The sequence below is a fragment of the Mandrillus leucophaeus genome, unplaced genomic scaffold, assembly GCF_000951045.1.
Source record: "Mandrillus leucophaeus isolate KB7577 unplaced genomic scaffold, Mleu.le_1.0 Scaffold931, whole genome shotgun sequence".
NCBI classification, from domain to species: Eukaryota; Metazoa; Chordata; class Mammalia; order Primates; family Cercopithecidae; genus Mandrillus; species Mandrillus leucophaeus.
The window spans coordinates 747,200-819,288 of NW_012110153.1; the positions used below are offsets into that span (position 1 = coordinate 747,200).

A 72,089-nucleotide genomic window follows, 5' to 3' on the forward strand; every position below is an offset into this window, starting at 1 on the left:
TCTTCATTTTTTTTGGAGAAAGGTACCCTGTCCAAAAAAAAAAAAAAAAAAAAAAATGCTTTGATAGGTAAATGCATCATTTTGCCTAAAAACCAGTGTAACATTTTATTCTAAGTCAGAAGTAATTCCTGAGCTGTGGTTTTGTGTTCTGTATGTGTAATCTCATTTATTGACAGTTCTAACCTAGTAACGAAAGTGCAACAGGAGAATTATAACCAGAAACATCTAACTGTTAATTATACATACATGTACTATTTAACTGTAATTGTGAAAATGCATTTTAAAAGTTGGAAAAAAAAGAAAGGTTGCCTCTATGGTTTAACGGCAACTTAATGCCGAAAAATAGACAGTGTCTTGCGGGTCATAGATCACGGGACTCAACATAAAGTCATACAGCTAAGACATGTTACAGCAACATAATAAGCATATATAGCCTTTCTAAGGTTAGCATAAGGGAAAAAGACAAAGTGGAGTCTGGAGGAACCAGTGTGCAGGCCTCCTTATGCTATCTCCCTCCCATGAGTGGTCATACAGAGCGCATTCTTTTAGCAATAAAAATTTGGCAACACGTGTGCCATGTTTCTGCTCGAGAAGCCCATTAGGGACTCGGCACCCAAAGTTTCTATTGTAGGTTGGTCCTGTAGGCACTTTCTGCTTTGCATGTACCAAAATTCCAGATTCCCGGAAGGAAAGCAGGTATTCAACATGAACCGCTTTTATTTGCACAAACAATCTAGTAAAAGGCCAACCTTGGCAGCAGGTCTTCCTAAGGATACTAGTCTCAGTCTGTGCACATAAGCTGAATGTGTAAAATAGTTAAATACTGGACCCTTCTGTAACTGATCACATGCAAACTGCTTAAGGGCAGAAGTGGACCAGTTTAATGAGAGAGAGTTTAAATACATGATACCTGTTGTGTTTTGGGGGCAAGCTAAAAAATATTGGGAGTCCTTTAGGTTACATTAAAGACAATAACCTAAGCTTACAGGATTTTAAGCAAAATCTTTGACATATTGGCTTTTTTTGTTTGCTTCCTTTTGCTCTCATACTGTGCATATAGTTACCTGAAAGAATTGTGTTAATTTAAAAATTTAGGTGTCATTCCTTCCCCACAGTTTACTTGGAAATTGGCGTTCAAATATTTGGAAGGAGCCATTCTTTTTTTTTTTTTTTCTGGCTCTCTCGCCCAGGCTGGAGTACAGTGGCGCGATCTCGGCTCACTGCAAGCTCCGCCTCCTGGGTTCACGCCATTCTCCTGCCTCAGCCTCCCGAGTACCTGGGATTACAGGCATGTGCCACCACGCCCAGCTAATTTTTTTTGTATTTTTAGTAGAGATGGGATTTCACCGTGTTAGCCAGGATGGTCTGTATCTCCTGACCTTGTGATCCGCCTGCTTCGACTTCCCGAAGTGCTGGGATTATAGGGGTGAGCCACCGCGCCCGGCCCAGAACCATTCTTTTTTTTTTTTTTTTTGAGACGGAGTCTTGTTCTGTCGCCCAGGCTGGAGTGCAGTGGCCGGATCTCGGCTCACTGCAAGCTCTGCCTCCCGGGTTCACGCCATTCTCCTGCCTCAGCCTCCCGAGTAGCTGGGACTTCAGGCGCCCGCCACCTCGCCCGGCTAGTTTTTTGTATTTTTTAGTACAGATGGGGTTTCACCGTGTTAGCCAGGATGGTCTCGATCTCCTGACCTCATGATCCGCCCGTCTCGGCCTCCCAAAGTGCTGGGATTACAGGCTTGAGCCACCACGCCCGGCCCAGAACCATTCTTTAAGAAAGAAGTACAAGGGAATATTAGATTTTTATTGTGTGGTTTCACATCAGTGTAATTAGAATATAGGAAGTTTGTTTAAAATAATAGGCCTCTTCACTTGACGAGAATTAAAAACACAGATTGGCCTTGGTATCTGGGCATAATTTGATATAAATAATAGTATTTTCCTCCATATTGAAAATTGAGGTAAGTTTTATAACCTCTTTGATGAATTTTCCTAGTAGAGTTAAAAATGTTGAAGTATAGCTACTAAAATGTTCATGTTGGTTATCCTTTTTTTTTTCCTTAATGAAAATGTACTACTTTGGTGGAAAACAGTTAATAATTTTGTTAGTTGGTAGGTGAACAATGAGTGATAGATACTGTTCTGACACCAATTGTCTGACACCAACTGGGTATCCTGCAATTCATTTCAATTCTGACACTAACTACCCGGAGTTAACACTAACTACCAGTCACACAAAGTGTTCACCCACCAGGAAGCTCCTTGAGCTTTGAGTGTCCAGAGTTTTATTGGCCACATTATTAACTTCCTTCTCCAGCTCCTCTTTACTCTCTGAACATCTGGGGGTGTGGCTAAAAGTTGCAACCCTCTAATCATATGCTTGGTCTGTCTGGCATGGCCAGCCCGTCCTTTGAAACTATGTGAGGGCCTACCTTGAGTCGCCCCCAAGTATAAACTCAGGTATAGTCCATAGGGGCTCCTTATGAATAACAAAGACACTTCCATTAATCAGGAAATCCCAAGCCTCTCTGAAGCTCTGTACCAGGAACAGGAGACAAAGACTAGATTTATTCTTCATTAGATGACAGATGCATTTTTATATTTTGCCTCTGGTTTTAGTAAAGTTTTTTTTGTGAAGAACACAAATGCCAGATCAAATAAGGGGGCTGTAATAAGCAAGACTGCAAGGGATCGTGAGCAGTAAGGGAGACAGGGATTTTACTGGAAACCCACTAAAGGACCCGGCATGTAGCTATGCCTCTCAGTAAGGGGAACTAGAAAGCTATTAGGAAATCGAGGCATCTGGAGAAACTATGTGTGTGTACGTGTGTGCCTTCATGTTTGCTCTGCATTTTTGCTTTGTCATCATCTTGCCTCAGGTTGTTTTGCTCTCTTGTTTGACTTTCTATGCCCTTCTCTACCCTAGGGCTTCTACTTACTCAGTTTCTGCTTTCACATGAATCCTTAGGTCTTAAGTTCTAGTTTATATGTGGCTATGCATATTGAAAACTTGGGTTATTTTTTTGGAGACAGGGTTGTACAAGCTGTTGCACAGGCTGTATTGCGGTGGTGTGATCATAGCTCACTGCAACCTTGAACTCCTGGGTTCAAGTGATCCTCCTGCCTCAGCCTCCCACCACCCCCTGCTAATTTTTGTTGTTGTTGTTAGAGAATGGGGTCTGGCTATGTTGCCCAGGTTGGTCTTGATCTAAGGGCCTCAAGTGATCCTCCCACCTCAGCCTCCTAAAGCACTGTAAATACAGGCATGAGCTTGAGTTCTTATTAACTGTTAGCCTGACTGGCTGTTTCCTAGCTAGGCTAGTCAGCTGGGCTGAGTAGTCAAGGGAGGATAGGCTTATTACTATGGAAAGCACTTCCAAAACATTAAAATGTTTCTCTTTAAAGAGTGCTTATCAGTGCTCAAACCTGAACTGGAAAAAGAAAAAAAAAGGAAAAGAGTGCTTAAAATATTAAGGATATTAAGCATGTCAATCCTTTTCTTATTCCTAATACCAAAAGAAGAATTCCGAAAATAAAAGATTGATAAGTATCATGACATAGAATTTAATTGAGTTTAACATATTTGTGTTATTTGTAATATTGTAAAGTAAATAAATTTGACTTTTGATTTTGTAAGCTCAGCTGAGAGAAGGGACAAGACAGCAAGACCCAAGTTCAGGCAAGCTTTTATTAAACCTGCTGGCTGCTTTATCACAGACAGAGGAGGCAGCAGCAGCTAGCTTACGGAATGAAGGGTTTATACTGGGGAGGGAGTTTGAGGGAGTTCTTTGGTATGGCCGCATCCTGGGGTTGTTTGCTGGTTAATTCTGCCACATTATGGTACCGGAGGTTGTAGGTAAAGTTTGTTTATGCTTCCCACGACCTCCCCCTGTGTGGTCCGGATGGTTTGTAATTGGGGTTTGCTTTATAGTAGCAAGGCCTGATAGGTAAAGTCTGCTGGCTTCACTGCAGCACCTAGATAAGGGCTTAGAAATGTAAAAAGGCTTGGGACAGCTTGGAGAGGAGTTGCAGAGTGGGGAGGGGCGGGCAGCACCAAGAAGCTTCTTGGGGCAGTTTGCCCTTAACAGATTTATTTTCAGAAAGGAATTCTGAACTCTGAGACCAAATCAGTATATTTGTGTATATTTTTTCATGTTCTTCCAAAGTCTTTTAATTCTTAATTAACCTATTTAAGTGAAAAGGGTTTACTCTTTTCTCTGTCCTAATTAGTTAATTACATATTCCATTTGTTAATGAAACCATCCTTTGCTCACTGAATTGTAAACACATCATAATCTTTCTGTCTTCAAACATAGAAGCCATAAAATAAGATTCATAAATGCAGCTGCATAAAAAATATTTTTAAATATTTAAATATCAATTTTTTAAAAAAATAAAATATTTTGTGTCAAAACACTCTAAATGAAGTCAAAAGAGAAACGAGAAACTGGAAAAAATATTTGCAACGCATATTAAGTGCTAATTTCCATTAATATATAAAAAGCTTCTAAAAAAATAAGGAAAATCAAAAGACCCTAGTTAAAAATGAGCAATGGTCATGAACAGATCGTTCCCAGGAAAACCAATGACACTTTAATATATGAAAGCATGCTTAAGTCATTTATAGGAGAAATGTGAAAAGCTACAGAAAGTTAATATTTGAGAACTTTGTTGGCAGGACTATGGGAAAACTGGCACTTACAGAATGCTGGAATGCAAAATAATATAATACTTATGAAGGATACTTTGGAGATGTTTATCAAAGTAATAGTTGCCCTGGGGAATCTCCCCGGGCTTTGGTGGGTGGTGGCTGTGGGGCTGCAGTTAGCGCGTCCAGGTCCTGTGGTTTGTTGGGCATGAGGCAGCGTTTGTACACCTTCCAGGGTGGCTTTTCTCGCTCAGTTTCTGGAAAGGAGGAGGAAATGCTGCAGCTTCCACAGTACTTTTGCTTAAGACAAAGCCAGGGATCTGGAATTTCAAAAGAGCTGGGGATAGAAGATTTGAGCCGGCCCCACCAGCCCTCCATTTGACCTCCAAAGCAGGCTGTTTCCTGCCGCTGGCTGAGTAAAGGCGGCCTTCCTGGGGGGAAGGGAGAAAAAAAATTACCGTCGCCTTTATTTTATCTAGTGAATCCTCTTCTAAGAATTATCCTACATTTCTGAAAAAGTGAAACAGGTTGCATATGTAACATTGAAGAATATTTTATAATAGCAAAACGTTGGAAACTATCCAGGGGCTCATCAATAAGGGGACTGGATAAACTGGTAGATTCTCATAATGGAATACTAGAATGCTATAGAAATGAATGAGGTGGCAAGTAGTAGAAAATTTGAAGGCTATATTAAGTGAACAAAGGCATATAAAGATAATACATATAATGAGCTTTCTTCTGTGGAAGAAAATGGGTGAAACATACATTGTTACTTACATTTTTTAAACATATAGCACTGAGATATAAAAGCAGTTGTAGGTGCTAGGAGAATGGGGCAGGTGTATCCAGAGTGAGAACAAAAATTTTCTATATATAGTGTTTGGAAGATCCAGGTGATTTGTTTTTCCTTTTGTGTGTGGTGAAATACATGTAGCATAAAATTTACCATTTTAATCATTTATAAGTTACAGTCCGGTAGGGCATTTCTTTTTGTTTCTTTTTCTTTTCTTTTTTTTTTTTTTTTTTTTGAGACAGCCTCACTGTGTTGCCCATGTTGGAGTGCAGTGGCAAGATCATGGCTCACTGCAACCTTGACCTTCCGGACTCAAGCAGTCCTTCCATTCCTTCCACCAAAAATGTATTCATTGTACGTGTCACCATGCCTTTCTATTTTTTTTTTTTTTTTTTTTTTTGAGACAGGGTTTCTTTTTGTCACCCAGGTTGGAGTGCAGTGGCACCATCTTGGCTGGCTGCAACCTCCACCTCCTGGCCTCAAGTGATCCTCCCACCTCAGCCTACTGAGTAGCTGGGACTATAGGCGCAGGCCACAATACTCCACTAATTTTTAAATTTTTTGTAGAGATGAGATTATAAGTTGTTTTAAAAAAAGTAATATGTGCAAATGGTAAATACTACAAAATTCAATTTGTACTAAAGTTGTTGTAGTTAAAAGTCTTCTTTTCTGCTTTTAGATTCCCAGTTCTCAATCTTCCTTCCTCCTTACCAGATACAAGCAACCTTCCAGAGATGGTTTCTGCATATGAAAGACAATGGTCTTATTATGAAGTTGGCATATTTATAGCTTGATAAAAACTGAAAAATCTGTCGATCTATTTTTAATAGTGATATATAAGCAAATAATGTAAATAAAAATTTGGCAACAAGAATCCAGGAGCAAATTTATGATCAATACACAATTGGGCAAGTGGTGTTCATACCCACCATTGCAAAAATGGTTCAATTTTAGGAAATCTTTGAATATAGCTTTTAGTAGGTCAGAGGAAATCAATATCACATGAGTACTTTTTAGTACTTTCATGATTTAGTTATTTTTAAGTTATTGATCAATTTGGATTTTACTTTGAGGTTGGTAGCCATATAATGATTTCACATTTTATTTTAAATGGCTAGCTGTTGTCCCAATATTGATTGAAAAATCTACATTTTGTTCACTCTTTCTTTGTTTTTTTTTTTTTTTAAGAGACAGGGTTTTGCCATGTTGCCCAGGCTAGATTTGAACTCCTGGGCTCAAGTGATCCTCTCGACCCAGCCTCCTGAGTATCTGAGACTGTAGGCAAGTACCCCTGTGCCTGCTCACTCATTTAAAGTTCTATATATCAAATACTAAATTCTCATCTATTTCACTTCTGGACTCACTGGTTGGTGTCATTGACTGTCTTTTCCTGTGATAGTGTAGAATTATTTTGATTGTGGAAGTACATTTATAATGTTGTTATTTATTGTGCCTCTTGCTGCCTATCTTTATTTAGACTCATTTATGTGATGCCATTCCATATACTCTAAATTTCTTGGTTCTATTTTAATAATGTTTGAGTCAATGACTTTTCCTGACTCTTGACTTCCCTACTTCAACAGTTCACTAGTCTCCATCTCGAATGTTTTTATTAGTCTATTTTGTGTTAATTCTACCCAGGTTTTTTGTTTTTCTTTGCTACTATTATATATATTTCTGCCAGATGTCACATGGTATAAATGCCTATATGGACTTTTGTAACAGAAAATTTACTTACTAGAATTAATGTAGGGGGCTTTTTAATAAGAGTGCATGTAATAGTAACAGTAGCAGAGCTATATCAGAAACAGTTCTGATAATATTTCATGATCTGTAGTTTGTTGCATGCCCATTGCTTTATACTGCTTGTATTCTTGGTTGAGTCATAAGTAATTTTTATGGGGTGTGTCATGACTATCATATTCATAGAGAGTTGTCTGCCTTGCCATGGTCTTTGCATGGCTTAACATACACAAGTCATTCAATTTTATGTTTTTAATAGCATCGATTTTAGTGTTTAACATGTGACTCTGGACTATGTATCAGAATACTTGACTGTTAGTGTGAAATGAAATTTCATGGATATCATAATTTATGTAACATAATTTAACATTTCTTTATTAATAAGACTTTCGATTGTCTCTTTCACAAAAAATGGTGTGGTGAAAACTTAATTCTTGTGTCTTTTTGTGAGTAGTTCTATGATTTCTATATAATGGCATCCTTGAAAAAGTTGGTAAAAATAAGAACAGTTCTTATTTATTAAAGTTCTTCTCAAATTGCTCTTCCAAAACATTTTAGTTTATACTGCAGTGTTAACAGTTTTACACTTGCTTAAGTAATTTTCTTCAAATACACACGAGTCCAGGCTATTAAACCTGTATTTTACCACTGTAGCACAAAACAGGTTTTCCAAAATTGTCCTTGCACACCAGGGATTTTACAAGGATATTATAAACTTGGTTCAGTTTGACTTACTGAATTTGTAGTAAGTATGTTTTAGCACATAGAAAATTCAAAATATGGGCCGGGCGCGGTGGCTGAAGCCTGTAATCCCAGCACTTTAGGGGCCCCAGACGGGCGGATCACGAGGTCAGGAGATCGAGACCATCCTGGCTAACAGGGTGAAACCCCGTCTCTACTAAAAAATACAAAAAACTAGCCGGGCGAGGTGGCGGGCGCCTGTAGTCCCAGCTACTCAGGAGGCTGAGGCAGGAGAATGGCGTAAACCCGGGGGGCGGAGCTTGCAGTGAGCTGAAATCCGGCCGCTGCACTCCAGCCTGGGCACTGCACTCCAGCCTGGGCGGCAGAGCAAGACTCCGTCTCAAAAAAAAAAAAAAAAAAAAAGGAAAATTCAAAATATATGTTAATTGTTTATAGGGTAAATTTTTATGAAGGTGGATGTCATCCTGTTTTTTTTTTTTTTTTAATAAGTGTTTTGTTTCACAATGTTTTTTATTTACAGAAAAGTTACAATCATAGTACAGAGGATTCCCATATGCTCCACACCGTTTCCCCTATTGTTAATACCTTGTATTAGTATAGTACATTCGTCTCTTTCTTTTTGCCGTTGGTAACCTCTAATGTACTTTCAGTCTCTGAATTTGCCTATTCCAAATATTTTGTGTAAGTGGAATCATACAATATTTGTCCTTTTGCATCTGGCATATTTCACTTAGCACAATGCCTTCAAGGTTCACCCATGTTATAGCATATGTCAGAACTTTATTCTTTTTTATAGCTGAATAATACTTCATTGTATGTATATGCCACATTTTGTTTATCATTCATTTTGTTTATGTACCATGTTTTGTTTATATATATACCACATCTATTAGTATGTATTTATTTAGAGTCACAATTTGCTTATATACTACATTTTGTTTTTCTGCTATCTAATGGATTATGCTGCTCTGGAACATTCATGTGATGCTTTTGTTAATTGCTTACACATTTTATTAAGCTAATGAACTTGGTCATGGTAACATAAAATCAAGAATCGTTTAATTTTGCAATAAAAATCTTGACGTGGACTCTGAAGTATTAAGATACAACTTCAGTTTACTGGGATTATGAGGTAGCCATAGTGATATTACCACAGGCTATCCAAAAATTAACACAAATATTTTCTATTCTAGATGTGATATCTTTGGCATCACTGTTCATTCTTTTCCTCCTTAATTAAAGTGAAACAATTACATTAAAATAGTTTTATGATTTAAAAATTATTCTTTTTTAAAGCTATTATTTTTAATGTAGGTCAGTGTGTTATGTAAAATTGATGTCCACTACCTGAACGTATGATGCTTTCTCTTTTATTTCTTGGTATTTCTTTCATATTCTCTGAGGGCCTTCAGTCAATATTTTAAAGGAAGTAATAAGTTCAAACATATATGTCTATGACTTAGGGTTACAAAGAGAATCATTTTCATTTCCTCCAATATACTTTGTATTAAAAAAATTATAAAAGGCCATAGGTATTCATTTTCAAATATTTGAAAGAAAAAAAGCATGGCACAATGAAAGCATATGCAGAACCACTTGGATTATTGCTATGTTTCTTTCTAGTGTGTACGGATATTGATGACATTTTTAGGTGGCTCTTACCAAGAACATTTTCCTCTCTTTAGATGGGAATGCATAGAAATCTTTCATTTGGACCATGATCGTTTTGAAACATTTCCTTTTTTTTTTATTAAATTTTTTTCCTTTTAAACATTAGGATTTAGTTTTTTATTAAACCTGAACATAATACATTTAACATACTTATGGATACATTTTTGTGGGCATATTTCTCTGACAATTTCTCTTATTACAAACCGAACTTGTTAGAGACCTGATTGTGTGTGTGTGCGCGTGTGTGTGCATGCGTGTGTGTTTTGCATTTCTATTCTTTGTTTTCTAGTTTCATCCCTATGCTAGGACATGGCTCTGTTCATTTCTCTTTCACTGGATGGTTTAATGACTGTAAGGTTATTCTACGCTTTTAATCTGCTTTTCCAGTACTTTTCCATCGAAAACAACTGTGTTACTTCTCATTTAAGTATGTATGTATGTATGTATGTATGTATGTATGTATGTAGGTATTTTTGAGACAGGGTTTCACGCTGTCACCCACGCTGGAGTGCATTGTCGTGATCTTGGCTCACTGCAGCCTCTTGTCTCTTGGGTTCAAGCAATTCTCCTGCCCCGGCTTTCCGAGTAGCTGGGACTACAGGTGGACACCACCACTCCTGGCTAATTTTCGTATTTTTAGTAGAGACGGGGTTTCACCATGTTGACCAGGCTGGTCTCCAACTCCTGACCTCAAGTGATCTGCCTGCCTCAGCCTCCCAAAGTGCTAGGGGATTACAGGCATAAGCCACTATGCCCGGCCTCATTTAAATATCTCTTAATCATCTCTTACTGTTTGTTCCATTCTAGGCAGTGCATTCTTTTTTTATAGTAGTCTTTTGATAACAATAGTTAAGAGTCCAGACACGGTGGCTCGTGCCTGTAATTCCAGCACTTTGGGAGGCTGAGGCAGGCGGATCACCTGAGGTTGAGAGTTTGAGACTAGCCTGGGCCAACATGGTGAAACCCCCGTCTCTACTAAAAAAAAAAAAAAAACTCACTGAGTATAGTGGTGCATGCATGTAATCCCAGCTACTCTGGAAGCTGAGGCATGAGAATTGCTTGAACCCAAGAGGCGGAGGTTGCAGTGAGCCGAGATCACACCACTGCACTCCAGAGTGGGTGACAGAGAGTCCGTCTCAAAAAAAAAAAAAAAAAAAAAACAACAACAAAAAGACAAAACCAAAAACCTCCAAGAGTTAACATTAACTGAGCACACATTAAATGTTAGGTGTCTCACACTGTTCTATGTATGCATAGCTCAGTTTTTAACTTAGGAAGCAAAATTCTAGTAATATTCCTTATTTTTTTCTGATGGGGTAATTGAAGGCAGCTACTCTCAGTAACATCGAGCCCGATAGCGCATAGTGAAGACTCATTATCTTTATCAATGATGCGTCAGTTGGAGGTAAAAATTAGGTCCTTTTCAATATCCAGTGGTGACTGTGCTCCTAGTAAGATCAGTCGAGAATACAGTCTGAAAAGTTTATAGCTTAGGTAGGTAGGATTAAGTGCAGTGCCTCTCTAGTACACACCTGGATGTGACCATTGTGTCCACATGTTTTTCAAACCTGGCAGGAACAATAACCCCATTCAGAAATGACTTCTAAAAAGGCTATTTTTGCTGTGCTTGGAGGCTTGCGCTTGTAGCCCTAGCTACTCAGGAGGCTGAGGAGGGAGGATTGTTTGAGCCCAGGAATTCTGAGCTGTAGTGAGCTATGCTGATTGGATTCCTGAGCTAAATTCGGCATCAATATGGTGACCTCCTGGGCACAGGGGATCACCAGGTTGCCTGAGAGGGGGTGAACCAGCCCAGGTTGGAAATGGCGCTGGTCAAAACTCCCATGGTGATCAGTAGTGAGATCATGCCTGTGAGTAGCCACTATACTTCACCCTGGGCAACATAGCAAGAATCAATCTCTCTCTCTCTCTTTTTTTTAAAGAGCCAACCTTGGGAAGAAATGCCTTTTTTTTTTTTTTTTTTTTTTTTCTTTTTAAAGGACGTTTCTTCCTAAGGTTGGCTTGTTTTAAGGATAGCCAAACCTACAGGTTGTTCTAATTGATATACTCATCTCACCAACACTAACGTTACTATTGTTTTTATTACATTTCAAAGAGGTCATCAAATCCATAAAAGTTCAGAACTTGGCAAGAATGGCCAGCCAGTAAATTCTGGACTTTCTCTTTGAACCCCCAAGTCTTATAATGCAAGAATGTAACCTCTTAATTGCTCTATTTGTACTACATTGTTATCTTTGGACTTTCCTGGATACCCTTGACCTCTCTGGTATTTCCTGTTATGGTGAGTCTGTCCTAACAACCTTGTTATAGACATGTTTTTGCACATTAACAACACTCCATGGAAGAAGCCCTTTGACATGAGACTTGTTCCTAAGTATTCCACTGGCTTTCCAAGTATAGGATTACCCTTTGATTACTTTATCTGGCTACCAGGACAGAGAAATTCTTGGGAGCCAACTAGCCATCGGGTCAACTATTTTTCCAGGTTTAGTCCCCTGTACTTTCAGGTCTTCAGCCTCAATTTGACTTCCTGGCTTGTTCCGTGAGGATTTTGGAGTTACCCAGGTGAGGAATCAATCCATCCAGTCTGAAATGTTGCTGGGAGGAGGGCTGTCCTTCTGTAACAGGGGAATGTTTTATTTATTTGAACTACAGGGTAAGTTATAGACTATAATGCATTGTACAATTGTTTGATTTTAAAGAAAACTCATTACATCTTTACTGTTCCAAAACTGAACATCTTATGTCTGCATTCCTATTTATTGTTATCTACTCTGGGCCTTGCAGATATTCTGTTTCCTGGCTCCTCTAACAAGTTAATTATTGGTATTAATCCTCTAACAAATTAGTTATTAATGTACATTGTACAGATAAGTGTGAATTGGAGAGAAAATAATTTTAACAAGATCAGAATGCCTTCCAGTTCAATTTGAATTCGAGGGCTTAATTCATGGCATTTTATAGTTCAAAGAAAACTTTGAATTGTTTAAGATACACAAACTCACATATATTACAGGAAGAGAAGTATGGATAAATTTCCCAATAGTTGCCTAGCAGAAGTATATACTTAGTATATGACTTACTAAGAGAGTGATCACAAGTGACTTAGGGAGCCCTTTGTAGGTTTCCCCTATTTACCTTTAGCCTTTTACCACATCACCAATGATGTCTTATTTTCATACTGCCTGTAGAATTAAGTTAGTCTGTCCAAGAAGTCACTTTGTTTTACCCTGGTCCCAGTGCATTCCCAAATATCAGGGATTATATTCCCTTACTTTTACCCGGGCATTGGATGCCTCATGTTCCCTTATATCAAACCTTAAAGGTAGCTTTTAGGCAGAATCTGGTGGTGCCCTTTTGTCCTGAGGGCAGGACAATAGAAGAAAAACTAATTTGGCATTAGACTTTTCCATGGTGGACAACCTGCTGCTTATTTGGAAGACCTTCTTCATCTTCAGAATATTGATCCAAGTCCTTTGGGGCCGCTGCTACTATCAGAGTTGTTTTGAGTTTGGCAGTACCTCTCCAAAGCCTCAAGGTAAGGGATGTGTGGTTTGAGAAGTGGAATACAAGTCCATAATCTATAGAATTCTAGAGCTTAATAGATGATTACTTCACTACCTTGATTATACCCATCAATTTTTAGGTGTGAACGTTGAGATCTGGAGTTGGGTGTAGGGTGGCTTGTGTGGGCTTCCCCAGGCTAGATTGAAAACTCAAACAAACTGCATGTGCCCCTATTACTTTTGTTTTTGGAGTTTAAGAAGTTTTAGAGTCTTGGCTTCTCATTTATTATACAACAAAAGGGAAATAAAAAGTAGGAGTGTGGGATAGTGTATAGCTGGTAAACATCTCCTGTAATACAAGTGTTGATGTTACTGGGAATTTTATTTGAAAGTTTTTGGGGAGGGGAGATAGCTAAGTGTAGGGCCCTGGGGGTTTGGGACAGGAGGGAAAGAGTGGAAGGGATGGAGTATCTATCTGGAATCTGTTTCAAAGAAGGAAAAACTGCATAGTGCTTTGAAGAAATTGAGCATCAGACCAAGAAGAAATGTGATCTCAGCAACCATCTTCATATCATCCCCAAGCCTGTCCCCCTATCTTGCTGACAAGTCGTAGTCCTACTTTTACCCCCTTTTGCTGGTTTCATGTATTTTGAGGGTGAGCAATTGTCCATGCTCTGGATGAGTTCAAACACTGTGTGAGGGACCACTTGGTTTAAGACGTGGGAACTCTGTGGAAGGGATGGTTTCTTGTGATACGGGGCTGTGGTGTCTGTGTGATGGGAAGCATCAGAGAAGGTGTTTGGGGCAACAGGGAGGGAAGGGTGCATATCATCTAAGAATCAGGGGACATGGTTTTGTAACCTGTCACGTGCCCTGAAAGTCAGGAATGGCTGCAGTTCTATTACCAAGCCCTGACAAGCAGCCATTTTGGTTATTAGCAGTGACTTTGAAAAATTTCTCCTTTGCAACTTTACTATTTCACTTTCATCCTGCTCAGTATGTTGAAAATGAAGTTTATGAACTATCTTTATATAAAAGTCCCAACTTGTAATGCCTCCATTATTATATGCAGGCTTCCTCCCTGCCCCTTCCTTGGCTTCTAGTGCCGTGTTGCGGTTGATGGGCCAGCCTGCGTCCTGTCAGTGTTTTCTGATTACTTATTATTGTGTTCAATTTTTTGATTGATGGGAGAGGGGCAGAGGGACTAAAATGGGGATTGGGCTGTGGATTTCAAATGTTCCAAATAATCTTAGTGTTTGGTAAGTATAAGACATTTAAGCAACAAACACAACTACAGACATTAGAAGTCATCTGCTTCAGCAAGACTTTAAGCACTTCCTATATTCCATGTTTTACACTTGAGGGTATAGTTAAGAAAAGTTAACTTACTGAGAAGTTTCTTTGATCCTAAAACTATATTCACCTGATACAGGAAACCAGGTTTCTTCAAAGATGATGAGAATGCCTTGACAAGATGATAGGGACCAGCACTGCACATTTGTTCCCCAGGGAATGCTGCAACATGCAGACAAGGCCCTTGGTCACCTAATGTATGTATTTGTGAAATTCTGTGGGCCCCTTAGGATGGGAGCTAAAAGGGTTAGCTTTGGGTTAGCTGTACTTTTCACTAGCTTCTGCTTGACTGGATCAGAAGACTGCCGAGACAGATACTGCTATGCTGCATTCTTCATGTTCATCTCAGGGACTCACTGCATGCTATTTTTTAACTGCATGTGCTACTATTTCACTTTCATCCTGCTCAGTATGTTGAAAATGAAGTTTATGAACTATCTTTATATAAAAGTCCCAACTTGTAATGCCTCCATTATTATATGCAGGCTTGAATTGTTTAAGATATACAAACTCACATATATTACAGGAAGAGAAGTATGGATAAATTTCCCAATAGTTGCCTAGCAGAAGTATATACTTAGTATATGACTTACTAAGAGAGTGATCACAAGTGACTTAGGGAGCCCTTTGTAGGTTTCCCCTATTTACCTTTAGCCTTTTACCACATCACCAATGACGTTAGGAGATCTTGGATGGGACTCCAAAATAAATGATTTAAGAAATTCCATACCTTACATTAGGACTAGAGCTTGTAGTAAAGGATGTTGTGATATGGTTTTGACCCAGAAGGATAGTTTTGGGTATCAACCTCAAGAATGTCTGCAAAAGGTTTTCAATGAAGACAACAAAGAATACCTGTGCTTTCATCGGGAGAAGGAATGAGCCTGATAATAGTAGTGCCTTTTGCCTGTGGTACATGTAGCCAAAAGAGCTCTGTAATACCAACAAACATTGAGAAAGGTAATCTTTGGTCACTGCCAGCTGGATTGGCCAGTGCACCTTGTATTCAGTACTCTATATTGAAGTATCTGTCCTTTGACTGTATGCGGTGCTTATTGTACTTAGTTTTTAGGGCCCTGAAAGCTTTCTTTGCACTTGCTGGTTCAAATCCCAACATCAACTACATGTTAAATGCAGTCAGGAAAAGAATGATTTGGCTTATTTTAAACTTTAAGAGTAACATACTGACAGAGCTTATGAATATATATACAATAAAATTTATATAATAATATAAATATATAACTACCTTACACGTCTTAAAATTTAGATCCAGCACACAAAATAGCATTTTAAAGCGAAATACTTTGGATTTTATGCATAAGGGAACTACAAACTGCACACTTTCCACAAGGGAGGGAATAAATACTTTTTTCTGTGTCCTTGGAGTATGGGTGGGATTAGTGGATATGTTTCTCTGGTTCGCCATTTCAGTGATGCGAAGGAGCCTCATGTTGCAGCACAGAAGATTTTTCATCGTTGGAAGTTAAGGTTAGTTCACCTTCATTGATTCCTTCCTACACTGGACTAAAGCATTTAATCTAGCAACACTTAGATCTCTACATAGCTTGTCATACTCTCTATCCATAGAAAGGGACTTTCTAGAACCTGTCAGTGTATTGTGAAATATCTCCTATATCAACTGATAATAAGAAATCAGAATTGCTTAATTACGGCATTAATAAAGTATCACCTAGATTGAATTAAGCAGAAAATTTTAGATGGGAGTTTACCATCACAAGCAATAAACGCACAACAGTCCCTGAATCCTAAAAAGGTGGAGTTCTTGATGGTATTAGTGCGTATCTTCAAATTATTTGCTCTCTGGAAAGATGCTGATAAAATTTTGTCCACTACCATAGTATCCCTGCCGGATGGGAACCATATCTTTACAATAGAGTACCCACCCATTGGCAATGTGACAGCTCTAAGGACAGTCATCTTACAAGTGGACATGAAGCTCTTAGTTTTTCTTTTTTCTTTTTCTTTTTCTTTTTCTTTTTTTTGGTCAACTGGAGTTCTTCTGCTATGGTTCCAAACCATTTACCTGGTAGACTGGGTTGTATATTCCCAGTTAACCACTACTAGGTTAAGTGACCTAATGATATTAGTAGCCACTTAACTATTTTCAAGCATTCTGCCTAGGACATCGTTTCATAAAATTAAGGTTTAACAGACGGAATCCCAACGTTAGTAGTATAACTAAGTTCTCTTAGCAGCTTTTTATGAATGCCTTAGTAGTTCTTTGGCTTCTTGAAGAGGAGCTAATGCCATAACCCTTTTTAAATCGTCCATCTGCGGCCGGGCACAGTGGCTCATGCCTGTAATCCCAGCACTTTGGGATGCCGAGGTGGGCGGATCACAAGGTCAGCAGTTCAAGACCAGCCTGGCCAGCATAGTGAAACCCCGTCTCTACTAAAAACACAAAAAATTACCCGGGCGTGGTGGCGGGCACCTGTACTCCCAGCTACTTGGGAGGCTGAGGCAGGAGAATCGCTTGAATCCGGGAGGCAGAGGTTGCAGTGAGCCGAGATCACGCCACTGCACTCCAGCCTGGGTGGCACAGCGAGACTCTAAAAAAAAAAATAAATTGTCCATCTGCTCCTGTTACACATGTTGACATATGCTGCTTTGCAGTTGCATTGTCAACATCCATTCCCGGATTATTGCTGTCCTGAAGTAGGATAAACATCTTAAGTAGTGCTACTCTATTTTGTAGCTTCACTGGTTACTTTTTAAATTTTCTGTGGAGACAATGTTTTCTTGCTATGTTACCCGGTGTGGTCTCAAACTCCTGTGCGCAAGCTATCTTACCACCTCAGCTCCCCAAAGTGCTGAGACTACAGGGGTGAACCACGGCACCTGCCCTGGTTTTTCAAGTTGGGTTTGACATCCAATTAGCAGCTAAACTCAGCAAATGGAATATTTTGATCTGTGTATAATTGAAATTCCAATTTTGGCTTCTCTGGACAAAATGGGAAACAATGGAAATCTTCCATATGTATTTGCATGGCCTTGTCTTTTGGAAATAACAGGTGCAGTGCTGTCTTCTATTGTTTAGACAGTAACATTTTAGTAAGATTTTGCAGCTGAGAAAAGTACAGGTTCTTAAGGACTTCTTGGAGATAGTATTCATGCTTTCTCATATACACAGTGATAGGTGAATTGTGTTTAGGTTTTTGTTTTGGGTTGGTTTTGGTGCAATGTCTAATTACATTTGCCAACTCATGTTACCTAGTAGGGATATTTCCATTCTGTGCCAATTGATCTTGGGTACAATGAATTTGCTCAATAAAATTAAAGATTTGAAGGTTTGGTACTTGTTTTGAAATGGTGAACAACTAATGTGCAAATCTGTAGTCCCTAATGTAGCCTTTTGCTATCTGACATCTGTTTGACATACATTTTGTCAAATTGATGCACCTCAGACTTGAATACTTATGTTTTGCCAAATTTGTGTGATCACATTGTGTTACTAATGTGTAGCATCAGCCTGTAACTTCAGCTACCTACTTTTTATTTGTGGATGCTGCTTAGACACTTGCAAATAACACTACGAATATGTGGAGTTCCTTGACTGTCCACTGTGTTGCCCCTTTAGAGAGTACATTCCATGCATATTTCTTGTGCGTTTTCCAGTTTAATTAGGATTCCTCAGTTCTTTCCAGCCAATATTAAAGGTTTTAAAGGAACTATTCAATGCATTTCCATACCTATGTACTTTTTCTTGGGAGTGTGGGGTTGGCAAGGGGAGTCATGAATTTTTGGCAACGTTGAGTAGTATCTTATTGCCCATATTTTTCGCATGTCTAAATGCCAAATTTTGTGATGTATTTTGCACAAATAACTCATTACTCTGAATCTTAGTGCTTTATTTGCCCTCACAATGTTGCCCTTTATAAATTGATAAATTTACGAAGAAAATTCCTCTTAATATAGCACTTCAGCAATATTGGAAATCAGTTATTCAATAATAAAGACATTTGACGAAGCAACCAACATTTTTAAGTGTAGAGGTATATATGCTTTGGTTCTTTAGCCTGAATGTTTCATAACCAAATTTGATTTCTTACCATTGTCATTTGCAAGTAATTTTAGAACTCCCTCTCCTGTATTGGTAGCATGTATTTTTCTAGCACATTTGTTATCTTAAAATTTTTAATTTGGTGCTTCTTCAGGGACTTGGTGATGAATCAATTGGGTTCAAATGGTCCTCCCACCTTGACCTCCCAAAGTGCACTTAGAAGATTTGTTACTATAGCTCTTGGTAACCTCAGTGTACAATTTTTTTTTTCTTATTCTGTTGAAAATGTTCGCCTTTTTCCTAAAGGAAGCACTCTGTGGCTTCTCTTTGGCACATCTGTATTGTTGGCATCACAACTCTTATATTGGGGCCATTGTTAAGCACTGTGTTACTGCAGCAGTCAATCTGAAGTGAGAAGGGTACTAAGTGACTAACGGGTGGTAGCATATAAGGTGGGGTATACACTGGAAAAGGGGGTAATTCTTTTTGCTGGACAGTTTGAGATTTCATTGCATTACTCAGAACAGCAGACAATTTGGAATTTATGAATTGTTTATTCCTGGAATTTTCCATATAATGTTTTTGAACCACGTTTGACCCCAGGTAATAGAAATTTTGTAAAGGAAAACCATAGATAAGGGGAGAATACTGTAACTTTAGGCTTCTTTCCCCTCATTTCTGTTTTATTTTGTTTTTTTTAATTGTCAGGAAGTATGTTCAGTATGGCCTCCTTGTGTACACAAAGTAATTTTTGGTGGAAGATAAAGTACTACCATTAGTTCACACCATGTCCTGAAATTATGTTGGATGCTTGTTATCATGGATTTGGTTCTCATGGGGATATTAATACAGTACCCTGGTCGATGTGTTAGTGAGCCAAAAATATGTTTGAAAATGTTCATGGATGTTTGCGTCTTTTTTTTTTTTTGGCTTGTTACAAGTTCTGGTTTATAGGTTTCGACATCCTTTGCATTGTTGGAAGTGTGCCCAGTGTTGCTACCTTGTAGACTCAAAGACTTTGTGGAAATTCTGTAGTACCACCTTAGTCCACAGTACATCCTTCTGAATAGTTGCATGGCTTGCATAACTAATTTGGTGTCTCTAGAGAGAAAACTAATATGGTAACCTAATCACTGTGCTATGTTTGAGGATTTCCAAGGGTGCATTATGTATTTTTTGCATTTTTCTAGTTACAGTTCCTGACTTATGGACTGCATAGGTATTTAATATTGTCTAGTAAAGTGTGTTGATGTACAATTTCTTGTTTAATTCAGTACTATTATTAGCTACATGGTTCTGCTTTATCGTTACCATTAAACTAAATATATACTGATTATCTTCATCAGGCACCAGTGTTAGTGTGTTTCTCCTAAGTGAGTTGACTTCATGGGAGTTCATCATGTCTGTGGATTATATTTTAGTGTTAAAGGCTTAATGTACTACTGTTTCAAAACTTACAAGTATTGGTATTTCACATGCTTTTAAACTTTTTTTTTTTTTTTTTAATACAAGGTCTCTCTGTCACCCAGACTGGAACATGGTGGAGCAATTATAGCTGATGGTAGCCTTGAACTCCTGGGCTCAAGCCATCCTCCCGCCTCAGCCTCCTGAGTAGCTGGGACTACAGGTCTGCACCACCAGCCCAACTATTTTATTTTATCTTATTATTTTATCCGAGACAGCGTCTCAGTATGTGACCCAGGGTGGTCTCAAAGTCCTAGGCTCAAGTGATCCTCCCACCTTGGCCTCCCAAAGTGCTGGAATTACCACACCTGGCCTATGTGTTGTACTTTTGTTGCAGTAAGTTCAGTTGACTTTTGTTAAATGTACCCCAGTGAGCACATGCCCTGTGGTAAGTCCTGTTATGTAATAAAAAACATGGTATGTATCAATGTACTTTTCCTATAGTTGTCCTCTGTCTTCCCAGAGTTTTTTTTTTTTTTAAACGGTCATCTAGTGTCCATAAATATGATGCAGTAATGAGTGATGGTTTAGTTTTGCTGGTGTTCTCTAGCAACCCCTATTATATACTTAAAAATATTTTCATTCTCATCTCACTTTGGGTTTCAAAAATAATTTTTTTTCATGGCAAAATTTGTTTAGGTAGTGCACTTTAGTGTTGTCACCTGGTGGTTCAACACATTATGGTGCTTTACACGTGTAATCTCATTGTTTACCTTTAATTCAACGTTGCTATTTAGAATGGGTGCATTCTAATAGTATTAACCACTTAACCTGTTGCCACTTCATTTGGCTGTCTGAAATTTTGTCTGTTGGTAAAGTGTTAGCTATTATGAGTTGCTAACCATAGGTTGAATGGTTCTTGAGGTACTGTCACTTGCCATATTATGAAAGCACAGGGCCATGATTTGTCATACTGCAAAGATTGACTTAACTACTTTAACAAGAAACGTATTCCAGAATTTTATCGTGGTGTGCAGTCATTGCTTCTATCTTGCTGTCCTTTATTAAATAGTATTAATTTACACCATAGTCACCAAGAAGACTATATTTTGGTAGGCTTTGGGGTTTATCTGCCAGTAAGAAAATTTATTTTCCACTGCTTTATACTGGTAGTTAGATATTATTATATTTTCAAATCTTTCACTGAAAAATATCTAGTTAGGTCAGTAAGCCCTATGTATTGTAGATGTGGTTCTGCTAAGGTTTTTCACCACTGGTGGTTGAATGTAGGGTACCTTTATCTAGTTTTGAGTTTCTTTAGTGACTCATTTTTGCAGTCTTACCTCTGCTACTCCTCTATTAGATTATTATTTAGCCCAACAGTATTATGGGATCATTTGAGTTCATGGCATCATTGGAAAACTTCAATATTCTGTTGGATGAAAGTGTTTCACTTATAGTACTAATCGCCATGTGGTATTCCTTTACTTTCCCTAATATTTGCTGGTTTGTTTTTATTGTGTATCTACAGGTATTGAGGAGTTAGGTGCTTGTACAAATCCTCTACCTTCACTCATGGTCAATAAATTGTAAACATTACCTGGGGCCAACTTGCCAATGGTTTTACAGTTAACAAATGGTATTTCAAATTTGTAGTAAGAGCAAATGCTTTGGAGTAGGAACACTTATCTCAGCAATCCTGCTAAGCACTATACCCTGGATAAGGTAATTACCTTCTTTTGTAAAAAAAAAAAGATGTGTGATCTAATTCATACAATATAAAGTTCACAATTTTAAAGTTTAGTGACTTTTAGTATATTCATAGAGTTGTGCGACCATTGCCACTATTATAGTTTACAACATTTTCATCACCACCTCATTAGCACTTATTCCCCATTTTCCTTTTGCCAACCCTGACAACTACTAATTTAGCTTTTTGTCCCTATGGATTTGTCTATTCTGGGCAGTCATATAAATCATGCAATTTGTGACCCTTGTTATTGGCTTCTTTTAATTACCATGTTTTTTTGAGATTCATCTAGATTATGGTATATATTACTGTTCTTTATTGATGAATAATATTTCACTGTATGGATATATCTAATTTTGTTTATCCATCATTTGACGGATGTTTGCATTTACAGATGTTGTCTTTTGTGAATAATGGTGCTAAAAACATTCATGTACAACTTATGTGGGCATGTTTTCATTTTTCTTGAGTATACATTAAGGAGTATAATTGCTTTGTCATGGCATGTCTAGGTTTAATGTGGGTAATTAACAAATTTTAATAAGGTCCCTGCACCATTTTACATTTTCATCTGCAATATGAGGAATTACATTTATTCATATTCTCACTTGTTATTTTCTGCCTTCTAAAATTATGGCCACCTAATGGATATGAAATATCTTATTGTGCTGTTGACTTGTATTTCTGCACTGAGCAACTTTTCATGTGCTTAGTGGTCATTTGTGTATCTTTGAAGGAATGGCTGTTCTAATCCTTTGCTCATTAGAATTGGGTTATGTGTGGTTTTGTTGTTATCAGAGTTCTTTATATAATCTGGATAACAGACTCTTACTGGATATATGATTTGCAATTATTTTCTTCCATTCTTTGTGTTGCCTTTCCACCTTTTTGATGACATTGTTTACAGCACAGAAGTTTTTAATATTGATGAAACCTAATTAACTATTTTTTTGTTTTGTTTTGTTAGTTGTGATTTTAGTGTCGTAACAAAGAAACCATTACCTGACCTAAGTTGTATCTCTTACATTTAGGTGTGTGATTCATTTGGAATTTACTTTTGAATATAGTTTAAGGAAGAAGTCCAACTCAGTCCTTTTGCATATGAATATCCAGTTTTCTTAGCACCATTTGTTGAAAAGACTACTTCATGATTGAATTGTACCCTTGTTGAACATCAGTTGATTCTAAATATAAGAGTTTATTTTGGACTCTCAATTTTGTTTCATTTATCTCTATATCTATCCTTATGCCTGTACCACACAGTATTGATTATTGTAGCTTTGTAGTAAATTTCAAAATCTGGAAGTATGAGTTCTCCAGCTTTGTTCTTTGCTTTGGCCTTTCATGATTATTCTGAAGGTTTTGAATTTTCATATGAATTTTAGGAACAGCTTGTAAATTTCTATAAAATGCCAGAATTTTGCTAAGGAGAGCATTTAATCTGTAGATCAATTTGTGGAGTATTGCCATGTTAGCAATATTAATCTTTCCAAGCCATTAACAATAGATACCTTTCCATTCATTTTCTTTTTCTTTTCTTTTTTTTTTTTTTTTTGAGACGGAGTCTTGCTCTGTGCCCCAGGCTGGAGTGCAGTGGCGCAATTTCGGCTCACTGAAAGCTCCGCCTCCCAGGTTCACGCCATTCTCCTGCCTCAGCCTCCTGAGTAGCTGGGACTACAGGCGCCCACCACCGCGCCTGGCTAATTTTTTGTATTTTTAGTAGAGACGGGGTTTCACCGTGTTAGCCAGGATGGTCTCGATCTCCTCACCTTGTGATCCGCCCGCCTCGGCCTCCCAAAGTGCTGGGATTACAGGCATGAGCCACCGCACCCGGCCCATTTTATTTTTCATAATATTGAAAATGGAATTATTTTCTTAACTTTAATTTTGGATTGTTCATTGCTAGTGTATTAAAATACAGTTAGTTTTCTGTTGATCTTGTATCTTCCAATGTTTCTGAACTTATTGGAAAAGCTTTTCTAATCGTTTCACTGTTAACTTTTTTTGTGGATTCCTTTGGGTTTTTACGTTTATGTCACATATATAGATAGTTGTACTTTCTTTCCAATTGCATTGATTTTTTTTTTTTTTTTAATTTCTTTTTCCTGCCTAATCACCATGGTGAAAACCGGCACAGAAGTAGCAAGAGCAGTCATTCTTCACTTGTTTCTGACTAGGGGTAATACAATTAGATTTTGACTATTAAATGATGTTAGCTGTATGGGGTTTTTTTTCTTTTTCTTGCCCAAGTTCACAGAGCTAGCTATACAGTATTTGTAGATACCCTTTGTCAAATGTAGCTAGATCCCTTTGTTCCTAGTTTGTTGAGGATTTTAAAATTACAAATAAATTTTGTCAAATGGCTTTTTTATGTCTATTGACACAATCATGAGGTTTTATCTTTGTTCTATAAATACCATGCATATGTAAATATAATGTATTAAATTAATTGGGGAAGTGTTTCCTCCTGTAATATTTTTTGAAAAATTATGTAAATAACTGATGTTTATTATTTAAATGTTTGCAGAATCATCAGTGAACTCATCTGTTCATGAATGTTTCTTTATGGGAATTTTGTAGATTAACCATTCAATCTGGGTTTTTTTTTTTGTTTTTTTTTTTGAGACGGAGTTTCGCTCTTGTTACCCATGCCAGAGTGCAATGGCGCGATCTCGGCTCACCGCAACCTCTGCTTCCCGGTTTCAAAATATTCTCCTGCCTCTGCCTCCCAAGTAGCTGGGATTACAGGCATGCGCCATCACTTCTGGCTAATTTTGTATTTTTTAGTAGAGACAGGGTTTCTCCATGTTGGTCAGGCTGGTCTCGACCTCCCGACCTCAGGTGATCTGCCCATGTCGGCCTCCCAAAGTGCTGAGATTACAGGCTTGAGGCACTGTGCTCAGCCTTCAATCTGTTTTTGTAAGTATTCAGGTTTTTTTTCTTGTGTCAGATGTGGTCGTTTGTGTCTTCCTATCAACATAAACATTTTGTATAAGATACCTAATTGGCATACTATTTTTGATGGTATTCCTTTCTAATTCTTTTATTTTCGTGTAACATTGGTGATAATGTCTTTTTTATTCTGATTATATATGTGTTTTCTGTTTTTCATCTTTGGTCTAGCTACAGATTTGTTCATTTTAAAAATTGTTTCAAATAACCATATTTCCTTAATTTTCTGTTTCTCTGTTTTTTAAATTTATTTTTACTCTAGTTTTTTTTATTATTATTATTTTCTTTGTCCTAATCTTTTTTTTTTTTTTTTTTTGAGACAAAGTCTCACTCTGTCACCCAGGCTGGAGCACAGTGGCGTTATCTTGGCTCATTGCGATGACCACTGCCTCTGGGTTCAAGCAATTCTCCTGCCTCAGCCTCCTGAGTAGTTGGGACTACAGGCACACACTGCCATTCCTGGCCAATGTTTTGTATTTTAGTAGAGATGGGGTTTTACTCTGTTGCCCAGGCTGGTCTCGAACTCCTGAGCTCAGTCAGTTCACCTGCCTCAGCTTCCCAAAGTGCTAGGATTACAGGTGTGAGCCACTGTGCCCGGCCCCTAATCAATTTTAGTTTGATCTTTTCCTAATTTCTCAAATTGGAAGGTTAGCTTATTTATTTGAGATCTTCATTTTTAATGTGGGTGATCACAATTTTACTTTTCCCTATAAGCATTGTTTTTGCTGCATTCCATAAATTTTATGTTTTGTTACATTTTCACTCAACTCAAAGTATTTTCTAATCATTTTTGTGATTTCATCTTTAACCCATTGGTTGTTTAGAAGTTTCTTATTTAATTTACACATATTTGTTTGTTTGTTTGTTTTGAGACAGAGTCCCACTCTGTTGCCCAGGCTGGAGTGCAGTGGTGCAATCATGGCTCATTGCAACCTTGACCTCCTGGGCTCAAGTGATCCTCCTGCCTCAGCCTCCTGAGTAGCTGGGACTACAGACATGTGCCACCACACTTAGATCTATCTTTTTTTTTTTTTTTTTTTCTGATTGAGACAGCGTCTCGCCATGTTTCCCACACTGATCTTGGGCTCCTGGGCTCCAGGAATTCTCCTACTTTGGCCTCCCAAAGTGTTGGGAATATAGGCATGAACCATAGCACCTGACTTGCATATTTGTGAATTCCCCAAATTGCTTTTTTAAAATTGATTTCTAATTTCATTTCATTGTTGTAGGGAACATACTTTGTATGGTTTCAATTTTTTAAAATTAATTGAGACTTGTTTTATGACTTAGCTTATGGTCTGTGTTGAAGAAGGTTCCATGTACGCTTGAGAATAATGTGTATACTGTGGTTGTTGGATGGGTTCTCTATGTATGTTTAGGTGATATGGTTTTATAGTGTTGTTTAAGTCTTCCATTTTCTTATTTTTCTGCTCAGTTGTATTTTTGAAAGTGTATTGAGGTCTCCAACTCAATGCCTTAGCCTCCTGAGTAGCTGGGACTACAGACATATGCCACTACACCCAGCAATTTTTTTGTATTTTTCTGTAGAGATAGAGTTTCACTGTGTTGCCCAAGCTGGTCTCAAATTCCTGGACTCAAGTGATCTCGATTCCCGGCCTCTGCCTACGAAGGTGCTGGGATTGCAGGCGTGAGCCACCATGCCTGACAAATTTTTTTTTTCCTTTTATTTTGTCACATAATTAAAGCTACTCCAGCTTTCCCTTGATTTCAGCTTGCCTGGTATATCTTTTTTCCATTTTTAAATTGTCAGTCTTTTTTGTGCCCGTTAATCTAAAGTATGTGTTTTGTAGATAGTATGTAGCTGGATCATATTTTAAAAATATTTATTCTGCCAAGCTCTGCCTTTTGATTGGAGTACTCTTTTATTTATATTTGTAATTACTGATAAGGGGGGACTAATGTCTGCTGTTTTGCTATTTGTTTCCCCATGTCTTACATTTTCATTACTGACTTTTTTATTAAACAACTGTTTTCTTGGGTACCATTTTAATTCCCTCTCCCACTCATTTTTCAATGTATTTTTTTGTGTTTGCTTTTGTTTTTATAGTTTGCCCTGATATTAAAGTTAACATTTTACCTTGAAATAGTTGACTTCAGATTCATATCAACTTAGTTTCAATAGCATAGGAAATTTGCTTCACTATATTTCCATTTGCTCCCCATCCTTTGTGCTATTATTACTATACCAATTACATCTGTATACAATATAGGCATGTCAACACATTTTGTAATTATTTCCTTATCCAGTTGTCTTTTAATATAGATCTGTGAAGAAAAGTGTTATACAAATAGATCTATTCTGTTCTTTATAATTATTTGTTTACCTTTGGTGGTGCTGTTTATTTTTCATGCATTTGAGTTACTGTCTAGTATTCATTCATTTCTCTCGGAATCACTCCCTTTAGTATTGCTTGTAGGGCAAGTCTGCTAGCATTGAATTCTGTTAATTTTTGTGAATCTGTGAATGCCATAATTTCTCTTTTGTTTGTGAAGGATAATTTTGCTACATACAGAATTTGCTGTTTGTGAAGGATAATTTTGCTAGATACAGAATTTGCTGTTGATATTCTTTTTACTTTAGCAGTTTGAAAGTATTTCCCATTGTTGGCCGGGCACGGTGACTCACGCCTGTAATCCTAGCACTTTGGGAGGCCAAGGCAGGCGGATCACCTGAGGTCAGGAGTTCAAGACCAGCCTGGCCAATATGGTGAAACCCTGTTTCTACTAAAATACAAAAATTAGTCAGGCATGATGGTGGGTGCCTGTAATCCCAGCTACTTGAGAGGCTGAGATGGGAGAATTGCTTGAACCCAGGAGATGATGGTTGTGGTGAGCCAAGATAGTGCCACTGCACTCCAGCCTGGGCAGCTGAGTGAGACTCCATCTCCAAAAAAAAAAAAGAGAAAAAGAAAATATTTCCCATTGTTTTCTGGTCTCTGATTTATGATAAGAAGTCAGCTGATTATCTTATTGAAAATCAGTTAAATTGTGATGAGTTGTTTGTTTTCTCTTGCTGCTTTCAAGATCCTCTTTCTGACGTCTGGCTTTGATAATTTTACTACTATGTGTAAATTTTAATGTCTTTGAGTTTATTTTTAAGACAGGGTTTGGCTCTGTTGCCCAGGCTGGAGTGCAGTGGCACAATTGTAACTCACTGCATCGTCCACTTTCCAGGCTCAAGCAATCCTCCCACATCAGCCTCCCAAGTAGCTGGGACTATCGGTGTATGCCACCACACCCAGCTAATTTTTGGGGTTTTTTTTGGTATAGACAGGTTTTGCCATGTTGCCCAGGCTGGTCTTTTTTTTTTTTTGAGACAGAGTCTCGCTCTGTCGCCCAGGCTTGAGTGCAGTGGCGCGATCTCGGCTCACTGCAAGCTCTACCTCCCGGGTTCACGCCATTCTCCTGCCTCAGCCTCCTGAGTACCTGGGACCACAGGTACCCGCCACCACGCCCGGCTAGTTTTTCTGTATTTTTAGTAGAGACAGGGTTTCACCATGTTAGCCGGGATGGTCTCCATCTTCTGACTTCGTGATCCACCTGCCTCGGCCTCCCAAAGTTCTGGGATTACAGGCATGAGTCACCGTGCCTGGCCACAGGCTGGTCTTAAACTCTTGGACTCAAGTAATCTGCCCACCTCAGCCTGCCAGTTTATTCTTTCTGGCATTTGTTGGTCTTCTTGCACATATTGATTAATATTTTGATTAATAAATTTGATTTGTTAAATCAAATTTGGGATTTGGGAACCATTATTCATTCACATATTTTTTCTGCCCCTTTTCTCTCCTCTCATTATGTTTGTTATGTTTACTAAGAGTAATTCTTTTTCATTATTTTATAGTGAGAGAACTTATGATAGTATTGGCTGAATTTCCTAAGTAATATTCTTGTTTTGTTGTTTGCTAAATATGCTTGATTATAACTAATATTTATTCTTTGACTCAATAGTTATTTAGTGTGATGCTTCATGTTGAGGATTTCTGGCTTTCTTTTTCCTCAAAAAAATCATGTTTTTATTTCATTGTAATGAGACAATGTGGGTGCTGTCATTTCCTACATGCCTAGTTTTTAATAACAACCTTATGTTGCAGGGCACATCCCTCATTCTTCTTTTTTCCAAAATTTTATCTCATTATCATGTAGTTATTTCATGTGAACTATAGAAACAGCTTGTCAAGTGTTCACAAATACCATTGGAATTTAAATTGGAATGGCATTCAATTTGTAGATTAATTTTGGGAGAGCTGTCATTTTTACAATCTTCCCATACATTAATGTAATATTTTTCTCCTTTTATTCAGGTCTTCAGTATCTGTGTATGTATATTCTACTTACTACTTTTAATCTCTCCCATTTTCTGGAAAAAAAAGATGTCTTTGGAACTGCAGTTCTGGTGGGAAAAGCATAGATGTCATCTGCATAGACTAGGGCCAATCAGTAGGGAATATCATTCAAAATGTGTTTTGTGTTTGATCTTATCATTTCTTCCAAATGTTCCTAGCAGCCCACATTATTTATCATGTTCTGTATTCGTGGTTTAGTTAAGTCCAGAGGTGAGAGCTGGTATTAGGAAAATGACATAGTAAAGCATTTGTTTTCAGTAATGGCAGCATCCCTTTGACCTCCTTTCCCACTTGGAAGGACTTTCTCCATCCTGAAAGCTCCTGTAGACTTGGTGCTCATTCTTTTTAGGATTTGTACCAGTTGAAGACTTCCAAAGCCTTCAGTGTAACTGGTGATGTTCTTACTGGAAAAGTATTTGGGCCCAGGCGCAGTGGCTCAGCCTGCAATCCTAGCACCTTGGGAGGCTGAGGCAAGCGGATCACTTGAGGTCAGGGGTTTGAGACCAGCCTGGCCAACATGGTGAAACACTGTCTCTACCAAAAATACAAAAATTAGCCAGTTGGGGTGGTGCGTGCCTGTAATCCCAGCTACTCAGGAGACTGAGGCAAGAGAATCGCTTGAACCCGGGAGGTGGAGGTTGTGGTGAGCTGAGATTATGCCACAGCACTCCAGCCTGGGAGACAGAGAGAGATTCTGTCAAAAAGAAAAAAGAAGAGAAAGCAGGAAGGAAATTAGGCAGGTACGTACGTAGGTAGGTATTTGGGGCCAGCTGGCCTGTTGTAATCCCAGCAGTTGGAGGCTGAGGTGGGTGAATCACTTGAGGTCAGGAGTTTGAGACCAGCCTGGCCAACATGGCAAAACCCCGTCGCTACTAAAAATACAAAAATTAGCTGGGCATGGTAGTGCCACCTGTAATCCCAGCTACTCGGGAGGCTGCAACCTGGGAGGCGGAGATTGCAGTGGGCCAAGATCGTGCCACTCCAGCCTGGGTGACAGAGTGAGACTCCATTTCACAAAAAAAAAAAAAAAAAAGAAAAGAAAAAAGAAAAAAAAAGTATTTGGAACCAAAGAAGGTAAGAATTCTGTCTCATTTGGTAGTTTTCTTTTAATTCTAAGAGCAACTCTTTGAGAGGAAGCTGGAGGAGAACATCCAAGATATGGAGAGAGAGATGAATGTAGATGTTATGAGAAGCATCATAGGCAGTAGAGCTGTTTATATTGTAAGAGAACTCCAAAAAGAAGAATTTGTCTTTGCTTTGTTGTCTTCTGTCTGTTTTCAGATCTCTTATTGGGTCAGGGACAGTTGTCTTTTGCTGCTTTTGAAGGCAGTTCTAATTAATAGAGAAGCAGTTTTACGGACTCTCCAAAGATGATTCTTGGAAGTGACACTTAGAGGCTTGTATGAACACTGGGAATTGAACTTCAGAATCTCCTTGGGGTGGAATGAGTTGGATTACATGCACTTTTGAAGGTCACTTTTATTCCTGAGATTTTGTGAAGGTCTCGATTGGCAAATGAGTGTGCTGCTTTACATGTTCCCATTTAATCATCACACCAACCCTCTGAGGCATGTTAGAGAGGTAGAGTGGGTTTTCTAAGCAGGCCACACTCTCCAACACATAGCTTAATTCTCCTAAATTTGCATAGCAGTTCGTTCTTTCTTCCTTTCTTCTTTCCTCCCTCCCTTCCTCCCTCCCTTCCTCCCCCTTCCCTTCCCTTCCCTTCCTCCCCCTTTCCTTCCCTTCCCTTCCCTTCCCTTCCCTTCTTCCCTTTCCTCTTTCTTTCCTTTCCTCTTTCTTTCTTTCTTTCTTTCTTTCTTTCTTTCTTTCTTTCTTTCTTTCTTTCTGTCTTTCTGTCTTTCTTTCTTTCTTTCTTTCTTTCTTTCTTTCTTTCTTTCTTTCTTTCTTTCTTTCTTTCTTTCTTTCTGTCTTTCTGTCTTTCTGTCTTTCTGTCTTTCTGTCTTTCTTTCTGTCTTTCATCTGTCTGTGTTGGCCAGGTTGGTCTTGAACTCCTGGGCTCAAACAGTCATTCCACCTAAGCCTCCCAAAGTCCTGGGATTATAGGGGTGAGCCACCAAGCCCAACCTTTTTATTTTTATTTTTAGTTAATTATTTTATTTTTGTACTTTATTGTTTCTAGAAGCCTTTTACAAACATGGTTTTATTTGACCCTTGTAACAGTTTGGTTAGGAATAAGAACAGATTCACCAATGTATCTAATTTATAGGTGGAAAACAGGCTCAGAAGCTCTTTAGAATATCATGAGAAGAAAGGTTGTGGGGAATTATTCAATACAACTTCTGTATTTTGCACTTCAAGAAACTGAGTACCAGAGTTAAAAATCTGGACATTTGGTGGGTGTTCTTAGATTTGTGTTAAGGGAAGAGGGTTGGATTAGATCTCACAGGGTATGGGAACGGATGGTGTGTTCCTTGTATCTACTATGTAGTGTGAAGTTAATTGATACTAGCTCAACATATTAGATTAAGTGGCATTTTAGCAAACATGAATGAAAGGCACCAAAGGTTTTAAGGGGGAATTTAAAACATTAGGTAGCAGCTTGTAGAGGATATAGTTAGGGTCATGAGGTCCTTCTTGTTGGCCTTGAAAACACTTCCTGCGCCAGGTTCAAGAGTCAATTGGGAACAGGGCCAACAGAGGATGAGGGGTTTTTTGTTTGTTTTTGTATCGTTTTAAGACAAGGTCTCACTCTGTTGCTCAGGCTGGAGTGCTGTGGTACAATCCCAGCTCACTACAACCTCCACCTCCCTGTGCTCAGATGATCCTTCCACCTCCGCCTCCTGGGTAGCTGGGACTACAGGTACATGTCATCATGCCTGGCTAATTTTTGTATTTTTCATAGAGATGGGGTTTTGCCATGTTGTCCAGGCTGGTCTTAAACTCCTGGGCTCAAGTGATCTGCCCACCTCAGCCACCCAAAGTACTGGGATTACAGGTGTCGACCACCATACCCAACCAAATGAGTTATGAGTTTGTGATCTGCTTTTAGCCTTTGTCCACAACTGTGGGAGTTACCATTCACTCTGTGACATAGACTCTCAGAATGATGGCTCTCTTGACTATGGCACAGATCATAGATTTAGAAGCTCCAGGATGGGAGGACCTTAAAAATCTCCTATCCCAAATAGATTATTTTAAACTAACCCCAGTTGAAGTCCCTGGATAACATACCCAACAAATGGTCTTTTAACTTGTGAGTAAGTTTACTTGGTAACTGGGGACTCCTCCTTGAGTTAGCTTGTCCCTTCTTTTGAGACCTCTTTACAATATTGAGCCAAAATGTTTTTCTATAGCTTCAATTCATTCAGCATATTTGTGTTGTACCACTACTCAAGAACATTGCTTTATTCTCCTGCATATTCAGCATCTCTCCTCTCTAATGTCATCTGAGCTGCCAGGCACTGTGCTGGGTAATGGGGATATGGAGATGAATTATACACCGTCCCCGTCCTCAAGGAGTTCTCAGTCTAGTGAGAGAGATCAACATCTGTGTACACATAGAATTATAACAGTATGGTATACTCTACAATGGAGGTATGTACAAGATACTCTGGGGTTCAAAGAGAAATCATTTTACAGAGTCTGGAGATGATAGAGCTCAGAGCACCTGGTATGTGAGTTGAGTCTTTAAAGAAGTAAAGTCGCCTTTTGACTAGGTGAAAAACAGAGAAAGGCTTTCCGAGCAAAAGCATGGACATTGGAAGTAGTATGATGAGTTTGGGGAACTACAAATAGTTCTCTAAATTAGGTTGAATATGTAGGTCAGGAATAGGACTTTATATGGCATGCCATGGGATTTGGATTTCATTCTAAGTGTTTTCAGAAAGGGGTGCTTTTAGATGATCACTGGCAGTAGTGTGGGGTGTGTTCAGGAATGTTTTCAAATCTGGACAGGGAGATGAGTTAGAAGGATACTACAGTGGCTAAGATGAGAAATGACGTAGGGCTAAAAGGAGTGGGAGTGGCGAAGAGGGGATAATCTCTTAGGAAGTTGTACAAATTTAGTCATGCATTGCTTAGCAATGGGGATATGTTCTGAGAAATGTATTTTTAGGTGATTTTGTCCTGTGAACATCATAGAGTATATTAACACAAACCTCTCTAAATGGTATAGCCTATTACACACCTAGGCTATATGGCATAGCCTATTGCTCCTAGGCTACAAACCTGTACAGCATATGACTGTACTGAATACTGTAGGCAATTATAACAGAATGGTAAGTATTTGTGTACCTAAATATATATAAACATAGAAAAGGTACAGTAAAAATATGATACAATTTTGTGGGACAACTGTCATATATGAGGTTCATCATTGACCTAAACATTGTTAGGCAGCACATGACTATAGATATAATAGAACTTATAGGAAAAGTTATAGAAAAACTTATAGAAAAAGACCTTTATGAAAAATACTGTCATATTCTTTGTATGAATGTTGCAATTAACTCCTTTTAGATCATAACTTGACTGTACAGGTTGTGCAAGATTGTTTTCTGGGAACAGCTGTATATGAAATGTTGGTTCTCAGGGAGACACCTAGACACCTGAATTGCAGCAGACATTTTATGGTGTTGCTAAGTTGCTGGTCCTTCTCATCAGTAGCAGGCCTACTCTCACTGACACATACCTCCCAAAGTTTTTTTTTGTTTTTGTTTTTGTAATTAACCAAAAGTGAAGGCTTTTATATCAAAGACTCAATTGAGGAAGCAGTGGCCTTAGTCATTATTGGCATAATTGCTTTAGTTTGCTTATGGATCTTAAAACATTTATGGCTATATCTGCAAGTAAAAAAAAAAAAATTCAATAATTAAAAACCTAAACATATCCAGTGTTTATTTTCTCTTTTTTCAAAGGTATATGGTAAACTCAATGTTCTTTGGGAAATTTTCCAATTAAGGCTCCGAGTATTGATATTTGGGGTTTAAAGAATGGCTTTCTATGACGAGAATGGTTAGATTCTGGTCATATGGTTAGACCAGAGGAGATTTTATGTGAGTAGGACTGGGTTTTTCAGGGGGCCTTGTATAACTTGCCATCAGGAGTTGGGAAAGGAGGCCCTGAGCAGTGCAGCAGAGCTATGTAAAGTGAGAGTTTGGGTCTTGGGACTATGTAGCCTGGGCTCAAATCTGCTGTCAAACTTACCAATGTGGTCTTGAGTGTGATTCTTCACTTCCCTAGGACTGTGTTTTCTCTTACGTAAAATAGGAATAATATTATTTTCAATGATGGGGGTAAAAAGTACTTAAAGGGACTAATTATGTACATTGCTTAGAACAGGCCTGAAATATGCTAAATGCTGTATCAACTGTTGTTGCTAATAATGGTGTTGACTATGACAAGTATTAAAAGAAGAGATTTGACTAGAGGTACTTATATTTTGAATGATCAGTGATGATGTTAGGGTTGAGAAAGTAAAACAGTAACTGACTTCAAGGTTTTCAATGGTATGTAAGTGTGAGGTTATTTCACCTTTTATTTCTCTGCCAGGTAGAGTGGGAAACCAGATTAATCACTCCATGCACTAGTCACTAATCTATTCCCTTTACTCTTAGTTCCAAATAGAAAGCTGTTGAAAAGTTGTTGTACTACATCTGCATAAAGGTTATCCTGAAAACAAAAATGCATTAGACTTTGTCAAAACTGGATTTGAAACCTGATTCAACTGCTTGCTGGCTGTGTGACTTAAACTCATTGACCTTCAGTTTCTTCCTCTAATGTAACTATTAATTTTCAGAGTTTCCATGAAGATATTTGTAAAGTGTTTGTCATAGGCACTCTATACATTAATTACAGCTATTATTGTTAGATCTTGGGACGCCCAACTGTGACAAAAACAACAGCAGATCCTGGTGCCTGGGAGGACTTCATGGATCCAGCAGCAACCTGGAATGGTGCTCCTCTGAAGAAATCCTACTCGGATGGATATAATACAACCTGCTAAGTGTCCTAGCACTTAGCAGGTTGTATTATCATTGTCCGTGTCTATGGCTGTCGTCTACCAGACCTTAAATTCCTTAAGGGCAAGGACAGTGCCTTACTCATCTTTGTATTCGCAGTGCCTAATCCGGTGCACATTGTAGGCCTCATTAAATGTTTGTTGAATGAAAAAATGAATCATCAACAGACATTAATTGGGCGCCTGCTCTGTGATCTCCATGGGCTCAGCTTGTCCCCGCCAGTTGCCAACAACGTCCAAGCTCTCTTCAGAATGCTTACTCCTGAAGCTTATTCCTGTCTTCTAATTCTTTTGTTGAGGACTTTTCTGTGTAGTGCAATGATAGCAAATACACTTCATCTCAAGTACCATTTCTAATTGATTGATAATGCCTGCCCTGATTGTTTTATAAAAAGATTCTGAAACCAGGTCTTATCTCAGTGTGAAAGACATTTATAACTATTTAGTGAAGTCTGCTGAGGGTGGGAGAAGGGGGGGTAGCAGCACAAGTGCCTCATATGTCATATTTGCTATTCTGTTTTCTATGAAATACTTCATTTCTATGCCTGCATTTTAGTCTTAGCTACTTGCTGATGTTACATAGCTGCTGCTGCTACTGTAATTGCTGCTAGTTGCTCCCTGGGTTGGACCAGAGTGCTCATTGTCTGAACAGAAACCTCATCCTCATAGTCTGAGGTTTGCTCCTGTGGCTGATAATTAAAGTTTTCCCCTTTCAACCTTACCCCAGCTATCCCCTTACCTGCACTGACAGGTAAGCCTCCACTCTCCTGTTCACCTCTCACCAGGTTCATATTTTCTTTATCTTATTTGTTGTACTTAATCATTATTTTGTGAGAAGCTTTTCTGGTTGTAGATATAACAACCAGAATACAAGTTAAAACCACTTATCCAGGGCCTTACAGTGAATCATTTAACATGAGAAAAAAATTGAGTGTGTTTGCAGACCATGGGGCAGAAGGAATTGAGAAGGGCATCACTGTAGATGTGAGAAAGAGAAAGATGATAATGGATGGAAGATGATCTTGAAAGATGATGCAGGTGAAGCTGGAAGGGTGAAATCTATGGCTCTAGAACACGTGCAGGTGGAGGGTTAGCCTTAGGTAAGTGGAACTACCTTTTTGCTGGAGCACAGAGATAGGGATAGGAGTAAGGAAGAGGACTTGGCAAGGTTGGTGAAGATTTGTAATTGTAGAGGTGGATGATGGAGAGGAAGCTGACCAGGAACAGGAATATGGAGACAAAAGCTGCTAGAACAGAAAGACTAAATATGAACCAGAGTCTTTAAGGAATATTCAGGCCAAAACGCTGGAGTGAGACCATTAACAGGAGAGCTTATGGTATATCAAAGTAAGAAACGAGTTTGAAACTGGGTTAGAAGCTCAGGAAAATATGAAGTGGTTTTGGGGCATTGTCACTTAAATACACTTAAGCAGTATTTGGTTGCCTTGATTGATTGAGGGGTGGACAGCTAGCAAGAGAGGAGTTACACAGAAATGGATTTAAGAATCCAAACTAAGGCCAGGCGTGGTGGCCCACGCCTGTAATCCCAGCACTTTGGAAGGCCAAGGTGGGCAGATCACCTGAGGTCAGGAGTTCGAGACCAGCCTGACCAACATGGTGAAACCCTGTCTCTACTAAATATGCAAAAATTAGCTAGGCATGGTGGCACATGCCTGTAATCCCAGCTACTCGGGAGGCTGAGACAGGAGAATCGCTTGAACCCAGGAGGCGTAGGTTGCAGTGAGCCAAGATCCCATCCACTGTACTCCAGCCTGGGTAACAGAGCAAGACTTAGTTTCAAAAAAAAAAAAAAATCCAACCTGGACATGGAAGGAAGTAAGAACAGGAGTGGCCTCAGTCTGGGCCAGAAAGAGGCTTTAATGTGAACAAGGTGAGTGCTGAATAATTGGAAAACTGGAGTTATAGGACCTGTAATCAGAGTATACTTTGGAGTGTTAGATTTCAAAATGGGAGTGGTTAAGATACCTGTGAAGCTAGGATGTCAGATGATAATTTACATGACTATTATTGTAACCCAGGATTACAGTAGAAGCTAGGCTTAGAATGAACACTGGGCCAGGTACAAAAGGCTTCAGTGACTGAGGAATGACTTGGAGGTTGGCATATGATAACTGTGCAAATACTAGAGAAGAAAGGCTGTAGTGGGATAGTAGATGAGCCTTAGAAGAGATCCAGGTGATTCCTTCTTTTATTGAGTATTTGCTGTATGCCTGATACCTCGCTATATACTATCTATTCACCTTTTTTGGGTCTGTCACACTTCAGGAGTGCAAGAATGAGCAACAATTCCTGGTGAGAACAGCTAGGGGAGCTGTTAGCCCTTAGCACTGCTGGAATCTTGTGGCCGTCTCCTAACTCTTTCAAAGGGCTGCAGGCTAGTCAGCTTGAAGTAGCATAAAAAGATTTATTTAGGATCAAAATTTTTCCTTGATCTTGACCTAAGTTAGTTACATGTTACAAGCATTTGTTGGCCATGTTCCATAATGTACTTTGGCTTCAGAGCCTCTGAGTTGAAAAGTGAGCTAGTGCTGCTCTTAAAAAGCAACAACAACAACAAAAAGCCAGTCATAATACACACATTGATTAACCAGAGCAAGACACAATCCTGTGAATTCAGCTTTTTAGGATAAAGGGTAGACAAAAGAAAGTTCACATCAATAGGTGAGTAACAACTACTTTGTAAAAGCCATTGTGCGGTCAGAATACATCCAGTTTAGTGGTCCGTATTGTAGAATTTCCCTGTGCTATTATGGAAGACAGCTGCAATTGAGGCACAGAGATGGCCTGAAGGATTTGGAAGGTAAAGCTTAGGAGAAAAAAGTCTATAAAACCTCTGACATGGCATGCAGACATTTTTCTTTTGAGTACATTTTACTGGGGAGAGGATTCATGTCTTTTATATTCTCCAAATGACTCAATATTCCAAAAGAAGTTTAAGAACCACTGTGTTAAAGTGATCAGGCCCTCAGACAACCCATCCCCTCTTGTAGAGGCTGCTTTATATTTATTCCTCAGGAGGAGCTGGTAGAAGACTTCATGTGAGGGAGAAGAAAAGGAAAGAAGTAGCAGGGGACTACTACAACCTCTCTTCATCTCAGCTTCACAAAGCATCATTCAACAAAGGGATCACTATTAAGATCCTCTCCAGACCACAGGTTGCTATTTTCAAATGCATGCTTAGATTTCTCTTCTCTCTTGTCGCATTTCAGAAGTTATTATACTCACGGATATGTATATATAAACAGTTACTTTCCATACAGCTCCCCATGTTTACGGAAAAAAAAATTCTTGAAACATGATAGAGTACTTGCTCTGTTAGGCCTTCAGTAATGTTGTGGACCCCCCATTGCTGGAATATAGGCCACCAGAGATGGGTTTGGATTTCAGCAATAAATGACCCAGTTTCATAGAAGGAGAGTAGTCAGCTGATTTGAAAGTAACCCCAATCCTTGTGCTTATATTTGTTTACTTTTTCCTTAAGCCTTATAAGTAAGACATGTCACTGATGAGATCAAACAAATGCCATAACTTTCTCCTTCCACTGGCACTTTTCTTTCCCACGTATATGCCTTTGGGAGTCACCCTCTTTCATTTGCACTTTCTTCCCATCACTTAAGACCCAGAGAGGTATGAATGCTAAGGTTGAGGTTGAATTTGTCATAGTTATGGCGGGAGTTGAAAAATACTCAAATTGATTACTCTGATGCCCATGCCTTACCTGATCTCATGTCAGCCATTGGAGATGTAGCCAAGGCCAGCAACTCTGCGAACTCCAGCTCCAGGATTTGTGCCTGATGTCTCAACTGGTCATTAAATACCAGTAGGAGGGCTTTCCCCATCCCAGGTCCCCCTTTTGATTTGGTCATCAGACATGTCCTTGTTTTAGGATATACAGATATGAACAAAAACAGTATCAGGAGTCCTGGTTAGTTTTTGTCTCTCTTGAGGATGGGCAGGATAGTGTATAGGGAAAGTGGAAATTCTTGTGCATTTCAAATACCTTCCTTTTTTCAGGGGGGAGATGGAGTCTTTCTCTGTCGCCCAAACTGGAGTGCTCTGTCGCCCAAGCTGGCGCAACTTGGGCCCCAAGTTGCGCCATCTTGGCATCTTGGCTCACTGCAACCTCTGCCTCCTGAGTTAAAGCGATTCTACTGCCTCAGCCTTTCGAATAGCTGGGACTACAAGCACATGCCACCACACCCAGCTAATTTTTGTATTTTTAGTAGAGATGGGGTTTCACCATGTTGGCCAGGCTGGTCTCGAACTTCTGACCTCAAGTGATCTGCCTGCCTTGGCCTCTCAAAGTGCTGGGATTACAGGCGTTAGCCACCGTGCCTGAATCAAATACATTCCTAATGAATCCTCAGGAGACCTTTGCTCACACCTTCTGTCACCTTATCCTGGCTCTTGCCTCATTTTTCTTTTCTGGAGTCATCCTAGGGAATTTCTTGCTCTCACTGACCTTCTTCCGTTTCTTTCCCCACCTTGATGAGTTTCAGTACGTCTTTTTTGCTTTCTGTCATCCTAAGACATTTGTCTCCAACAAGCCCCCATCTGGAAGTTTTATTGTGAATGAGTGAATGAAACCTTAGAGAGTGTTGCGAGTTACATTCATGTTGCCCTTGGATATAAAAAGAGAGGCAGATGCATTTGCTTTTGGGGTCTTAGTCGTGAATTATTTGCCTAGGCCAATGTCCAGAAAAGTTTTTCATGGTTATACTGTAGAAATGTTATGATTTCAGGTCTCAGATTTAAGTCATTATTCTATCTTGAGTTGATTTTTATGTAAGGTAAGAGAGATGGATTCAGTTTCATTCTTCTACATGTGGGCTATCTACTTTTCCCAGCACCATTTATTAAGTAGGATGTCGTTTCCCCAGTTTATATTTTTGTATGCTTTGTTAACGATCAGTTGGTTATAAGTAGTTGGCTGTATTTCTGGGTTCTCTATTCTGTTCCATTGGTCTATGTGTCTACTTTTATACCAGTACCATGGGTACACTAAAATCTCAGACTTCACCACTATACAATTCATCCTTGCAACCAAAAACCACTTGTACCCCCAAAATTACTGAAATAAGTATTTTTAAAGATTTTAAAAATAGAGAGGAAAGAGAAGGAGGCTATGAAATTCCACAATGGAGTTACAAATGCTTGACATAATTTAGTGGAGATTGGACTTAGAAGCTTACATGAATGAGGCAAACCTGAGATCTCTGATGTTTGTAAATGAAGATAGGAGTGAACTTACTGCCCTTAGGAATGGAGGGAGGGAAGGAAGGGAGAAAATGAGAGATGCCATAAATCTGTTACTTCAGTGGATTTGAAGTAATCCTTTGAAGCAGGCAGTGAGACTTACTTCATAAATCCATACCTTTTTAATGTGGATTAGAGAGAAGGTGTTGCACTGCAATACCTCTGTTGCTACTGTGAGAGTCATTGCCAGCCACTATTCTCATGTCAAGCTGCCCTTGTGGTGGTTTCTCTTGACCCAATTTAGAAACAACCCAAAACAAGATTTGTAACTTAGAGGAATTCTTTGATTCTGTGACAAGGGGTCTGTCACTCCCCCTAAAGGGATCAAGTACACAGGAGATAGTACAAGTAGTACTAAATAGCCAGCTTAAAAAACTGGGTAGGTGAGATGAGACAGGGACAGTGGACAGAATGGCTCCAGGCATCCCCAGACACCACATCTGGCATCAGGAAATAGTACAATGGAAAGTCTATCCTTGGACCTACTATTTGTCATTCCCCAGGGCATGATGGAATATCTAGAGTTGCTTTGGAGAAGGGTTGCAAAATACTATTTCATAGAAGAGATTTAGAAGAGGGGAAACTCCCAATTACATAAGGTGGGCATTATAGCTTTTCAAAACATTGGTTCCCTCTATAGGTCATGGAGATTGATCCCAGTATCAGCCTATGGCTTACTAGGCCAGTTTAACTGAAAGATTTAATGTGCTTGGAGGGATGCTGCCACCTGCACTCTCATTTTGGCAGATGTTTATCACCAGTGAGTGCAGTACCTAAAGGAGCAAGAGGACAATAAGCACCCAGTGGACAACAGTGTGGCATTTTGAGTGAAGATAGCAACTGAAAAGATCATGGGCTTGGCTAGATTGGGCTGGGCTTGTTTTTTAAAAGTAAAAAAAAAATGTTTTCCTTCATGATAAAAGTAACAGGTGATCATTGTTAAAAAATAAAGTGCAAAGTATGAATTAAAAACTAAATAATATGTATAATTTTATAAGCCAGAAAACAATAATTTGTAATATTCAGGTGTATGTCCTTTCAGTCTTTTAAAAAATTATGTATATAACACAGTTTTATAACAAAATTGACATCATATTGTATATACCATTTTATTTAATTTTTTCATTTGAAAATTCACAAGTGTATTTCCATGTTATCATTCTTTGAAAAATACAATATTAAGTGCTACAGAATATCTTATGGATTTAACAAAGTTTATTTAGATGATATCATGTTATTGGACATTTTGATTATTATCAAGTTTGCTTATAAAATTTAAATGTAATGAAGAACATCATTGTACATTAACCTTTATGCACATCTGTAATTATTTCTTTAGAATAAGGTTCCAGAATTAAAATTATTTGGTTTGGATGATGAGAGCATTTAGTAGAGCATCTGACAGGTGGTGTTGAGTTTTCCTCAATACAGTTGTGCAAATTACATTCCCACCAGTAGTGTATAAATGTGAATATCCCTCCATACATTCATCAAAACATCGCCTTTCTATTTTTGTAAATCTCTGCTAATTTAATAGGTAAAAATATACCTTTATTTCTTTAAAATTTGTATTTGTAATTTACACACAGTAAAATTCATTTTTTTAGTGTATGGTTCTATGGGTTTTGACAAATGCACAGTCATGTATCTTCTACACTAGTACCATACACAGAAGTTCTGTCACTTTAATAATTTCTCTTGGTGGCTCTTTTTGTATTCAACCCTTTGCCCCATACTCAATCTCTGGAAATGATCAATTTGTTCTTCATCTCTATGGTTTTGCCTTTTCCAGAAGTCATATAAGTGGAATCATGCAATACGTAGCCCTTTTGGTCTGGCTTCTTTCACTCCTTTTTATCACTGAGTAGTACTTCATTGTGTGGATGTACCACAGTTTTATTATCCATTCACTAACTGATGAATTTGTAAGATGTTTCTAGTTTTGGTGAATATGAATAAATTTGCTATAAACTTTCAGGTATAAGTTTTGTATGACATAAATGCTCATTTTTATAGGGTAAATGCTTTGGAGTGGGAATGAGTGCCAGACTGTTTTCTAAAGTTTCCCTAGCATTTTGCATTCCAATTACAAATATGTGAGAGTTCCAGTAGCTTTGTATCTTTACCAGTATTTAGTAATTTTGTATTATACATATATATGTGTGTATATATATATTCATTTAAATTTTAATCGTTGTTAGAATTTGTAATTCCCTAATAATATATGGTATTATCTTTTATTTGTTTATAATTGACACATAATTGTTTATGGGATACAATGTGATGTTTCAGTACATGTGTACATTGTATAATGATCAAATCAGGATATCACCTCAAACCTTATGATGATCTTACAGTTAAAGTGGTATATTCTTGCAAAGTGTCTGTTCAGATCTTTTGCTCCTCTTTTTATTGGATTGTTCCTTTTCTTACTGTTTTTATATTTTTTTAATATATTGATACAAGTCCTTTGTCAGATACATTATTTGGAAATATATTTTCCTAGTCTGTGACTTGTCTTTTCATTCTTTGAACACTGCCTTTTTTAGAGCAAAAATTTTAATTTTGATACGATTCACTTTATCAATTTTTTACTTTTGATGTGCAGTGTAAGAACACTTGTCTAACCCAGTGTCATGAAGATTATATCATATTTTCATCCAGAAATTTTATAGTTTTAAGTTTTACATTTCTATCTATTATCCTTTTTGAATAAAGGTTTGTATAAAGTTTAGCTATGGGTCAAGGTTCAATTTTTAAAATATGGCTATCTAATTGTTCTAGTACCATTTGTTGAAAAGATTGTTTCTTTTTTATTGCATTGCTTTTGCACTTTTGTCAAAAAATCAATTGATTATATTTGTTTGGGTCTAAATCTGGGCTGCCTATTCTGTTCCATTGTTATCCATTCACAAATACTACATTTTCCTAATTACTTTATAGGAAGTCTTAAAATTAGATAGTGTGTACAACTTCATCTCAAAAATCGTGTTGATTACTACTTTGCTTTTCCATAAATTTCAGAATTGTTGCTTTCTATAAAAAATTCTGCTAGTATATCTATTGAGATTGAATTAGATCTATAGATGAATTTGAAGAAAATTTACATCCTCACAATATTTTGTCTTTAGGCCACAAACATGATATAGCTGTATATTTATTTTGGTCTTGATTTTTTTTTCCACTTTCAGCATACTGATCCTGGATATATTTTATATTTATACCAAATATTTTATACATTTTCTACTGTTGTAAATGGTAGTGGTTTTTAAATTTTCAAACATTCATTACTAGTATATAGAAATAAAATCATTTTTAAAAAATGTAATGGCATTTATTGTTTTTCAATTTAATAAACTGCATCTGGACAACACAGTGATTAAAAGTGTTGACAGTTGGGACAATGTAAGTGTAAAGGTAAAGGTAACAATTTTTACCTTGATAATATAAAGGTAAAAATGTAGTCGACACTGTATGGGGACAGAAGAGGAAGTGAGTAGGAAGGGCAGAGTGGGAATATTAATAGCTTCATCTTTTATAGAGAGAACACACTGATGTGAACAGCAAATAGGTGTATATGCATCTGAAAGTCACTTTTGGTATGTTGATCTTGTATCCTGCAACTTTGCTAAACTCATTAATTGTAGGAACTTTTATGCATATTTCTTGGCATTTTCTATATACAGTGGTGTCTGTATAGTTTACTATTTACATGTGAATATTGATAGTTTAATTTCTTCCTTTCCAATCTGCTTGCCTTTTATGTCTTCTTGAAATACTGCATTGGCTAAGACTTGCAGTAAGAAGTTAAAGGGGAGTGTTTGGAGCACACATTGCCAAATCCCTGATGTTAGTGTGGCTGGGGGGAAGCGTTCAGTATTTCATTAAGTATGATGTTAGCTATAGGTTTTTTGTAGATATTCTTTATCAGTTTAAGAAAATTTCCTACGATTACTAGATTGCTCAGAATTGTTTTAAGATCATGAGTTGGTAATTCAATTTTGTTAAATACTTTTTCTGTATCCATTAAAATAATCATGTGTTTTTCTTAGTCTGTCATTATAGCCCATTGTATTGCTTGATTTTCTTTATTAAGGTATATTCATTCCCATAGAAAATTTATGTTTTTTGTTGTTGTTGTTTGGTTTTTGTGTGGGGGTGGGGGGTAAGTAGTACCACCTTATTCAGTGTTGTAGGAAATTTCAGGTTACTTCTTAAAAACAAAACCTGGGCAGCCTGGTCAACATGGTGAATCCCCATCTTCACAAAAAATTACGACAACTAGCCAGGTGTGGTGGTGCATGCCTGTAATCCCAGCTACTTGGGAGACTGAGGCAGGAGAATCCCTTGAACTCGGGTGGTGGAGGTAGCAGTGAGCCAAGATCGCAGCACTGCACTCTCGTCTGGGCGATAGAGTGAGACTCTGTCTCAAAAACAACAACAACAACCAGAAAAAACCTGTGAGGTTGTAGGTTCTTTCCCCTTTTTCCTTTTTTTTTTTTTTTTCCTTTTTCTCACTCTGTCACCCAAGCTGGATGGGAGTGCAGTGCAGTGGTGTGATCATGGCCCACTGCAACCTTAACTTCCTTGGCTCAAGTGATCCTCCTGAGTAGTTGGGACTACAGGTATGCACTACCTTGCCTGGCTAATTTTTTACTTTTTGTAGAGACAGGGTTTTGCCATGTTGCCCAAGCTGGTCTCAAACTCCTGGGCTCAAGAGATCCACCCACCTAGGCCTCCCGAAGTGTTGGGTCTACGGGAGCAAGCCACTGCACTGCGCCCAGGTTACTTCTTAAAACCTGGCCAGGTGCGGTGACTCACACCCATAATCCCAGCACTTTGGGAGGCTGAGGCAGAAGGATTGCTTGAGCTCAGGAGTTCAAGACCAGCCTGGCTAACATAGCAAGGCTCCAGCTATTGGGGTGGCTGAGGTGGGTAGATTGTTTGAGCCTGGGAGATTGAGGCTGTATTGAGCCATGATTGCACCACTGCACTCCAGCCTGGGTGACAGAGGCAGACCTTGTCTCCAAAAAGAAAAAATGAAGAAAACACACACAAATAAAAACAAAGAAAAGAAATAAAAAATTCCCAGAATAACAAAGCAGGAAATAGTAATTCTATAATCCAAAAAACACTGGGTGATCCTTCAGTTGGAGGGAGGAGGAGTCAGTTAAGTAGCTCACACAGTAGATATGGAAAAACCAGAGTTGAGGTTGGTTGGTGTGGCTTTTAGGAGTTAAGTTCTCCACCTAAGGCAATTGGATAATTAATTGTTCTTGAGGGATAATTAGTCATTCTAGAAAAAAGAAAAAAGGTTGATTGGGAGAAGGAACCTAGGGAGGGCAGATGGTGCATCACTTAATATTAAATTGCCTCCCTACACTATGTGGCTGAGTGTCATGGACTTTCCTCCCTCTCTGCCCCTTTGAACTCCCACTGTTAGCAAAGCTGGAAAGCACACACTTGTATCTCATTCTTACAGGCCTGTGTACCACCTCTCAGGGTCCATAGCTGTTCAGTATGGCAAAGGGCAGACTTGTTTTCTCTTCCACTTTGCTGCTTTGATGAGGTTAACACACTGGAATGAAAGAGGAGGGCAGGACATCTGCCAAAGTGCAAGGAAGGAATAAGAGTATATGACACAACTGGGAAAAGGATTGACACTTCAGAAAGTTGACCTCGAACTGTTCACTGGTATTTAATCTGATGCTTCCCTCAAGTCCTGAATACTCTTTCTGGAAGCAGAGAGGCCAGGCCAAGAGTTGTTCCGGCTCCTCCAGACCACCCCTCCCCCTCTCCCCCAGGGCCCATCAGGTGAGTGCCTGCAGAACCTAGAGGCAAGTCCCAGCTCTCTTGTATAGCTGATGTATGCCCTGAGACATACTCCATTTGTAGGATTCTCCTGTGCTCCAATTCACCAAATTCTGCTGATTGTTCAGAGCAGGGTAAAGCGTCTCCTAGATAATCCCTCCCCCAAAATGGAGTCCTCAGGGACAGTTATTCATTGAATAACCTCCAGGTTATCTACTTTGGGAAATGCGGGAATGCTATAAACTGAATTTTTTTCCAGCAGTCGCAGAAGCCAGACACCTTGAAGTCAATTGTTCTTCATTCTCCAGAGTTCCCAAGTGGCATTTCAGAGCACAGGAATTCACTCTTCCACCCAGATGTTCCTCTCACACTGAGTCACGCACCCCAGGTTCTAGCAGCAGATATCTCCAAGCCAACCACCCTAATGAAAAATGCAGGTTTCCATACCAGTTTTCCATACCAGCTCTCCAACCATTAAGAGTACACATGACTCCCATGGTGCACTTGGGTTATCACAATAAAAGTACATTTATATAAAGTAAAAAACATAATGTGGAGCAAATATATACATATACATGTACATTGTTAGAGTTCAAGTGAATATACAGTTTTCAAGTGTGTAAATAAATGCAAGTCATCTGAGAAGTTTACAGTGGTCCCCAAAACTATAGGAGAGAATAAAGTAAAATAGCTATAGGTAATTAAAAGCTAATTAGATAAATCAAGTTACAGTTTCATCCTTCAGATTAAGGTGCTCCAATATAATCCATACCACAGCAAACAAAATCCTGAAGAATTCTGCTGCCAATCATCTTGCCTCTTAACCGAAATATAACAAGAACATACGTAAAACAGATTACTGATTTAGTTAATGCTATCATCTCATAACCCATTCACACCACTGGCCTGTGATATTCTTCCCCTGGGAGAGATGTCAAGATTTAACGAGATTCTATCATAACCTGTAGAAAAAATGAGCAACACGGAAACATTCCAATTCCAATCTTAGGTGAGTTCCAATGAAATTACCTGAAGAACTGAACTAGTGCTTTTTAGTTAAGGGGAAAAGTGCCCTAGTTTTTAAAAAATATGTCTATAAATCTAGTTTTAAAAACATAGCAATTGGCTGCATGTGGTGGCTCATGCCTATAATCTCAGCATTTTGGGAAGCCGAGGTGAGAGGACTGCTTGAACCCAGGAGTTCAAGACCAGCCTGAGCAAAATAGGGAGACCCCCATCTCTACAAAAATAAATTTAAAAAGCTGGGCATGGTGGCATATACCTGTGGTTCCAGGTACCTGAAGGGCTGAGGTAGGAGGATCGCCTGAGCCCGGCAGGCCAAAGCTACAGTGAGCTGTGATCGTGCCACTGCACTCCAGCCTGGGCGAGGAGAGCAAGACTCTGTCTCAAAAATAAATACACAAAATACAGCAGTCCAAAAATGTGTCATCTTCTTTCTCTTCACAATTTTATAACAAGGGGGTAAAATGCCTGTGAGTCTATTCATTATGGAAAATAAAAAAGAAACATTTTTTTATATTTGAGACTGAGGCATTTTGGTTTTCTACTGGCTTTAGATTCTATTAACTGCATTAAGCCCCTCACTACAACTTCCCCAGTATCCTAGAAACAATTTGGCTTTCCTTTTAGGCAGGAACAGGAAGTATTCAAAGGACAGACATATGGACATAGGCCCTTCAGGGTCGAAGTCTGTGGTTTCTTGTGTCTCAAGACTCAATGTCTTGAGAAGTTCGTGGACCCTGTCCTCCATCCAGGAAGTGCTGCGAAAGAAACCAGGGGATCTAGCAAAGACTCAGGAGAAAATGGCCAAAGGAATTCTGACATTCCATACCTGAGTGAACTGTTCTCATGAGTGCTTTCATCACCCAATCCCCTATCAAGGCACTGAACAGGTGGCCAGCAGGAAACCTGCTGTCGCAAGAGGAAGGCTTTGACCAACTTCCTCTAATTGAGTAAAAAGTGATTCTCTTAATTTCTGTATTCTATTTTTCATATCTCCAGTAGAAGGGCCCTGTGGATCTAAATAGAGCACATTTTAAGGCTAGAGAGTAGTAGAAGTTGATGTTTAGACAAGGCAGCTTGTTCAAAATCTGAAAGGCACACCCAGAGGCTTTCTCTAAACATTTTGGCTCCCATAAAAAAAAATTAAAAACAGGACCCAAGTCTGAGAAGCTGGGTACATTTACATGGTATCAAAAATTTAGCATCTGCAGCCAAAAGCCACACCTGTGCTACTCATGAGAAAGTACATGTATGTAACAGCAGCAATTGCATGGTCTTTTTTTTTTTTTTTTTTTTTTTTTTTTTTTTGAGACGGAGTCTCGCTCTGTCGCCCAGGCTGGACTGCAGTGGCCGGATCTCAGCTCACTGCAAGCTCCGCCTTCCGGGTTCATGCTATTCTCCTGCCTCAGCCTCCCGAGTAGCTGGGACTACAGGCGCCCACCACCTCGCCCGGCTAGTTTTTTTTGTATTTTTTAGTAGAGAGGGGGTTTCACTGTGTTAGCCAGGATGGTCTCGATCTCCTGACCTCGTGATCCACCTGTCTCGGCCTCCCAAAGTGCTGGGATTACAGGCTTGAGCCACCGCGCCCGGCCTATTGTCCTTTTCTTATTTAAAGCTTTCTCAGGCAAGCTTTAATAGCTGGAGGATATATATTAAAAAAAAATCTCAACGTGAAAGAAAACCCCAGTGTTGAAACACATTAATACCTCCTGTGCCATCTGAATCTCTGGCTCAGGATCAGAACTTACGATCACGTCTCTGGTGGCCATAAAATATTTACAATCTAGTTAAAGGCAAAGTGGCATTTAAAAATAAAGTCTTGGGGACCCATAGTAAAAGATTCACTGTAATTATTAACCTGGCTTCAATTGGTAAAATTGACTCTTGCCAGATAACATGTGAGGGAGATGATGATTCGGAACCTGCTAGCTGGTTATGAGGCATAGCGAGTCCTTAACCTCAAGAACAGGTGGAAACAAACTCACGGAAACATGCCCATGTTTTATTCTGGTGATTTACATCTTTCCTGCTTTTTTTGCTAACATGAGCCTGGATGTGGAGCGTGGGGGTTTCTTCCATGACTGATTGGCAAGTTGTCAGTGTAGTCTTCCAGCTTAGGATCCTGGAAATCCTTCTTGCTTATTATTGTTTTCTTCTGTTTGAGGAGCAGCTGGATCAGCTCATTCTGGGTTAGCTGTGCATACGCAAAAGCAGAATCCAAGGGGTTGTTTTTCTTCATCATGGTCTTGTTGATCAAGTTCTCCCTGATGATGGTGACAGTTCCCAAGCTAGAGATAGCGATCTTGGTGGCCATTGTGTTCACTGACTTCAGGATGAAGTCAAGGTTTGACTGCTCTGGTTTTTGGAGCCATCACAGAATTGGTGATTCTGTTCAGACTTGGATTCTTGGTCAGCTTTTGGTTCTGTGATCTGCGCATCTTCAAAGGGGTTCAGAGAGTTACCCCTTCTGGAGACAATAGCTGCAGTATCTTTCTCCAGTCTTCTCGTAAGGTCTTCAACAGGCCCTGAATCATCCTACCTGGCTTGACCTCCGTAAGCATGCCTTCCTTCTTCCCCAGGATGGTAAGAGGGTTTTCACCTTCACTGTTCTTAGCCATATCCTTCTTCCCCGTCACCCGAGAAAGCAAAGAAGACGTTATTCTGCTTCTTGCTCTCTTTGGTTTCTTTTGCAGCTTCCAAGTTTGCTGGAGCCCTGTTTTCTCTAATGTCTCCACAGAACAGTGGTCAGTAGGATGGTAGAGACATGGACTTCAGAGAGTTCTTGGTGGAAGACTCAAAGAGCCACCTGTCATGAGACATCCCACTTCCTTCCCCAGGTTACTTTCAAGACTGAGCAGCCAGGTTTTTGGTAGATAAGAACAAACGCTTCTTCCTGAAGCCCTGGGGCTTCAGGTAGGAAGAAGGACTGCTATATTTGTTCTCACCCTTGGCTTCTGACTGCTCCAGTTAAACATGGTTCCCATTGATACAGACATTAGAGTGGGAAAGGACTTCATTCGTAGACCGAAGACCCCCAAGAAAGGAAAGTCCTTCCATTTGGGGAAGGGTGATGTTGATTTCGTTTAGCTGCTTAAGATATGTACCTGCTATTGTCTTGTGAGACATGACATCTGAAGCTGAAGAGGAGTCCCTCTCATTGTTGTCATTGTCCCACCGGGACTGAAAGTCTCCCAGTTGAAGCAGCACTTTAGCTTTGAAGTCGGCAGGGCAATCATGGATCAGGAATGGTGGAGGCAGCATCTGATGCACTCTCTGTATTATTCCCCTTGATCTTGTCTTTAAGTTTTCCAAATGGATTCCGAGGCTTGTCTTTGATGAAAAGGCAAAACATGCTGGCAGTCATGTTGTTTCTCATAAACTGGATGTCAACCTCAATTTCTCCTCTTTATCCTTCTCTCCTGGTTTGGATTTCAAGATATACCACTGCATCTTCCTGCTCCCCTAGTCTGGGTGCAGCTTCTGCAGGTACACCTCGGCGAAGCCCAAGTACAGTAGCAGCAGCAGCTCAAAGGTGGCCTCCTCCTCTGACACTGAGGTGGCATACTTCTACTTACCCACCTGAATCAACGAGTACACGTTGCTTGTACCTTCAAGTCCTTGATTTTTGGCCCCTGGCCCTATGCCCGCAACACTGTCACCTGCACGTGGATTGGAAACCACATAGCCCCTGGACCTGCTAAGGCCATTAAGGACAGGATGATGATGCCTCGGCTGACTGACGTGAGAAGATTGCCACGACCCATGGCCTCTACGGCTGTCCTACCAACAGAAAATTCATAATGTTGTGCAGGCATTACCACTACCTAGTTCCAGAACATTGCTATCGCCCCCAAAATAAATCCTGCATTCATTAAGCAGTCACCCCTACTTTCCCCCATCCCTGTCAACCACTGATTTGTATTCTGTTTCTATGGATTCCCCTGTTCTGGATAATTCATGTAAATGGAATAATACAATAGATGCCTTTTATCATGGGTTTCTTTCACTTAGGATGTTTTGTAGGGTAATTCTTACAGCATGTATCAGGACTTTTTTTTTTTTTTTTTTTTTTTTTTTGAGATGGAGTTCCATTCTTGTTGCCCAGGCTGGAATGCAGTGGTGTAGTCTCAGCTCACTGCAACCTCTGCTTCCTGGGTTCAAGTGATTCTTCTGCCTTGGCTTCCCAAGTAGCCAGGATTACAGGTGCCCGGCACCATGTCTGGCTAATTTTTTTGTATTTTTAGTAGAGACAGAGTTTCACCATGTTGGCCAGGCTGGTCTCAAACTCCTGACCTCAGGTGATCCGCCCTCAGCCTCCCAAAGTGCTGGGATTACAGGTGTGAGCCACCACGCCCAACCTTCATTCATTTTCATGGAGAAAAATATTTAATTTATACCATATTTTGTTTATCCATTTATCCATTGGTTGTTTCTACTTATTTTAGCTATTATGAATAATATTGCTGTGAATATTTGTGTACAAGGTTTTAGTGGACACAAGTTTTTATTTTTCTTTAGTATATATCCAGGAATGGAATTGCTGGGTCATATTGTAATTCTGTTCAACTTTTTGAGGAACTTCCCAACTGTTCTCCCTGGTGGCTGTGCCATTGTATATTCCTACTAGCAATGTATGAAGTTACAAATTTCTCCACATCCTGAGAACCCTTTATTATTTTCTGTTTTTCTTTTTGATTATAGCCATCCTAGTAGGTGTAAAGTGGTATCTCATTGTGATTTTATTTTGCATTTCCCTAAATGGTTAGTCATATTGAACATCTTTTCATGTGCTTCTTGGCCATTAGTATATCTTCTTTAAAGAAATGTCTATTCAAGTCTTTGGCAGTTTCCAAATGAGTTATTGTCTTTTTGTTGTTAGGTTGTAAGAGTTATAATCTGGATAACAGATCCTTATTAGATATGTAATTTGCACATATTTTCTACCATTTTGTGGGTTGTCTTTTGTCTTTTTACTTTATTTTTTATTGCTTGTGTTTTGGTATCATTATTGAGAATTCATTGTTAAATTAAAGATCATGAAGAGTTACTCTTATTTTTTCTTCTATAATTTTTAGTTTTAGCTCTTGTATTCAGGTCTGTAATCAGCTGAAGTTAATTTTCAATATGGTGTGTGCTAGGAGTTCAGCTTCATTGTTTTGCATGTGTCTGTGCAATTGACCCAAAGTGATTTGTTGAAAAATATTATTTTCTGATGGTATATGGTCCTAACACCCTTGGAGAAACTCAATTGAAGATATATGTATGAGTTTATTTCTGCAGTCTTAATTCTATTGTATTGGTCTAAATGTTTATCTTTATGCCAGTATCAGATTGTTTTGATTATTTTAGTTTTGTAATAAAATAGACAAACATTTGGCAGATACATCAAGACAAAAAGAAAAGTATATAGAAATAATATTATGAAAGAAAAGGGGGAACATATTGAAAAACACCATAAAGATTAAAAAGATTAAGGGACAGTGTTAACAATTTATGCCAATAGGATTTGAAAGTTTAGAGGAAATAGACAAATTCCTAGCAAAATATAAATTATCAAAACCTACTCAAGAAAAAATAGAAATCTTATATAGTCACAAGATATTAAAGTATTCAATTCTTCCTAGAGACCCAAATATATGCTTTCTACCAGTAACTCACTGTAAATAAAAAGAAAGGGATAATATATTGTGCAAATGCTAGTCAAAAAACGTTGTTATGATAATATTAATATAAACAAAAGTGGACTTCAGAAGAAGGAATATTATCAGAGAGAAAGAGGGCACTGCTTGGCGAATTGCCCTCTGATAAAGACAACAATACCGGAAGTTAAAATTGACAGAACTGCAAGGGGAAATTGACAAATCCACAATTATATTTGGGATTTCAATGCTTTACTCTTAATAATTAATAAAAAATTAGCTAAAAATTAATTTTAGCTAAATAAATTAGCTAAAAAGTTAATAAGGATAGATCTGAACAACACTAGAATAAACTTGTCCTAATGGACACTTATAGAACACTATAACCAAAAGTGATAGAATTCACAGTTTTTGCAAGTACACATGGAATGTTCACCAAAATAAACCATACCCTGATTCATAAAATAAACTAACAAACTGGCTTCTCTCATTTAGCAATATGAATTTAAATTTCTCCCATGTCTCTTCATGGCTTTATACCTCATTTCCTTTTATTGATGAATAATGTTTCATTTTATGCATGGGCCATAAAATGTTTATCTGTGCACCTATTGAGGGACATCTTGGTTGCTTCCAAGTTTTGGCCAATATTAATAAAGCTGTTATGAACATTCATTTGCAGGTTTTTGTGTTATCATGAATTTCCACTCATTTGGTTAAATACCTAGGAATATAATTGCTAGATAGCATAACAATTCTATGTTTAGGTTTGTAGGAAATTGCAAACTGTCTTCCAAAGTGACTGTATCATTTTGCATTTCCACTAACAGTGAATGGGAGTTCCTTATGCTTCACATCCTCTACAGCATTTGGTGTGGTCAGTGTTCTAGATTTTGGCTATTCTTTCAGGTGTGTAGTGGCATCTTATTGTTGTTTTAATTTGCAATTCCCTGATGATGTATGAGGGGACTTCAAAAATTCATGGAAAAATTGAACTAAAAGGTAAAAGTAAAAAATATAAACTTCTTAACATAAGCTTCATCAAGTTCAAGATACTTTGTAAGCAATGATACCAGCCATTTGGTTCATCCCTAAGGAACTGAGGGTTTTAATCAGGTCAATGCAGTCTTTTTTACATTATGAACTGAAGAAAAATATGTGCAATTTAAAGATTTGTTAAGATTTTGAAACAAAAAGAAGTCAGAAGGAGCCAAATCAGGACTGTAAGTTGGATGAATGCCTAATGATTTCCCATCAAAGCTCTCAAAAAATTGCCCTTGTTTGATGAGGGGAATGAGCAGGAGCATTGTGATGGGGAAGGACTCTCTAGTGAAGCTTTCCCAGGTGTTTTTCTGCTAAAGCTTTGGCTTTCTCAAAACACTTTCATAATAAGCAGATGTTATTGTTCTTTGGCCCTCCAGAAAACCAACAAGAAAAATTCCTTAAACATTCCAAAAAACTATTGCCATGACCTTTGTTCTTGACCAGTCCACTTTTGCTTTGACTGGACCACTTATGCTTCTTGGTAACCATTGCTTTGATTGTGCTTTTATCTTTAGGATCATACTGGTAAAGCCATGTTTTGCCTCCTGTTATAATTCTTCAAGAAATTGCTACAGGATCTTGATCCTACTTGTTAAAATTTCCATTGAAAGCTCAGCTCTTGTCTGCAGCTGATCTGGGCACAACAGTTTTGGTACCCCTTGAGTGGGAAGTTTGCTCAACTTTAATTTTTCAGTCAGAATAGTGTAAGCTAAGCCAATTTAGATATCTATGGTGTTGACTATTGTTTGTGCTGTTAATTCTTGGTCTTCTTCAATTAGGGCATGGACATAATTTTTTTCAAAATTTTTTTCAAAAAATGATATGGAAGGCTTGCTGCTATGTGCTTCATCTTCAGCATCATCTCATCCCTTCTTAAAATGAGTTATCCGTTTGCAAACTGCTGATTTCTTTTGGGGAATCATCCCCATAAGCTTCTCATAAAGCATCAATGATTTTACCATTCTTCCACCCAAGCTTCACACTAAATTTGATGTTTGTTTTTGCTTCAATTTTAGTAGACTTTATGTTGCTCTGACAGGTGCTCTTTTCAAACTTACGTCTTATCTTTTTAGTGCCTCAAACTAGATCCTGTTCAGGCATGTTATAGCAAGTTAGTATGAGCTTATTTTGGTATAAAAAATTTGGACTCCATAATTTTTTCATAATATGCATTTTTCATTACCTTTTGGAATTCAACTCATATCACCTTGAGCTTCTTTTCATATGCCTGTTTTCCATATGTATATCTTCTTTGGTGAGGTGTCCTTTTCAGATGTTTGTACATTTAAAAATCAGTTATTACCCACTCCCCCCACTTCTATTCAACATAGTACTGGAAATACTATCAGGAGCAATTAGACAAGAAAAAGAAATTAAAGATATCCAAATTGGAAAGGAAGAAGTAAAATGACCTCTCTTTGCACATGATATGATCCTATATGTAGAAAACTCCAAAGACTCCACCAAAAAAAAAACTATTAGATCTAGTAAATGAATTCAGTAAAGTTGCAGGATATAAAATTAATATACAAAAATCCTTGGCCATTTTATTCATAAATAACAACCTAGCTGAGAAATCAAGAAAACAATCCCATTTATGATAACATAAAACACTTAAGAATAAATTTGACCAAGAAGATGAAAGTGCATCAGTATAACCTGCACACTGAAAACCACAAAACACTGATGAAATACATTGAAGAGGACACAAATAAATAAAAAGATATTCCATGCTCATAGATTGGAAGAATTAATGTTGTTAAAGTGTCTATACTACCTAAAGCAATATGTAGATTCAATGCAATCCCTATCAAAATCTCATCAGCATTCTTCACAGAAATAGAAAAAACAATCATACAATTTCTGTGGATCCACAAAAGATCCCAAATAACCAAAGCAATTCTGAGAAAAAAAAAAATCCTAGAGGCATCATACTTCCTGATTTAAATTTATATTACAAAACAAGAGTAATCAAAACAATATAGTATTGGCATGAGAGATACACATAACAGTGAAATAGAATAGAGAGCCAGAAATAAATCCAAACATATATGGTCAATGAATTTTTGACAAGAGCACCAAAAAGACAAAGTGAGAAAGGGTAGTCTCTTCAATAAATAGGTGCTGGAATTTCCACGTGCAAAAGAGTGAAATTAGACTCTTATGTTACACCATATACAAAAATCAATCCAAAATGGATAAAAGACCTGAATGTAAGACCTGAAGCCATAAATCTCCTAGAAGAAAACATAAGGGAAAAGCTCCTTGACACTGGCTTTGGCAATGCTTTCTGGGATATCACACCAAAACCTCAGGCTACAAAAGCAACAATAAATAAATGAAATTATATCAATCTAAAAAACTTCTACACAGAACAAAAACAATCAACGAAATGAAAAGGCAATGTGCAGATAAGGACAAAATATTTGCAAACCATATATCAGACAAGGGTTTAATATTCAGGATTTAGGAAGAACTCATACAACTCAATAGCAAGACAACATATAACCTGGTAAAAAAGTGGGGAAAGGACTTGAATAGACATTTCTTCAAAGATGACAGAAAATGACCAATAGGTATATGAAGTGGTGCTCAGTATCACCAATCATCAGGAAAATGCAAATCAAAACTACTTTGAGATACCACCTCATACCTGTTAGGATAGCTATTATCAAAAAGACAAGAGCTAACAAGTGTTGATGACGGTGTGGAGAAGAGGGAGCACTTGTACACTGTTGGTGGGAATGTATTATAGATTGGTGCAGCCATTATGGAAGACAGTATGGAGGTTCCAAAGTAAATTAAAAATAGAACTACCATGTGACCCAGCAATCCCTCTTCTGCTATATCCCCAAAGGAAATGAGATTATCTCTGCACTCTCAAATTTATTGCAGCACAATTCACAATAGTCAAGATACAGACACAACCTAGGTGTTCATCAATGGGCAAATGGATAAAGAAACTGTGATATAGATAGATAAATACATAGATAATTCGAATATTATTTAGCCTTTAAAAAGAAGGCAGTCCTGTCATTTGCCAAAACATGGATAGACCTAGAAGACATTATGCTAAATGAAATAAGCCAGACACAGAAAGAAAAATACTGCGTGATCTCACTTATATGTGGAATCAAGAAAAAAAAGGTTAAATATATAGAGATAGAGAATAAAACAGTAATTACCAAGGTCAGGATAAGGTGGAGGAAATAAGATGTAGGTCACAGGATGCAAAGTAGTAAATATACAGGATGAACAAGTGAAAAGATCAAAGATCAAATGTACAACATGAGGACTATAGTTAATACATATTGTATATTGTGTTCAGGAATTTTTGCTAAATGAGTAGATTATACCTGCTCTTTCCAATGGGGGAATAATCAGTAACTATGTGAGATGATGGATATGTTCATTGTTCCACTATAGTTTTACTATATATATGTTTCATTTCATATTGTGTTGTATACCTTAAATATAGATAATAAAATTTATTCAAAACATAAAAAAATCAGGTTTATTTTCTTGTTGAGTTTAAAGAGTTCTTTGTATATTTTGGATAAAAGTTCTCTATCAGAATGTCCTTTGCAAATATTTTATCTCAGTCTGTGGCTTATCTTCTCATTCTTTTTACAGTGTCACAGGGTAGAAGTTTTTAATTTTAATGAAGTCCAATTTATTCTTTCTTGCATTGGTTGTACTTTTGGTATTGCATCTAAAAAGTCATTGCTAAACCCTAGGTCAACCAGATTTTCTCCTATGCTATTTTACAGGAGTTTTATAGTTTTTCATTTTACGCTTAGGTCTATGATCCATTTTAAGAACATTTTAATGAAGGGTATAAGGTCTGTGTCTAGCTCCCCATCAAGGCTTATTATATCTCACCTGGAGTGTCAGGCTGCCAGCATTTCTTGTCCCCTCCAATTCCAACTTGAATTGACTAAATTCCTGGTGAGTGTACCCAAGAGTCATGCCCCCAGGCTTCAAGCCAGCACTTATGGATGGAACCTCCAGGCCAGTACACCCAGGCCCCAGCTCCAGGATAACCTTGGCAGTCCCAGGCACCAGGCCAGCACCCACAGCTCTAGGACCCAGCCATGACCTTAAGTACCCAGTTTCTAGGCCTGCTCCACTGCCAGGCCAGGCCCCATAGCCCCAGACTCCAGACAGATACCCATGGACCTAGTTTCCAGGCCCTCCTCTGCACCAGACCAACACTTCTAGACCCTAGCTCCAGGCTAGCCTTTAGTAACCTAGGAACCAGTCTGCCACAGTGCCAGGCTAGCCACCACATCTCCAGACTCCAAGCCAGCATCTGCAGACCCAGGCTCCAGGCCTACTCTAGCACGAGGCTGGCCCCTGAAGCCCCAGGCTTTAGGCTTACTGCAGTGTTAGTGTGGAACCAAAAGGTACAAGCACCATGCCTACTCCTGTAGCCTCAGGGTCCAGGCTAGCCCCTGGAGACTCAAGTTTCAGGCCCAACCCAGACTCCAGATTGGCCCAGTACCAGACTGGCCCACATGGGCCCAGACTTCAGGCATCCCCCATACCAATGCCTGGTCAGCCTCTTCAGCCCCAGACTCCAGGCCAACACTTGTGGACCTAGCCTCCAGCCCCACTCCAGCACCAGGTTGGCATGCATAGACCCAAGCTTGAGGCCACCCCTGACAGTCCAGCAGAATCAGGATCCAGGCCTGCCCCAGGAATCCCAGTAACTATGATGGTATGAATCTGGAAATCAATAACAGAAGAAAAATTGGAGAATTCACAAATATGTGGAAATTAAACAACATGCTCCTGAAAAAAGAGTCAAGAAGAAATTAAAAGGAATCGAAAAATATCTTCAGACAAAAGAAGGTGGAAACAACACGCCAAATTTATGGGATGCGGCAAAAGCAGTTCTAAAAGGGGACTTTATAGCAATAAATGCCTACATCAAAAAAGAAAAAAGACTTAAAAATCCAAACTAACATTATACCTCAGGGAACTCTAAAAAAGACCAGCCTGAATTGAAAGCTGGCAGAAAGGGAATAAAGGTCAGAGCAGAAACAAAAATGAATAGAGACTAGAAAAATAACAGAAAGGATATATTTTGCAAATATATTGACAAACTTTTAGCTGGACTAAAAGTATTTTGAAAAGATAAGCAAAATTGACAAACTTTTAGCTGGACTAAGAAAGAGAGAAGACTGAAATGAATAAAATCATAAATGAAAGAGAAGACATTACAACTGATACTACAGAAATATGAAGAGTCATTCATAAGAAACTACTGTGAGCAATTATAGTCCAAAAAAAATTTGATAACGTAGAAAAATGGATACATTCCTAAAAACATACAGCTTACCGAGACTGAATCATGAAGAAACAGAAAATCTGTATAGACCAGTAACAAATAAGTTATATTAAATGAGTAATCCAAAACCTCCCAACATAGAAAAGCCCAGGACCTGATGACCTCACTGCTGAATTATACCAAACATTTAAGGAAGAGCTAATACCAATCCTTCTCAAACTATTCCACAAAATTGAGGAGGAAGGAATACATTCAAACTCATTTTGAGGTAGGCATTACACGGATACCAAACCCAGACAAGACACTACAAGAAAAGAAAACTATAGGCCAATATTCCTGATGAACATAGACACAAAATCCTGAACAAAATGCTAGCAAACTCAATTCAACAATGCATTAATGGATTATTCACGGTGACCAAATGGTATTTATCCCAGGGAGGAAAGAATGGTTCAACATATGCAGATTAATAAATATGGTATATCACATTAGTAGGATAAAAGTCAAAAGCCAATTGATCATCTTAATAGGTGCAGAAACACTTGACAAAACATACTTTTATAATAAAAAGCCTCAACAAATTATGTGTAGAAGGAATGTATGTCAACAGAATAAAAGCCATTTGTATATATCAGCCCACAGCTGACATCATACTCAATGGGAAAAAGCTAAAATCTTTTTCTCTGTGATCAGGAACTAGACAAAGATGCCCACTCTTATCACCTCTATTCAATATTGGAATTCCTAGCAAGAGCAGTTAGTGAAGATGAAATAAAAGGCTTCTATTTCAGAAAGGAACAAGTTAAATTATTTCTGTTTGCTGATAGCAAGATCTTATTTAGAAAACCATAAAGGCTCCACAAAAGAACAATTGGACCTAATAAACATCTTCTGAAAATTTACAGGATACAAAATCAAGATACAAAATCTGAAGTGTTTCTACACACTAACAACAAATTTCTGAAAAAGAAATCAACAAAACAATATAGTTTACAATAGCTATAAAACTAAAACTCTTAGGAATAAATTTAACCATGAAGGTGAGAGATCTGTACAGTAAAAAGTATAAAACATTGATGAAAGAAACTAAAGAAAATGCAAATAACTAGAAATGTATCTTGTGTTTATCAGTTGGAAGAATTAATATTGTTAAAATGCCCATACTAATCAAAGCAATCTACAGATTTTATGCCATCCATATCAAAACTTCAATGACATTTTTCACAGAAATAGAACAACCCGACAATTTGTATGGAACTATGGAAGATGCTGAATAACCAAAGTAATCTTGAGCAAAAAGAATAAAGCTGGAGGTATCACATTTCCTGATTTTAAAATCTATAAAGTTATAGTAGTCAAAACAACTTGATATTAGCATTAAAACAGACAAATAGACTAATGGAACAGAACAGAGAGCCCAGAAATAAATCCACACATTTACAGTCAACTGATGTTTGACAAAGGTGCCAAGAACACCCAATGGGGAGAGGACAGTCTCTTTGATAAATGGTGTTGGGACAACCGGATATACATACACAGAAGAATAAAGAAGAATAAAATCAGATCCTTATTTCACACTATATACAAAATATCAAGTCAAAATGGATAAAAGACTTAAGTGTAAAACCTGAAACTGTAAAATTACCAGAAGAAAACATAGGGGAAAAGTTCTTTGTCACTGGTGTGGGCAATGATTTCTTGGCTATAACTCCAAAAGCACAGGTAACAAAATTAAAAATGGACAAATGCTATTACAACAAATTAAAAAGCTTATGCACAGCAAAGGAAACAATCAAAGTGAAGAGACAACCCATAAAATGGGAGAAAATATTTGTAATCCACACATCTGACAAAAAGTTAATATACAAATTATATAAGGAACTCAAAGAACTCAATAGCAAGAAAACAAATAACCCAATTAAACAATGGACAAAAAAGACCTACCTGGTTATTTTCAAAAGAAGACATACAGATGGCCATTAGATATATGAAAAAAAAAATGCTCAACATTACTAATCATCAAGGAAATGCAAATTAAAAACCACAATACCACATCACACCTGTAGAGTGAGCTAGTATCAAAAAGGGGAGAGATGGTCAGTGTTGGGCAGAATGAAAAGAAAAGGGAACCATTGTACACTGTTGGTGGGAAAGTAAATCAGTACCACTATTATCAAAAACAATACAGAGGTTCCTCAAAAAAATTACCATATGGTCCAGCAATTTGACTTCTAGGTAAATATCCAAAGAAAATGTTATCAGTATTTCAAGAGATATCTGCACTCCCATATTATTTACATTATTCACAACAGCTAAAATATGGATTCAACCTAAATGTCCATTGACAAATGAATGGATAAAGAAACTGTGCTATATATACACAATGGATTACTCTTTAGTCTTCAAAAAGATGTCCTGTCATCTGGGACAACATGGATGAACCTAGAGGATAATGTGTTATGTGAAATAAGCCAAGCACAGAAAGACAAAAACTCCATGATCTTACTTATATGTGGAATCTAAAAATGATAGATTCACAAAAGCAGAGTGTAGACAGGAGCCCTATTGAGGAAGTGGGAGGTAGAGGAGATATTGGTTAAAGGATAGAAAATTTTAGTTAGACAAGAGGAATAAGTTCAAGAATATTGTCTGACACGGTGACTATACTTACAACAATGCCTTAATGATATATTTTGTATACATCATTAATATATAATGTATACATAATTTAGGAAATCATGTTGTACACTATAATATACATGTAATTTTTATTTGTAATTCAATAATAATAAACACAAATTAAGCAGAAGAATGGAATCATGAAGATTAGGTCAGAAATTAATATTACGTAAAAGAGAAAAACAACAAAGAAAATGAGGTAATCAAAAACTTGGTTCTTTTAAAAGATTAACAAAATTGATGAAACTTGAGCTACACAAATCAAGAAAAAAGGAGAATACTCAATTTACTAAAATAAAATGAAAGAGTTGCCATTAATACCAACATTACAAAAACAAGAGAAGTGTAAGGAAATACTATCTACAATTATATGACAACAAAATAGATAACATGTGAAATGGGTAAGTTCATAGAAAGACGCAAACTACTGAAACTAACTCAAGAAAAAATGTAAAATCTGAATGGACCTATAGAGAGTAAGGAGATGTAAATAAGCAATCGTTCAATTTCATAGAAAGAAAAGGCCAGAAACTAGACTTCACTGGTTAATTCTATCCAATACTTAATAATTTATACCAAATTTCTAAAACTCTTCCAAAAATTAGAAGAAGAGGGCACACTTCCCTACAGATCCTGTGAGTGCATTACTGTCAAGATACCAAAACCAGACAATATCGCAAGGAAAGAAAACTACATACCGATATTGCTTATGAGTATAGACACAAAAATCCTCAGCAAAGTATTAACAAACCAAATTCAACAACATATAAAAAGAATTGTACAGCATGACCTAGTAAGATTTATCCTAGGAATGCAAGGTTTTACATTTGAAAATCAGTTAATGTAATACACCATGTCAAAAGAATGAAAACAAAAATCAAATTATCATCTCAATAGAAGTAAAAACTGACAAAATCTAGCACTCTTTCATGATAAAAACACTCAAGAAACTAGGAACAGAAGGAAGCTTCCTCAAAGCTGATAAAGGGCATCTATGGAAAACCCACAGCTAACATAATTATGATAATATAATATAACATAACAAAATTAATGATAAAAGCTTTCTCTCTAAGATCCAGAACAAGACACGTATGTTTGCCTTCACCACTTTTATTCCACATTGTACTGAAGATTCCAGTCAGGGCAATTAGGTAAGAAAAAGAAATAAAAATCAACCCGATTTGAAAGGAAGTAAGACAATCTGTATTTGTAGATGACATAAATGTATGCATGAATATCCTAAGTAATCTACTACAAACTATTAGAAATAATAAACAATTTCAACACAGTGGAAGGAGACCAGATCAATATACAAAATCAGTTGTATTTCTCTACAGCAGCAATGAGCAAAACAAAAATGAAATGAAAAGAATGATTTAATTTACAATATCCTGAAAAAGAACAAAATCCTTAGGAATAAATGTAACAAAACAAGTGCAAAACATATACTCTGAAAACAACAAACATTGTTAAAGCATTAAAGAAGTCTTGGCCGGGCACGGTGGCTCAAGCCTGTAATCCCAGCACTTTGGGAGGCCGAGAAGGGGCGGATCACAAGGTCAGGAGATCGAGACTATCCTGGCTAATACGGTGAAACCCCGTCTCTGCTAAAAAAATACAAAAAAACTAGCCGGTTGAGTTGGCGGGCGCCTGTAGTCCCAGCTACTCGAGAGGCTGAGGCAGGAGAATGGCGTAAACCCGGGAGGCGGAGCTTGCAGTGAGCTGAGATCTGGCCACTGCACTCCAGCCTGGGTGACAGAGCGAGACTCCGTCTCAAAAAAAAAAAAAGAAGTCTTAAATAGAATGACATTCCATAAAGACTTTATACTGTTAAAATGGCAATACCCCTTAAACTCATCTGCACATTCAATTCTTATCAAACCCAGCAGACATTTTGTTTGTTTGTTTGTTTTGTTTATTTTTATTTTTTTATTGTTATAGTTTAAGTTCTGGGATACATGTGCAGAACGTGCAGGTTTGTTACATAGATATACATGTGCCATGGTGGTTTGCTGCACCCATCAACCCGTCATCTACATTAGGTGTTTGTCCTAATGCTGTTCCTCCCATTGCCCCCCACCTTCCGACAGGCGCCAGTGTATAATGTTCCCCCCCTGAGTCCATGTGTTTTCATTGAGAGTTATAACTACATCCTAAAGAAGCACAGGGGACACCCAAATAATATTAGGAAAAAAACCCCATATATGTATTTGCTTAGTGGTATATATATAACCTTTCTTACATTCTTAAACCAGAATTGGAACATCCCATAATAGAGCCAAACTTCTATTGAGTGCTGTATGCCAGGTATTCTGTTAAGCACTTTCACATACCTTGGGAGCTTTATTCTCATAATTCTCATAATACAATGACCTGAGCATCAGCTGTGTGGAGTGACCTACACCTTGACCATGATTCTGGGGAATGATGAATGAAAATGCAAAGTGTAAATATATACTTTTTAGGAAAATGCCTCTACTTCAACACAAAGGAATCGCTCCATTTCTATCCCTTTGAACCCCAAATGGAATCCTGTATCTTTTCTCTGAGCTACAATCTTGAAAGAAGAAAGTTACTACACTGTGTTATAACATAAGAATGTAAATAATTTAAGCTGTCAGAGTTGTTTCCTCAGAATTTATCCAACATTATAAGCCAAAGGGTCTACATCAGTGTCTGAATCATTTAAAATTATTCAGTGTATTGAGAAGCGAGTAAAACGCTAGGTATTTCACGTTTACATCTGAAGGAGACCACATTAGTTCATCCCCTACCCCTTTTCTAAATGATGAAACTCATGAGGTCTAGCAAAGACCGAGGACTAACATAAGAAGTATATTGTGCACACCTCAACAGATTTTCATATGAAAAGTTATTCTGTTTGATACAAACCTACTGTAGTTCGTGAATTTACTATGTGTCATCATCAAGTCTTCACTTTTAAAAGAAAGTATCACTTGAATCTATTTTGTAAAGTTTTTCAACATCTACTTGAGCATTTGCATTACCAGTATTAATCAACCTGAGACTCAGAAAAAAAAAGTTGCAAATATATTTGCCTTTGGCATGAGAACAAGTAATTGGTGCAGTCCAGCTCTAAAAGTACAACTCTAATAATGTAATGCTTGGTCTGCCTCTGCTACATAGTGATTCACATATTGCTTCCCTATCCACAAATTTGTATTTGATTTAGCATATAAAACAGGGAAAAAAGCAATAAAAAGACAAATAAGTGGTTTAGTTACATATACTTTGCTTCTTTCCAAGCTCAGAACTGTGAAAATAGGCAAATATCTTATCCCACTGAGGCACTATAATTAAGAGATGCCTAATAAAATGACTCATAAAATATATTTTAATTGGGTTCAAAGAAGAGTTAATTTAAAATACAAAAATCAAAGAGAGTGCCAGTTGATGAGTTTCCACTCCTTTTTGTAAATAGCATTAACTGTTTTAGAAACTTCCAAATGTTAATCTGATAGTACAGGACAGTTAATTATAACTCAAAACATTTATAGACACAGGAAGCACAGATACTATATTCACATTAATTCACATATGTAGCCTCTATCATTAAATAATTTCTATAAAATCTCAAGTTTCTAATTAGCATTTGTGGTGTTAAAAAGAAGGCTAATTTGGTAGCTGGGTTCTTTTCAGTGAAGACACGATCAACTAGCAGAGTTAAGATGCTAGTCCACCTTATATGCATTTTAGGATCTAATGTATTAGTGCAGAGTTACTTGCAGCAAGATGCACAAATCCTGCCTATAAGGCTTTGTGGGTGTCACCGTTCTGTGCACTTTATTAAAATGACTTCACCCCCCAAACCTAATAAAAATAATTGTTGCTTATAACTTGGACATATTTGGTGAAGTTGCTAATAAAGTACATTATTAAATGCAACCTGATTTCACACTGTAAATGTCTTGAAAATTCAGTTTCTGCTACATATTTTCTTCCTAAAATAAAATGTTTATATAACCCTTGTCCTCACTCCCAATTTTTTCCAGTAATCTGCTTTATTAGGGCGATGTTAATAAAAATTTGGGTCAAGAAGCCATTCATAAACAATAAAAAGTGTTTCTAAAGTAGTGAATTTTTTCTTCTATATCATTTTTTCTGCTTATTTGTTTTCAAATGTCAGATATTTCTCTTTATATTTTGTTCTAGGCTTCTATGGAAATTAGAAGAGACCTTAAAAAATTCACAAATGTAACTAGTGTATGTACAAATAACCCTAATTTTAGGGATATGCGCATGAAAATGACATTCTGACTTTAAAAATAACAGTTTTACTGTCCCTTCTCAGTGGTTACACACCTGGAAAAGTGCCACGTGCTTTCACTGGAAGTACCACACTTGCATTTCTGTGTTGTGATGTCAGTAGCAGAAACCCTTAGAGCTGGCAATTTAGCTTCCTTTTCTCCTGCTTGGAAGAGACATCAAGTTACTACCCTGTAGAGATACTTCATTTTTCTATTTGGCTTATTTAAAAATCACCTATTCTGATTGATCTTTAAGAACGAATGATGTAAACAGCTATTAATTTTTTTTTCAAATTCATAAAACTATTCATACTTTTTTGAAACAGGAGTTAATGCCAATAATCCATCGGAAGTATCTACTGTTTAGAAGGAAATGGGGCAGCACCAAGTGGGTATAATTCGATTGGTTAGGACTGTTGGGACTGATGTGGAGTGATACTTTGCACCACAAGTTCTGTAAAGGGCATGGCACCAAAATCATCCATTTTCAATACATCTGCACTATGGAATGACCCATGTAGTGAATTTTGTCTTGGCCGCCCTGGCAGGACAGTATTGTGATCAGCACGGATGTCACTCAGGCCCTGATGTGGAGGGTGCCATGACAGGTCTGGAGGATGGAAGGGCTTGGCACCGAAGGGGTCCAGCAGGCTCTCCTCGAGTTATAAGACATTCCCCCTATCTTTCCCATCAGTCTCTGCAACACCAGTGTTCTCCTTGGAGTCTGAGATGGTTAAAAATTCATTGCTGCTTTGAGAGTCTCGGCGACCCACTTTTTTGTGCCTGCGAGCCCTCTCTGGAGTGCGGTAGGTAGGCTTCAAAGTCTTTGTACTAGTTGGCGTGCCATGATGCCCCTTCCCATTACTTTTGGACATATCCTGCTTTGTGCGCCTTTGGCGAGAGGACAGTTTCCGTAAGCTGCGCTGTTTGACTTTTTGCTGCTGGCTCCCGGTTATTTCCTCAGAGGGCACAAGCCCAAAAAGGTCCTCGTTGCTTTCACTTTTACTTGTTGATGTGAGGAAGGGCTGAAATGGGGAGGAGCCAAATACATCTATGCTTTTGGGATGTGTCTCAGGCCCCACCGCATGGCATTCTTGTACTTTCACCTTCTTGCTAAAAGGTGCCTTTGTGAATACATCGAATTCCTCCTGCTGGAGTCCCGCAGCAGGAAACCTGTGTTGAGGGAGGTTCTTTTCATTCTTTCTTGCTGGGGCTGTTGAGCACACACTGCAAAGAAAGGGATGGCGCCAAATATATCGAACTCCTGTTTAGGAGTCTGCACTCCAACATCAGAGGATAACTGGGCTGAGGTGAGGAGTGTTGTATTAAGATCTTGGGTTGGTCCACTGCCAGATTTGTCTCTGTAGACAGGGCTCATGTCACTGTACTTCGCTTTAGCCTGCTCATAATGAGAATCAGAGCTACGTTTCTCCTCTTCTTCCTCATCTTCAGAATCCATGAGGAGAGGCCTGTGACCCAGATTTTCTGGTTCGGTATCATCATCATTAAAATCTCCTTGTTGTCCCTGAAGAACTTCTTCATCCTCTTGCTCTTCCTCTTCACTGCTCTTAGGAGAAGGGGCAATCATACCAGATAGGAAAGCTAGGATGCCTGCCAATTGGGTATCTGAGTATCAGTATTAACACAGACACTGTGACTAAAAGTCCTTGACATTTTTGAGTATTCTTCTTTCCTAAGTGCACAATTACTCAAGTAAATGGATGTAGGACCCTTTGGAGAAGGACTGAAAAAATCATTACCATGTATACTTGCCATGATGTTACAAATCTTTCCTCCTGGGGACCCAGTCCCATTTCAGTTTACAGTGGCTCTGAACGTTGGTTCAGGTCGAGAAACTAGACCAGGAAACTATGTCTTTCTATTGAGGCCACTGCCCTCAGCCTCCTGATCATCCATTTAGGTTTTCCTTTTTTTTTTTTTTTTTTTTGAGATGGAGTCTTGCTCTGTTGCCCAGGCTGCAGTGCAGTGGTGTGATCCGGGCTCACTGCAACCTCTGTTTCTCGGGTGCAAGCCATTTGCCTGCCTCAGCCTCCCTAGTAGCTGGGATTATAGGTGACCGCCACCACACCGAGCTCATTTTTGTATTTTTAGTAGAGACGGGGTTTCACTATGTTGGCCAGGCTAGTCTTGAGCTCCTGACCTCAGATGATCCACCCTCCTTGGCTTCCCACCATCCAGGTTTTATTTTTAAACTCTTTATTACTAAAATAATGTTATAGTCCAGAGAAATTTTAAAAAGGAGATAAAAATTTTCATTTCCCCTCACCCTTTTTTCCCTAATGTTAATAACTTACATAACCATACTGTAATTACAAAAAATTGGAAATTAACATGGTACAATATGTTAAATTAAACTACACACTTTATTTACATTTCACCAGTTATAGAACTAATTTATTTTTCTGTCCCAATGTGTAACTCAGGATCTCACATTGCCTTTAGTTGTCACTTCTCTCTGTTCTCTTTTAATCTGCGACAGGCCTTCAATCTTTCCTTGTCTTTCATGACCTTGAAAGTTTTGGAGCGTGCGTATCAGTTATTGTATTATTTTCTATTGCTGCATAAAACTACCAAAAATTTAGAGGCTGCAAACAACATAAATTTATTACCTCACAACTTTCATGGCTCAAAAGTCCAGGTATGCATTAGCTGAGTTCTCTGCTCAAGGTATCAGTGGGCTGAAATCAAAATGTCACCTGAGGCTATGATCTTATCTGAGGCTTGGGATCCCCTTCCAAATTCACTGGTTGTTGGCAGAATATAGTTCTAACAGTTTGAGGATTGCAATCTTCTAATTTTTTTTTTTTGCTATTGTCAAGGGTTTGCTCTGTTTTTAGATGCTTCCCTCAGGTCCTACTCATGTGTACCTCTCACAATATAGCAGCTTACTTCTTGGAAGCCAGCAGATAAATCTCTAGTCTGCTATGGGAGATTCTTATATAATGTAACATTATTATAATAGTTACTATTTCATCACCTTTGCCATAAAATGTTACCTAATCAAGACATTGATTATCCCGTCATATTTAAAGGTTACAACCACACTAAAAAAGAGGGGTTAACACTGGGGAAAGGGAAACTTGGGAGCCAAATTTGCATTCCACTTACTGCTTTTATTGTTGAGTGTTCCTCAATTTGGATTGGTTGAATCTTATGATTAGATTAAGGTTATGCATTTTTGATGATAATACTACAGAGGACATGTTGTATCTTCTCAATGCATCATATCAGAAAATATATGATGTTGATGTGTCTTATTGCTGTTGATGTTAATTTGTTTTTACATTTAATTTTTAATCGACAAATAGTAATTATATATATTTGTGGGGTACAAGGTGATGTTTCAATACTTGTACACATTGTGAAATGATCAAATCAGGTAATTAGCATATCTATAATCTTAAATATCATTTCTTTGTGGTGAGAACATTTAAAATCCTCTCTTTTAGATATTTTGAAATATACATTACTATATTTATAGTCACTTTGCTGTGCAATATAACACCAGAATTTTTCTCCTGTCTAATTGTACCTTTGTACCCATTGACCAATGTCTCCTCTTTCCCCATTCACCTCTTTCTTCCTCAGCCTCTGGCAAACACAACTCTATTCTCTATTTCTATGAGTTTGACTTTTTAGATTCCTTATATAAGTGAGATCATACAGTATTTGTCTCTCTGTGCCTTGCTTATTTCACATAATGTCCTCTAGATTCATCCATGTTGTTGCAAATGACAGAATTTCCTGTTTTTAAAGAGCTGAATGGTATTCCATTGTGCATAGATATCACTTTTAAAAATTAATTCATCTGTTGGTAGACACTTAGGTTGTTTACATATCTTGGGTATTGTGAATAATGCTGCACTGAACATGGGAGTGCAGATATCTCTTCAGCATACTGATTTCATTTCTTTTGTTGTTTTTAGGTTTTTAAATTTTTATTTTAAGTTCCAGGACACACATTCAGGATGTGCAGGTTTGTTACATAGGTAAATGTGTCCCATGGTGATTTACTGCACCTATCAACCCATCACCTAGGTATTAAGCCCAGCATGCATTAGCTATTTTTCCTGATGCTCTCCCTCCCCCGACCCCCACAAACAGGTCCCAGTGTGTGTTTTTCCCTACCCTGTGTCTATGTATTCACATTGTTCAGCTCCCACTTATAAGTGAGAATATGCAGTGTTTGGTTTCCTGTTCCTACATTAGTTTGCTGAGAATAATGGCGTCCAGCTCCATCCATGTCCCTGCAAAGGACATGATTTTGTTCTTTTTTTATGGCTGCATAGTATTCCATGGTATATATGTACTACATTTTCTTTATCCAGTCTATCATTGATGGGCATTTTGGTTGATTTCATGTATTTGCTATTGTAAATAATGCTGCAATGATCATATGCATGTATGTATCTTTATAATAGAATTATTTATATTCCTTTGGGTATGTACCCAGTAATGGGATTGCTGGGTCAAACGGTATTTCTGGTTCTGGTCTTTGAGGAATCACCACACTGTCTACCACAATGGCTGAACTAATTTACATTTCCACGAACAGTGTAAAAGAGTTCCTGTTTCTCCGCAGCCTCACCAGCATCTGTTTTTTCTTGACTTTTTAATAATCACCATTCTGACTGATGTGAGATGGTATCTTATTGTGGTTTTTTCTTTTTTCTTTTTTTTTTTTTTGAGACGGAGTCTGGCTCTGTCGCCCAGGCTGGAGTGCAGTGGCCGGATCTCAGCTCACTGCAAGCTCTGCCTCCCGGGTTCACACCATTCTCCTGCCTCAGCCTCCCGAGTAGCTGGGACTACAGGTGCCCACCACCTCGCCCGGCTAGTTTTTTTTCCTGTATTTTTTAGTAGAGACGGGGTTTCACCGTGTTAGCCAGGATGGTCTCGATCTCCTGACCTAGTGATCCGCCCGTCTCGGCCTCCCAAAGTGCTGGGATTACAGGCTTGAGCCACCGCGCCCGGCCTGTGGTTTTTTTTTAAAGACTCTTAATTATTGAACCAGAAATTTAAAACACAAAGGTAAACTCCTTAGAAAACAAGACTGCCACACATCAAAATGGATGGGATTTGAACATATTTGAATTTAAGAGATAGTTCAAAATCCTTCAATGCATTCCTTTGTGTACAAACAAAAAATGAGCATCAGTCTCAAAGAGTTAGGGGAAAAAATCTAGAGAAAACAAAATAATAAGTCTAAAACGAGAAAGTAACATATTTTAAAACAAAATCACAATTGATAAACAAATCAAAACTCTGGTTTTCTGAACGGAAAACAGATATCCTTAACAAGTCTAGTTAAATAATGTTGAGCACCCGATTCTGTGGCTGCTCGGGGTGCCACTATGTAACCCGCATGGACCTAGGGCGGCCTGAACAAAGGGGGGCAAATGTGGGAATAAAAGACAGGAGACAAAAGAGTATATTTGGAAGGAGGGACTGGGGGCATCTTGCTTCTAGTGGATAAGGACCCTGAGCTTTACACAGCCCTCTGTATTTATTAGGCAAAAGAGATAGTGAGAAAGGGGGTGGAAGAAGGGGTCAGCTGCTCAGTCCAGAGTAGGCTTGCAAGACTGCATTCCTGGATCAACAGGCTCTAGAAGTAGATAATCTTGGCGCCAGGGAGTGATTGCCTCCAGCAAACATTCTGTCAGCAGGAGCAGTGGTGAGTTTGCTCACATCCTGCATTCAAGATAAACAGTTTGCTGTTTGATCATATAGCCTCCAGTGGAATGCTGAGTTGGTCAAGTCCCACAGGCCTTCGGCTCCCTACATATCCCCCTTTCTGTTTATGAATTAATTGGAAGAATGTAAGGCCAGGCTGGGCGGCTCTCATTGTCTGATTGGTGGTCCATCTGATTTTACAGACCATGAAAAGAAGACAGAGACAAAACAACATTACACCAAGAACTACATATAAGATGTTAATGTGGTGCTTTAGATAGGTCCAAGGATTGAGGCTCTTCAGGCCTTGCTGGAATTCGGTCCAGTCTTCTAAAGAAGGCTGAAACTCTTGAGTTTGCCTATTTCAATCAAGAATTTTGTTTTGTAATTCACCAATATCAAAGGTGATGTTGGATGTGAAAGCTCCCTGCAAATGGGCTTTCACAAGGTCCCGCAGAT

General features: G+C 38.3%; 1 protein-coding gene and 1 pseudogene across 1 annotated transcript; both read right to left on the minus strand.

Moving 5' to 3' along the window:
* Window positions 1-36,015: 36,015 nt before the first annotated feature.
* On the minus strand, window positions 36,016-50,780 carry LOC105532120 (annotated as a pseudogene).
* A 15,515-nt stretch (window positions 50,781-66,295) lies between these two features.
* LOC105532121 (putative BMP-2-inducible kinase-like protein) lies at window positions 66,296-67,527 on the minus strand. The gene is given in 2 exon segments (XM_011970210.1): window positions 66,296-67,143; window positions 67,146-67,527. Coding segments are annotated over 2 exon segments (1,230 nt in total).
* Window positions 67,528-72,089: the final 4,562 nt, after the last annotated feature.